General features: G+C 36.7%; 5 protein-coding genes across 5 annotated transcripts; 2 read left to right on the plus strand and 3 right to left on the minus strand.

Moving 5' to 3' along the window:
- Nucleotides 1–5753: 5753 nt before the first annotated feature.
- Nucleotides 5754–10866, minus strand: OR6F1 (olfactory receptor family 6 subfamily F member 1). The gene is made up of 3 exons (XM_007990078.3): nucleotides 10546–10866; nucleotides 8209–8272; nucleotides 5754–7135 (listed from the first exon to the last, which is right to left on the minus strand). Exon 3 carries the CDS (start codon nucleotides 7071–7073, stop codon nucleotides 6150–6152), a length of 924 nt encoding a protein of 307 aa, XP_007988269.3. The 5' UTR covers nucleotides 7074–7135; nucleotides 8209–8272; nucleotides 10546–10866; the 3' UTR covers nucleotides 5754–6149.
- Nucleotides 10867–17278: 6412 nt separating this feature from the next.
- Nucleotides 17279–18223, minus strand: OR14A2 (olfactory receptor family 14 subfamily A member 2). The gene has a single exon (XM_037986250.2). It carries the CDS (start codon nucleotides 18221–18223, stop codon nucleotides 17279–17281), a length of 945 nt encoding a protein of 314 aa, XP_037842178.2.
- An 11627-nt stretch (nucleotides 18224–29850) lies between these two features.
- OR14K1 (olfactory receptor family 14 subfamily K member 1) lies at nucleotides 29851–30790 on the plus strand. Its single transcript, XM_007990080.3, has one exon. The coding sequence runs from the start codon at nucleotides 29879–29881 to the stop codon at nucleotides 30788–30790; it is 912 nt and encodes a 303-aa protein (XP_007988271.3). The 5' UTR covers nucleotides 29851–29878.
- An 11607-nt stretch (nucleotides 30791–42397) lies between these two features.
- LOC119619754 (olfactory receptor 14A16-like) lies at nucleotides 42398–43444 on the plus strand. The gene is given in 2 exon segments (XM_073011411.1): nucleotides 42398–43278; nucleotides 43280–43444. Coding segments are annotated over 2 exon segments (930 nt in total). The 5' UTR covers nucleotides 42398–42513.
- A 14512-nt stretch (nucleotides 43445–57956) lies between these two features.
- Nucleotides 57957–58958, minus strand: OR1C1 (olfactory receptor family 1 subfamily C member 1). Its single transcript, XM_007990075.3, has one exon. The coding sequence runs from the start codon at nucleotides 58914–58916 to the stop codon at nucleotides 57957–57959; it is 960 nt and encodes a 319-aa protein (XP_007988266.3). The 5' UTR covers nucleotides 58917–58958.
- Between the last annotated feature and the right edge of the window lie 13131 nt (nucleotides 58959–72089).

A 72089-nucleotide genomic window follows, 5' to 3' on the forward strand; every position in this document is an offset into this window, starting at 1 on the left:
ACTGACTCAAATGTTAATCTCTTTTGGCAACACCCTCACAGACACACCCAGGAGCAATACCTTGTGTCCTTCAATGCAATCAAATTGTCACTCAGTATTAACCATCACAAGTCCACCCTTTGTCAACTTGAACCCATACACATCTCCTGAAATCATACCTAATCTTCAAATAAAGACAATAATAAGGTCATAATTATCCCTAACATAATACGACTATCCTTCATACAGCTGGAAACACACCGATCCCCAACTCAAATACTATTACACAAAGTTAACAATATTTAAATGCTGATATGAAGTCAATAAATTTTATGTCACATGATAAAGGAAAAAGGAAATAAAATACAGATATTAATACAAGTGTATACATGCACAAACATATTTTTAACAAAAGAAGGAGGAAATACTCATGACAATTATGGTCCCCATTTCTGCAGCTGGTCATGTGGTCACAGTTGGTACTGATGACTACCTTCTTCTGCTACCCAGTCTGTATTCTGTTTGTCCTCAGCAAGCACCTCAGCACGTCGTGGTTATTTTCCCGGTGGAGTGACCCAAACTTTCATTCCTGATGGGTCTGGACCATTTGTAGTCCTGCCTGGAATGGGCTGTTGTAGTTTTCCATTGACATTAATCACAGGGCATGGTAATACTAAGAGACGCCCTCATAGATCTCCTGTATTGCATGCGTACTCTTCTTCACCTCCATTGTGGAGTAGTAGACTGATTTAATCTTGATAGTCTGGGACAATCACCCCAGCCAACACAGTAACTTCTTCTTAGCCTGTTGACTTAAAGATAGGAGGAGCCCAAAGTGTCCCAGTGGCAATCTTAACTTCCAGTTTAATGGGATCATTGTTGTGTCTCCTGGTGGCAGCATTCCTCCCTCTGGAACTAAGACCTCCAGACCAGCAGAATGTAACATTGTGGGGACAGGAAGCAAAAATTTTGCTAGTGGATCACTAGGGGTGATGGTGAGTGGTACCACTTCCACTTCCACCGATTGAATCCTGGACCCATGAATCCTGGCTATGGTAGAAACAGTACCATATATTGGACACTGATTCAAAGCATACACGGCCTTCTGGAGAACTTTGCCCCAGCCCTGCAAAGTACTGTCACCTAGTTGGCATTGTAATTGTGACTTCAAAAGGCCATTCCACAGTTCTATAAATCCAGCTGCTTCAGGATGATGGGGAACATGGTAAGACAAGCGAATTCCATGAGCATGAGCCACTGCTACACTTCTTCAGCCATAAAGTGAGTGCCTTGGTCAGAGGCAACGCTGTGTGGAATACCATGACAGTGGATAAGACATTCCATGGGTTCATGGATGGTAGTCTTGGCAGAAGCCTTGCACGAAGGAGAGACAAACTCATATCCAGAGTAAGTGTCTATTCTAGTGAGCATGAACCTCTGCCCTTTTCAAGATGGAAGAGGTCCATTATAATCAATCTGCCACCAAGTAGCTGGCTGATCACCCTGAGGAATGGTGCCATATTGAGGTCTCAGTGTTGGTCTCTGCTGCTGGAAAGTTGGGCACTCAGCAATGGCCGTAATAAGGTCAGCCTCGGTGAGTGGAAGTCCACGTTGCTGAGCCCATGTGTAACCTCCATCCCTGCCACCATGGCCACTTTGTTCATGGGCCAATTGGGCGATGACAGAGGTGGCTGGGGAAAGAGGCTGAGTGGCATCCACAGAATGGATCATCCTGTCCACTTTATTATTAAAATCTTCCTCTGCTGAAGTTAACCATTGCTGAGAACTTACATGGGGTACAAATATCTTCACAGTTTTTGTCCACTCAGAGTGGTCCACCGATATACCTCCTCCCCAAATTTCTTTGTCACCAATTTTCCAATCATGCTTCTTCCAAGTCCCTGATCATCCAGCCACCATTGGCTACAGCCCATGAATCAGTACATAATCACACATCTGGCCATTTCTCCTTCCATGCAAGGTGCACAACCAGGTGCACTGCTCAAATTTCTGCCTACTGGGAAGATTTCCTTTCACCACTGTCCTTCAGGGATGGCCTACAAAGGAGCTGTAGTGCTGCAGCTGTCCCCTTTCTGGTTGTCCCTGCATATTGTGCAGAACCATCTGTAAACCAGGACCTAGTCTTCTCTTCCTCTGTCAACTGATCATAGGGAACTCCCCATGAGGTCATCGGTGCAGGCTTGGGTGAGAGAAGGCAGGTGACAGGAGTGGAGACTGGGCATTTGAGCCATTTCCTCATGTAACTTACTTGTGCCTTCAGGATCTGCTGGAGCCTGATCACGTATATACTACTTCCATTTGATGATGCAATGCTGCTGTGCACAACCCACTTTATGGCTGGATGGGTCAGAAAGCACCCAGTTCATGATAGGCAGTTCAGGTCGCATGTTGACTTGATGACCCATAGTCAAATCTTCAGTTTCCACCAAAGCTCAGTAACAGGCCAAGAGCTGTCTCTCAAAAGGAGAATAGTTATCTGCAGAAGATGGCAGGGTCTTGCCCAAAATCCTAGAGGCCTCCACTGTGATTCACCTATGGGGGCCTGGCCAAAGGCTCCAAACAGCATCCCTGTCTGCCACAGACACCTCAAGCACCATTGGATCTGCTGGGTCATATGGCCCACGTGGCAGAGCAGCTGGCACAGCAGCCTGGACCTGTTGCAGAGCTTCTCTTGTTCTGGACGCCACTCAAAACTGGCAGCCTTTCAGGACACTTGATAAATGGGCCACAGTAACCCACCCAAATGAAGAATGTGTTGCCTCCAAAGTCCAAATAGGCTCACTAGGCATTGTGCCCCTTTCTTGGTTGTAGGAAGGGCCAAATGTAGCAACTTATCCTTCACCTTAGAAGGAATGTTTCAGTAGGTCCCACACCACTGGACCCCTAGAAATTTTACTGAGGTAGAAGGTCCCTGAATTTTAGTCAGATTTATTTCCATCCCATCCTTTGGCACGCAAATGTCTCACCAATAAGTCCAATGCGTTTGCTACTTCTTGCTCTTTGGATTCAATCAGCATAATGTCATCAATGTAACCGACCAGTGTGATATCTTATGGAAGTGAAAAGCGATCAAGGTCTCTCTGAATAAGATTATGACACAAAGCTGGAGAGTTGATACACCCCTGAGGTAGGACAGTAAAGGTATATTGCTGGCCTTGCCAGCTGAAGGTAAATTTCTTCTGGTGGGCCTTATAGACAGGAAGGGAGAAAAACGCGTTTGCCAAGTCAATGGCTGCACACCAGGCACCAGGAGATGTGTTAATTTGCCCAAGCAATAAAATTACATCTGGTACAGCAGCTGCAATTGGAGTCACCACTTAGTTAAACTTACAATAATCCATTGTCATTCTTCAGGATCCAAATGGGAGGGTTGAATGGGAATGTGGTGGGAATCACCACTCCTGCATCTTTCAGGTTCTTGATAGCAGCACTAATCTCCACAGTCTCTCAAGGGATGCAATATTGTTTTTGAATTACTATTTTTCTAGGTAGAGGCAGCTCTAATTGCTTTCGTTTGGCCTTTTTCACCATAATAGCCCTCACCCTACCAGTCAGGAAGCCAATGTGAGGGTTCTGACAGCTGCTAAGTATGTCTATGCCAATTATGCATTCCAGCACTGGGGAAATGACCACAGGATGAGTCTGGGGACCCACTGGACCCACTGTAAGTCAGACTGAGCTAAAATTCCATTAATTACTTGACCTCCCTAAGCCCCTACTTTAACTGGAGGACCACAGTGATATTTTTGATCCTCTGGAATCAATGTCAGCTCAGAGCCAGTGTCCAGTAGTCCCCACAATGTGTGATCATTTCCCTTTCCCCAGTGTACAGTTACCCTGCTGAAAGGCCAGAGGTCTCCTTGGGGAAGGATGGGAGAAAGATTCATTGCGTAAATTGTCGGTAATGTAGTGGGGTCCCTCCTCAAGGGGACCCAGCCTCCCCTTCAAGGTAACTACACCCACTTTGCTTTTTACAGTTGAGTGCTGCTGCTTGGCCCCTGACTCCTTGAGATCCAATTATTTTCATTGTATTTAAATTTTGTAGTTGAGTGACTGCAGTTCCCACAGTTAGATCTGACATAAAGAGAAGAGCAGTTACAGAGTTACTCAAAGATGCAGGTGCTGTCCTCACAAATCTAATTCGCAAGGCATTGGTCAAATGTATATCTTTTGGACCCTCCCAGCTGGGATGAGTAGGTCTAAAGTGACTAATCCACCCTGCCATCCCCATCTCCCTAAGCCTTTGGATCTGTTCCTCTACATTAAACCAAGGGAGGTCAGGCATTTCCAGCTCCCAGTGGTCCATCTTTTGACCCACATTTCAGCTAAACAAACAAACTATTGGAACCTTTTTTAGCTCCCTGATCTGCAACATTAAAAGCAGAGTCCCTACTTAGTGGGCCCAAATCAATAAATTCGGCCTGATCCAACTTTATGTTCCTTCCACCATTATCCTATACCCTTAATATGCATTCCCATGCCTGTTCTTCAAATTTCTGTTTATATGAATTAGAACTCAAACAGTTCTTTCTGAGTGTGGCACACCTCCTCATGGATCACACTCTCAACCTCACCTCTAGGGGACCACTGCGACTTTAGTGTAGTCACAGGTCTGGAAATAAACAGATGCATTGGGGGTGGCTCCTGAGGAGAACCAACATTATCTTGCCTGCACCTGCCTCAGGGGAGCCCATCACTGTTGCCTCAGTCTGACGTTCAATGGCAGGAAGCATCCAGCACAGGAGAAAGATGTAGGCTGGGAGTCTAGGCCAATCTCTCCTTTCACGTTTTTCTGCCTGCTTTATATTCCCTGGCAGGTGATTAGATTGTGCCCACCAGATTAAGGGTGGGTCTGCCTTTCCCAGCCCACTGACTCAAATGTTGATCTCTTTTGGCAACACCCTCACAGACACACCCAGGATCAATACTTTGTATCCTTCAATCCAATCAAGTTGACACTCAGTGTTAACCATCACAAGTACCTTAAGAGGTAGGCTTTCAACATAGATACAACTTCTGAAGTTAATATGCATCATTCTCACAATGAGATATCTTCCCCTATTTTCTTCAAACATATAGCTTTCTTGTTCTATTTTATACCACTTTACTTTTGAAACCAGAAGGGGTTTCAAATAATACAAGCAAGGTCTGAAGAGTAGCTTCTATTCAGCCCCTTAGACATTTCCTTGAGAAGCAGACTACTTTGTACACATGTGAGCCTATATGAGTAAGACAAACAGAATGTCCCACAGCCTATGTTATCCTGCTGGAGCCCCATTTTCCACAGCCATACGATAATGAGGAAAGGGAGGAGAAGGCACCTATCATGTGTTGATGGTTGGAAGGAAAGTATTTTGCTTTCTGTGGAATGCAGTACTTTGGAGGAAAATCAAATAGCTATTATAATTATTGTTTCCTATGGTTATGTTTTCCCTGAAACAACTGGATATTCTATACTTGCTGACTTGCCAATAGAATCTTTAGTATTTTTTCCTTTTCTATTATCAATATTGTTATGCAAGAAACTTCTATTGCTTTGTTCAAACCCTCCTGCAATCCTGTTTATCTGCTTTTCATTATCCACTTTTTGGATTGCTTTGTTCACTATCCTTCTGAAACAAATGTGGCACCTTGTAATGATCAAGTTCTAATTCCATATCTGTCTATTTTATTATACCTTATGAAAAAATGCTATGCTACAATAACTGCATGCACTCTAGTTTCAGCTACATGTTTTAATTCATTTAACCTTTGCATATTTCTCTTCCCTCATGTTTCATAAATATAGTTCTCAATATTTTATACTAAGACAATTTTGATAATCTTTAAAAAGAAACAAGAATTCAGAGTTGATATACCAAAACATCATTTTTATTGCAGATGTCTCTAATTTATGCACCAAAGTCAAGAGCAAATCTAATTCAATGTACAATTATTTTTTGCTTAAAAAGTCCACTTTGCTTATGTCAAAAACTCCCATTTTTATCATACATGATAATGTATAGAAAATATAGTATTACTTGCTTTGTTTGTTTGTTTTTTCTGTCTGCATACCAAGAAAAATTTGCCCTGTTCCTCCACATTCTTACTTGAAACCTCTGTATTGATGCAGAGACCAGTTACAGGACATCTGTTGTGGAAGAGGAGATTTATTTTCCCTTCCATTTCTTCAGCAGAGTTTCTCTTACTTCCTTATTACGAAGCGTATAGATGAAGGGGTTTAAAACTGGAGTCACCACGGTGTTCAGGACGTGGACAGCTTTGGTCAGATCCAAGGCATCTTTGATAGAGGTGCGGACGTGAAGGAAAATCGTGGACCCATACCAAATGAGCACCACAGTGAGATGCGAGGAGCACGTGGAAAAGGCTTTGCTCCGGCCACTGGCAGAGGGGATCCTGAGGATGGTGCTGATGATGTAGATGTAGGAGATAAGAGTGATGAGGAATGAACTCAGGATGACCACAAAAGCAATCACAAAGGCCACAAGTTCTACTGCCTGTGTGCTGGTGCAGGCCAAGGCAATCCAGGGTGCAATGTCACAGAAGAAGTGGTTGATGGCACGGGGGCCACAGAAGGACAGGCCACTGATGAGGGCTGTGGGCACTGCAATGGCCATGAAACCACAGATCCAGGAGCCCAGGGCCAGCTGCGCTGAGAGCAGGCTACTCATGATGGTTCCGTAGTGTAGGGGATAGCAGATGGCGAGACAGCGGTCATAAGCCATGGCTGCCAGGAGGAAGTACTCTGTGCAGCCTAATGAGAAAACAAGGTACATCTGCAAAAGACAGCTTGTAAATGATATGGTCTGACTCCCCAGTAGGATGGCCAGTGCTTTGGGGACTGCAGCTGTGGTATACCAAATCTCCAGGAAGGAGAGGTTGCTCAGAAAGAAGTACATGGGGGTATGCAACTGATGGGAGGTCCTCACCAACATCAAGATAGCCACATTACCACTAACTGTGAGGATGTACATCACCAGAAAAAGCATGAAGAGAGAGAGCTGAAGAGTTTGAGAACCAGGAAAGCCCAGTAAGAGAAAATCCTGGGGCAGAGTTTTGTTGCCTGTGTCCATTGTGATACTTAAACCAGAAAACAGAGTCCCCGCATTGAGCCCTTTAACCCAATCACACAGTCCTAGAAAGAGAAAAAGAACTGGATTCATGAAAGAGCTCCAATGATTAAATGCAATTATTGGAGATATGATGTAACTTTCGTTGAACGTCTACTCTGTGTTTGGAGGCATAGTTACTGTCAGTTATTTTAATGAAACAATGAGATATGTATTATTATAACCAATTATCAGTTTAGAAAACAAATGTGCAAAGAATGTCAGCAATTCTGGAAAGACTGCACTAATAGCTGCATTTCAGCTCTAAGATTCAGCTCCAGTCTTTCTGCCTTCATTCCACTCTGAGCCACGTTCCAGCTCAGTCCCAGATTACATCTAAACCCACAAAGGGCTGACTGAATTTACTACTTTTTAACTAGACTCGGCACGGCCCCTGGATGAAACGTGTAATTTTGTCTTTGTTTAGAAATTGGCCCACTAAACCTAGGTTCTAGTCACATCCATATTTAACAGTTGTGGCTTCTAAATTGATCTAATTCATAAGATTCATCTTCAAAAATATGTTCAAAAGTTACCAAAGATAACTTTAAAATTAGTTTCAAAATGAGTTTTGTCTTCTCTTGATGATTTCATGTTTAAACATTATATGACAGATACTTCTTATCAAAAATGTATATTTCCATATTGAACAATATACTGAAGGTAACAATCTAGGAAATCCTGATGCCCATTTGGAAGGGAGTACACTGAAAGCAGGTGAAGGGCAAAATATCACTGTGAAACCATTTTTAAAAAAATTCTCATAGTTTATTTCTAAGCACTGGTTTTGAGAATAGAGTCTATAAATTAGAGGGTGAATTGGGAAGCTGTTACTCTCAAACGTGCAGGTGACCAAAACCTATGTTTAGGAGACAGAGTTTTGAAGAAAGACAGGGAAGACTTTGGCAGCTTCATTCTAGGAATTCCCTTATAAATAGGAATGTTCTCTCCATCCTCATGTATCATACCCTTGCATTCACCAATGCCAGATGTTGTTTCCTGCATAAACTCAAATTTATTGCATGTATCCAATGTCACTAAGTGCATTTAGAGTATAAAATGGGTCTACAAAGTAAATGGGTACATACATTGGGTTTACCTCATTTTTGGCAGAAGGAGCTTCCAAGCAGTGCTTCTGAAGCTCTAATGGGCACATGAATTACCTAAGAGTATTGCCAAAATGCAAATTTTGATTAATGCACCCTTGATATAGGGCCTGTGGTTTTTCATTTCACATGTTTCCAAATGTCAGTGACCAGGACCATGCACTGAGAAGCAAGGATCTAGCAATTTTCTCATTTTATAAAAAAGTTATAAATCTGAAGATTTGCTTGATTGGGTAATGAAGAAGTTCAGAGTAAGCCACTGTAAAATGTGCTCCTCTGGCATTGGATTGTTTTGAGCTGAAGACAATTGTGCAGAACAAAAAATAGAGAGACACAAGAAAACTCTCTGGCTGCCCCCTTTCTACCAGGAAGGATTGGATGATTTTTAATCACCGAAGACAACTCTGGGGTCTTACCGTCCTAGAGAAGGCCACAGAGGAATCTACTCAACAGCCCTTGCTTAAATAGCCCTTATATTCCATTAATCTCCCCATATATCTACCTTCCACAATTTGTACCCCTGAGAACCCCCTTCTTTTGTCTTGTCACTTCTTTACAAATTTATTGTATTTTTGTTAAAATACTACATAAGCTCAGGTTCTAACCAATTCTTTGAGTTACTCATCCCTGAGTTCTCCCATGTGTATGTGCAATGCACTTGTCAATAAACTTCTTTTTTGTTGTTGCTTATATGTCTTTGGTCAGTCTAAATTGCAGGATTCCACCCACTGAACCTAAGATGGGAAGAAGGAAAATATTTTTTTCCTCCTCTACACTAGTAAAGGAGCCTAGATTATGAATTCATTACCCTAATACAGAAAAAAATGCCCTAGATACTGATGGGTGACATAGAACAAGAATCACAAACATGATCATGATCTTTGTAAATCCTATTAGCTTGCTTTTATCCTACTTGTTTTGCAAATGAGAAAACTGAAACACAAAGAAGCTGAAGGAGTTATTCAGAGTGGAGTCATGACTATCAATTCAAGATGTCTGATTTTGGAGCCAAAGCACTTCGAACCTGAGACTTTCAGATATTTTTTATAGGTTCCCACAGCATCTGATTGGCAGATTTCAAAAATATTTAAATTTATGTTCAAATAGAAATCTCTGGGCAAAGCTATTTTGAAAAGCTAGTATGAAATAATTCTATCAACCCTTAACTTTTATGAGTAATGTGAATAAGGCAATTATACTCATAATTATCTATATTCAAAATTCAAAAATCATTTTGATAACTAAAAATTATAAAACAAATATCCAGAACCATATTATGAAATGACATTTTCATATTTTACTTTTAATTATGCTGCTGAATTTGTCAGATACCATGACCTAATGTTTACTTGAAGTACATGATGATTAATCCCACATTTAAAAACCTGTATATACTGCTCTAGACTTGAGTGTTTCTAGTTTTACTTCTAAGAGAGCCTAAATGGAAATCTGTGGATGTGACTTAACAAGAGCTTAAAATAAAAATCAGAGAAAAATGTAGTTTGATTTATTAGGTTCAAGTAAATTACCTTTTAATTTTTCAGATTAACAGATTAATCTTTCTTATATAAGTAGACTGACTTTTTAATAATTTTTTTGTTTGAGTATAAGTAATTTTAATTTCTTGCATCTTAAAAGTAATTTTAAATACGTAATATAACAATTATTTTTTCATAGAAATATGCAATATCTTATTAAAAAACACCTACATTAAAATTGTTTCTTAATCTCAGGTGGTTTTCAGTATTGATTGAATACTATGATGGATCAATCATACACCACAATTTTGTGATTACAAATTTACCCATCTGGCAGATGTGGTGACTGACACCTCTACCCCTACCACTTTGGGAGGCCAGGGCGGGGGGATCACTTGAGGACAGGAATTTGAGACCAGCCTGGGTGACATGGTGAAACCCCATCTCTACTAAAAATACAAAAATTAGCCAGGTGTGGTGGTGCATGCCTGTAGTCCCAGCTACTCGAAAGCCTGAGGCAGGGCAATTACCTGAACCCAGGAGGCGGAGGTTGCCGTGAGCCAGGATCACACCACTGCACTCCAGCCTGGGTAACAGAGTGAGACCCTAAAAATACAAAAATTAGCCAGGAGTGGTGGTGCAGGCCTGTAGTTCCAGCTACTCAGGAGCCTGAGGCAGGAGAATCACCTGAACCCAGGAGGCGGAGGTTGCGGTGAGCCAGGATCACACCACAGCACTCCAGCCTGGACGACAGAGTGAGACCCTGTATCACAAAAAATAAAAATAAAAAATTACCAATTGATGAAACACTGGACAGAACATGTCAAATGCATAATCACCCTTTTCACTTACCCAGTTGCAGTTCTTTCTGCCATAAACTCCAAAAGCTTTGTCTCCTGACCTTACTTTTATTCATTTTTTTATTCCATGATTTTCTTTATTTAAAAATATTTTGATTGCAGTCATTCCCTTTATGTCTCTGCTTTTCTTTGATTATCTTGCTGTTTAATAGTGTACTTCCTTCTGTTGATGTCCATTACTGCTTTATTAACTCAAACTTTCATAATCTTTGAAACTTGAGCTCAGTCTTTTTCTGTTTCCCTTTGTTCTTATACTCTGATCCCATTCTATCCCAGTTTGGTGTTTTATATTTTCTCTACCAACCTAGTTTGGTGTTTTATATTTTCTCTACCTCTCTTCATCATAATTGGCTCGACTCTGGAAACCACTTGTTTTTTTAAGTAATTGCTTATGTACGGATGAATCTTCCGGGAGATGAAGTGTCTCTCAGGTATCTAGGGCTAGTTCAAAAAGACATGATGACCTCGTACTAAATCTTTCCAAATGGATGACTTCAGAACGTTTTCAGTTATTTGATTTAAACAACTAAATTGTAAAGTTACTGGAACAGGAAAAGGATATCTCTTTGGGCTTTAAATACGCTAATCTAAGTATTTTGTCTTGCGGAGAGGTTTTAGCAAATACAGCTGCTTAATAAGTTCAACAAATTGTGAAAAACTCTTTAAAACAAATCAAACAGAATACAATTGGACAAATGACCTTAACTAAAATATAATTAAGTAATATGAAGCATGATATAATTAGAAATTTAAAATTATCTCTGAATTTAGAAAAAATCTGCCTGGCTGTTTATCAGACTAAAATAGCAAGGGAAGAAAAAGTCAGTTATAAATATATGAGAAAACAATTTTACCCAAGGACATGTTGCAGTTGTAAATTGTCATAATGACTCCCTTCTTTGAGTGATAACTGTTTTCTCACTGAGTGAGAAAATTTCTTATTTAAAATCTTTGATATCAGAAATTTGTTGTTTTCAATCATATGGATAAGAATAAAATACGGCACCCTTTCTGGGAGTACCTAATTCACGCTGACAGGGACATACAACCTCACATTCTATTCCAGGAGCAGAGTCTCATCCATCTTAATTTTGTAGTTTCCAAGGAAAAAGAACAATTGGGTCCAGATCTGATCTTCATAAGGAGCTTTCTTTGCTTTCCACCTATAAAATCACTTCTTTTAAATTTCACCTCAACTTCACCCTTCCCCAAATTTAAAATAATTGTCTTTTACATTGTTTAATGAGACGCCCTGTGATTCTTGTGGTTGCAGCCTCCTTTACGTCCATGGGTCAATAAACCTGACTGCTGGACAATAAGGATGCCTCTAGAAGACTTAGGATGACTGAGCTCAGGTAAAATTAGAAGAGTGAAAACACATGCCGTGATCCTTCTACAGAAATATTTCCTGAATTCTAGAAAATTCACTTGCAAACTTATAATTGTTCTACACAATTAAATTTTAGTTAAAGGTATATTACCATCTATGTGCTTGTAGGGTAGGGAAAATGGCTTTCCTTCACCCTTCTAGGTTCTTTGACAGGGCTACAAATTAAATTGCCACAAGACAGACTAACAGGAGAAAAATTATATTTAATAATGTTCATATACACTGGAGTCCCACAAAATATGAGATTCAGTGAAGGGCCACATGATTGAGGCTTATATAACATCCTTAGCTATAGGTAAGATTGGGGGTAGGGATCTCTGGAGCATAGCGTTGACAGGTTATGGGAGCGTGAGGGGGAAAAATGTATTGTGCATACACATTGTCTTGTTATGCAGATAAAAAGTAGATCAGATAATGAAAGTTGCCCTAGAGCAGCCTTCTTCCTGATACAGATACTTCTACTATTGTAGGTTTTCTCTATAGATGTATTTTTTAAAAAAAATCAAAAAGTAGCTGTGTCTGCAGTTTCTCAAAGTAACCTGCTGGAAATTTGCCCAAGAGGTGTACTTTCAGATGACATATTCTGATCTCCTACAGTCATATTTTGGAATTGTATCCTAAGCCCCAACATGTTGATAAGCATTTTTTTTTAATTACTGAGAAATAAATTGCTGTGCAAAACAGTTTAAGAGACAGAAAAGAAATAATATAATTTCTCTCCTTTGCTGTTTATATTTAATATTTTTAGTTTGTTTGTTCATGTGAAACAATCTGAAAATACATTCTACAGTAACACCAGTAATGCTTATGTTTGGGCTCAGAAAATGGTACCTCAAAGTATGACACTTTGGCATGCTGAGTACTTTGGAAAAACTGGATCGCTACATACAGAAGAGTGAAATTGGACCCTGTCTCACATAATATGCAACAATCAATGCAAAATGAATTAAAGTTCCATGACTTTAGTCCGGGCAATGATTTTCTTGGATAGGACCCGCAAAACACTGGCAACAAAAGCATTAGACAAATGGGATTGCATCAAACTAAAAGGCTTCTGCATAGCCAAGGAAATAGTTAATGGGAGACAAACCGAATTAGGAGAAAACTTTTGCAAACCATATGTCTGATACAGAGTTAATATCTGAAATTTATATGACACTAAACTCAATAGCAAGAAAACAAATAATCTAATTTAAAAATGGGCAAAGGACCTGAACAGTTATTTCTTAAAAGAAGGCATATGGTCAACAAATATATGAAAAAGTGCACAGCATCCCTAAAGATCAGGGAAATGCAAATTAAAACCACAATGAGACATTACCTCCCACCTGTTAAAGTGGCTATAATAAAAAAGATGAAAGTTAAGTGTCAGTGAGGATGTGAACTTTGGCATATTTAGGTTTGTAATTCATCTGAATTTTATTTTTTGTGTGTGAAGTGTAAAGTGGATTTTAAAAATATTTAATTCTATTTTTTTCTACATCATTTTCCTTTCTAGTCCTTCCTTTTCCAGTAATGTATGATTTATCCTCTGTCGTATTCTGGTCACCATTCATGAATGGATTGAGTTTTCTTCCTTTGGTCCATTCTCTATCTCTAAACAACCATAATCTTTCAATTACTATAATATTATAGACATGTTTATATCTGAAAAGCCATTATCTACTTCTTACTTTTCATCTTAAAAATTATTTTAATTTTCATGGCTGTTCAATTGTATATATGAATTTTTAAAAAACTTAAGTTCCATTTTGAACTGCTTTAAGACTTCAGATGAAAAGTTTATTGGTTACTTATGGAGAATCAACAACTTTATTGAGTCTTCTTATCCCTGTACACAGTATGTAATCCAACTACTTTCATTTTGTTCATACTCTTAGGTAACTTAAAAAATTATATTCTCTAAAAGTTATTTTTCCCCATTGATGAGAGTTAATCTCAGATACCATATACCTTTCAATGTTCTTATGAGTATGTAATCCATCTTTAGTTTCTTTTACTCTAGGACTCTCCTTGGTCATTTCACCCCCAAATTTGACTTTTTGAGCCATCTCATCAGTCTCTTATAGGATGTCTCATATTATTAGTTTGTTCAGTTGTTTCTCATGGTATTATTAAATTTGTATCTTCTGTTTTTCTGAAAACTGGAAGTTAATTCTGAGGCTTGATTAAATTCCAGGTTAAATATTTTTAAGAGAATATTTCAAGGATGATGTAGTCTACATATTGCAACATATCAGGATGCACATATGTTATTTTATTATTATTGATACCAATTTTGATCAATTAGATTATGGAGGCTACCATCCATTCTCTTTATTGTAAATATAGAATAGATAGTTTGAGGTTGAAATCTTGTCATTATGAAGATATCTCATTTTCTTACAACTCTTTTTCTAGTGGTTTTATCATCCATGACTGATTCTTGCCTGAATCAATTCCAATATAGACGATTAGTGTTATGAATTTTTAAATTCTATTATTTCTTAAATATTTACTAGCTGCCAATCTTCCAAAAAATGTTTTTTTTAATCAATTTTTCCCTGTAATTAAAACATATTATAGAAAAATAGGGCACTGATATAATTTGGACAGCTGTCATTAAGATGGCTAACTAGAGATGCCTAGCACTCACCTACTCCACAAAGAAGGACTGAAATAGCAAGTAAATAGCCAAATGTTGACGGCACTATCTTGGAGAGAATGCTGGTATCCAGCAGGGAAGCAAAAGGAATCCTAGGAGATATAGAAACTCAAGATGGCAGCATGGAGAAGGAAGTAAGGTAGCCAGCTGGATGGGCTAGGAGCCAGGAAGTACTTCCCTTCTCATGTGGAAAAAAGGTAAATGAGAGATCCATGTAAGTACACATGTAGGCACCTGCACACACTGTCCAGAGGCTGAGGAGTGGTGTGTCCAGCCTACTGGAACCTACACACCCCACCCAGGAGCTTGAGGGCCAGCCTGCCCAGCCTGCTACTTCTACAGCCAGCATCCTTGTTCCACACTCAGAGGTCCAAAGACTGGCCTACTGAGGGTTCACTGCCATTACTGCTAGCACTTGCACACACCACCAAAAGGCCTAAGCACCAGTCAGCCTTGTGTCCCCATCTTCAGCAAAGGCTAGTCAAAGCATCTGCAAACAACTGCAACCTAAGCCACTAAGGAACTCACAGAAACTACTGACATTGATGACAGCAAAATAACTCATACAGTGGCTACAGTCTGGTGCATATCCAGAATCAAAGCCAAAGCAACCTGCCCAACCAAAATTGAAGACACATATATAATAATAAAAAGTATTTCCTTACAGAAGATACTCCATAAACCTGGAAGAAATGACTGTTAAATGAGATGCACAGATATCAACATAGGGATGAAAGAAACACAAAACAGCAAGGAAACATGACACCTACAAAGGAAGACAATAATTCTCCAGTAAAAGACCCCAAAGAAAAGGCATATAAAATGCCTGAAAAAGAATTAAAACTAATTCTCTGAAAGAACCCAAATGAGATACAAAAGAACACAGATAAACAACACAAAGAAATAAGAAAAGAAAAATCATGATCTGAATCAGAAATTCAACAAGAAATAGATACCATAAAAAGAACAAATAGAAATCCTGGAACTAAAGAATTTAATGAATGGAATAAAAATGTAATTAAGAGCTTCAACAAAATACTAGATTAAGTAGAAGAAAAAAATTTTGAACTTGAAGACAACTCTATTGAAATAATTCAGGCAGACAAAGAAAAACACAAATACTCCAATTTGATTATTATACATTATATGCCTGAATCAATATATCCTATGTACCCTATAAATATATACAATTATTGTGTATCAATAAAACTAATAAAGTATAAGAAAAAGAGGACTATAATTATAAAACATCAGATGCTACTAACAAACAAAAGGGAGGACACTGAAAAATCTCAATTGATTTTCCACAATGTATATAATTTCTTAAATATTTAAACCAAAAATATTTCACCAATATAATTTAACTAGGGGTAGGGTAACAGTCTTTTCTCTTTTACAACTCTGCCCACTCAACTCTGACAATAGGTAGATATACACGTCAAAGTAATCTATTTACATTTAGCATATATTTTTTCTTTAAGGGGAAAGAACAAATAATTGTGTGATTTTCCCTCTGGTAGAACTTAAAGGAAATTTTATGTGTAAGATATATCATGAAAGTTTAATTTAACCTTATTTATATTCTTAGCATCTTATTCTGGTATGGTAAAAATCAACATAGCTGTCAGAGGATATTTGGGACATGATTAAATAAGATAACATGTGACTCAGAATTAATACCTGGTCATCTAGTTAATTCAAGGGACAATAAAACATTAGTAACATGATTGAAAAAAGAGGACAATATGGTTGAGAACAATCTTAGGAACATTTGTACTTTTTCTTAGATAAATAAGAACATAGCAAAGTCAATATAAAACTCAGAAAGTTATTCTGATAAGACACAGAATCTCTAGGGAAGGTTATACAGAAGGTAAAGAAAAAGATTTCACATTGTAGACACTAGTGGTTAAACCAAAGGAAGTGTATCACAACTGAATGACTTGTGCAATCATTTTAACACATTTCCAAGCTTCTGTTCAGAATCAGATTTAAAACATTATTCTTTATACAGGGAGAGGTAAAGGCCTTTCTAAATTATAGACATGTAGACACATAGAAACACACAGTTCTTAGACCTTGGGAACTCTGCCTGGTCTCTTTCTGGAAATGCTATGTACTGGGTGACCACCATTTGCCTAGGAGACCTTGGCTCAGACATGTCTTTTCACCTCTGCTTTAGGTATCCCGAGGACTGTTTACAGATCTGGGCACACCTCTAAAATGGCCTTAGCTTCCTGTGTTACTTTTGCCTAGTATTGTTCTTGCTCAACACTAGCTAGAGTCTGTGAATTTTATCTGGTTAGTGCAAATGTATTATACTGTACTCATCAAATCACCTCAGCATTTTTAATTTGTTCTGAGTGAATAAAATAGAGAAAATAGGTTATTAAGAGACCAAAGATGAAAGCATCATGTTAAACAGAACCAATTCGTTCAGAAAATTATAATACAAAGGCAGAGATGCTTTGTCATAGAAGAATACCAAATGATTACCCTAACACTATATGTTATCCTGATGTAATGCAATTAAGTGACCTTAGAAATAGTCAGTTAGGCTCTTGAGTATTTATTTCTTCAGGGAAAAAATAATGTATGTTGCTTTCTTTTCTTAGGTCTTTCCAAAGTTAAAAATAAGGAAAGTTTCTCGTGATCTGTAAGGTACTGTATCATTGACAGAACTTGAAAGTGTTAAATGAAGTAAGCCTCCTGGCCATATGTGTTTTGCAACAACCTTATCAGAGCACGTTTCATGTCATCATTCCGCAGGCTGTAGATTACAGGGTTAAATACTGGAGGCATCACAGTGTAGATCACAGAGAGCAGCCTGTCAATAACAGATGGTGAATTCGAAGGTGGCTTAAGATAAACAAAATAAGCAGTTATGATAAAAACAGTGAAAACAATGAGATGGGGGAGGCACGTGGAAAAAGCTCTTGACTGACCTTTAGTGGTAGGGATCTTCAGTACAGTGGAGAAGATATAAATGTAAGAGATCACAATACAGATGAAACAAGAAATGCATAAACACGCACCAACTCCAATACCTGCATAAATTACCATGAGTGTTTCAGAACAGGAAATCCTTAGTAATGAAGGAACATCACAGAAAAACTGTGGGATCACACTGGAGCCACAGAAAGGCATGGAAAATGTGCCAGCTGTGTACACAGTACCAAAGAGCCCTCCAATGGCCCAGGAAACACTTGCCATTAACACACAGACGCCAGTATTCATGACTACCTCGTAGTGCAGGGGACAGCAGATGGCTACATAGCGGTCATAGGACATGGCAGTGAGGAGAAATATCTCACCTGCTGAGAAGGAAGTCATTAAAAGTAGCTGGAAGGCACATCCTAGAATGGAAATGGAATTGTTGTGGGTTAGGCTGTTGACAATGAATTTTGGGATTGGAACAGACACCAGGAAGACATCCAAAAAGGATAAGTTCTTCAGGAAGAAGTACATGGGTGTTTGGAGCTTTATGTCTAGGGTAGTGAGAGTAATGATGAGAAGGTTACTCATTAGGGCTGCCAGGTAAATCAGTAGGAAGAGCACACCGTATAAAATCTGCAGCTTCTGGACATTGGAAAATCCCGTAAGAAGAAATCCTGTCACCAAGGTGACATTGGCCATACTAGATTCTCTTCAGTGCCTGTCAAGGTGAGAAGATATGCAAAAAAAAGGAGAAAAAAATTTAAAAAATCTATACAGACTAGCAAGAGTCATATTGATATACAAAAATATTCAGTGGAAAGGAGTCTACCTAAAATGGTTCTCCATTTACTTAAAACTTCATTGTTCATTTTTTAAGATAAACTCCATGAGTAATGTGCAAATTCCATTAGACTTTCTAAGAGTTTTACCTAATCCTATAGCCTCCAACTTAATTTGTTACAAGACACATATAACTTGACTAAACACAGAAGCTTTTCCAACCCACTGAGAATTTGCATCAAATTATTATTATGCCATGCTTCATGATGAATCCGTTGCTTTCAGAAAAGCAATCCAAAGGCCCATGTCTTTAGATTGTGTTAGTGTCCCTAATATCCTACACAGGTGCAAAATATCAATTATGTGATGTTACAAACATAAAGTCACACTTACAGATGTATTGAATAATCTCACATAGGTAAATAACTTTATTCTAATGATAGTAAGCAAGGAAAAATAAACTAGGATTTGTTGTTCAATGTTTGTATTATCTTGAGGTCATACAATTCTAACATAATGAATATCTCATTAGTGTAGAAATAAAAAATGGATCATTTAGCAAAATTTCATGTTCTTTGAATGTGCACATGTGTACTAAAGCCACATCATTATAAGGGTGGTTGATTTGTGTATAAAGGAATTTTAACAGGGCACCATGATAAAATGGCTTTCCCATCCTAACTGAATAATTTTTCTTGATCATGGTCGGTTTTCCATAATTTACTTTGTAAAGCTATCAAATATCTTCTTTCAGTGTTTAAAATATTTCCCTCAATTATTAGTTACTGATGTAGAGTTATTTATTCTTTATTGAAAAGATCAGAAAAATGTTCCATATATATCAGACATCAAACTAGATGGTAGAGATTTAAAAAATATACAACTTTTTTTTTTTTTTTTTCTAGGAGCTTGATGTTAATGGGAGGAGGCAGAAAAAGAACAAATAAATTAGTAAACAAGATAAACTCAGATTGGGGCAGGCATTACGAAAATATAAAGGTGTTATTTTAGAGATTAACCAGATGAGAGGGCTTTCTATGTGGGTGACCTGGGGGCTGACAACAAAATGAAGAGAAGAAATACAGGACAAAGATCTGCAGAGAAGATGCTTTAGGAAGAGAAGCTTAAAAAATAAAGTAAAGGTGATGGACATTTGGATCACATGTGGAGAAGCAGTGCACAGTGAACCCGGAAAATGTGGTAGAGTGATTAAATCATTCTGAAGACATGGACATCTGGATCACATGTGGAGAAGCAGTGTACAGTGAACCTGGAAAATGTGGTAGAGTGATTAAATCATTCTGAAGACATGGACATTTGGATCACATGTGGAGAAGCAGTGCACAGTGAACCCGGAAAATGTGGTAGTGATTAAATCATTCTGAAGACATGGACATCTGGATCACATGTGGAGAAGCAGTGCACAGTGAACCTGGAAAATGTGGTAGTGATTAAATCATTCTGAAGACATTTATGAGCTTCAGTGGTCAGTCTGGAGAAGTACACGAGGAAGGACAAAAGGGAGGAAGGAGGATAAAGAAACTGGCCATTAAATTTAATTGTTTTCTGGTCTGCCCTAAATTTCCTTAATATCTACAAGATTTTTAAAATTTTGCTTTGGAACAGACATTTTACCAATAGAAATTTGAAATTAATACCGTATAATAATTCCAATTCTTCAACCACATGGACACAGGATTACTCATCAGATGTCCTTAAGGAGATAATTCCATCACATCTACACAATAGTAGAAATATTTCTCCCAGAATAAAAAATTTAATTTGTCAGTTGATTACCTGAAATGAAAACAAAACGTCTAGCTTCCTTCATAAACTCCGTGTCAACATAGCACATGGTTCCATCTCTAGACTTTTGATAAAAGACTTGAAGAGCTCTGCAAAGCTGTGGGAGTTTCTTCACGTGGAAGGATGCATAGGACCACAAAGAGGAAGGCTACTTGCCTTTCTTTTATTTCAAATTTGACATAATTTGGAAACTTCTATAGTCAAAGGGACTGCAACAAATTATTTTTAAGGCACATGGCTAATACTTTAGAATTCCCTAAAGAAAAATGTCTTAAATATTTTCTGAATCACCTTGTTAAGTGATTATCTCTTAAGACCATTAGCATTATAATCACATGTGTTTTCCGTTGGGAGGAAACAACTGCAACGTAGGTCCAGAACACATTCTGAAATACACTGTTAAGGACATGACTCAGTGTTTTAGCAGAAAAATAATAAAGTACTCAAATATTCCCTTAATTCTACTTATCATAGAGTTATAGGCTATAGGACAGTGGTAACCAAACTATGTAATATACTGTATAATAATCATTTGAGCACTTCACTAAAACTGAAGACTCCTGAAACATACAACAAGCCAACATAACATAGTTGAAGATTTGCTTATAGCTCTGTTCCCCTTTAGACTAAGAGTTTATATTAAGCCTATGGGTAAGTTACTTAGAATGGTTTCTTTTTATTTTCTTTTGAACATGGTTATGTTTTTCATTTGAAGTATAGTTATTTCATTTGATTTGGTTTGCATTTAATTTTAAAGTTTTTTGTCCTTTACTTTTGTTGACAGCTTTTATATGTAAAAAATCAATATGCTTCTCTGAAGTAAAAATACATACAAAAACCCCACAGAATACTATTCTCAATGAAATGTCATTCTCTATCCTTTCCACCCCATTGCTCGAGATCTACAGAAAAGCAATTTCAGGGTTTACTGGTTTACTGTCCGTATGTTTCAATTTTACAAAAAAAGATTTGCTCATGTTTTTTTGTTACTCATAGCACGCGAAGTATACTCCCTTAGATTTGATTATTTAATGTAATAAATGCTGGCAAACATTAGATACAGTTTATGGAAACTGCCTTCATTATCATTATTTTTTCGTGGTTGAAGAATACCCCAGTGTAAATAAAGGTAGTAGTTTATTCAACAATTACTATATGTTTTGGTATTTAGTTTTCAGAATTTTGTGGTTATAAACAAAGCTGCCAAATGGAAACCTTGTGAACATTTATTAAACTACAGGAGGTACATCTCCTGTATACAGGAATATATGGTATACAGGGAATCACATAAATGCGTCAAAGGTGGCTCCTGTAGATTGGCCCTCGTGTAGTTTACTTCTTCGCAGCAGGCTGTGACAGTTAGCTCAAACGCTGATGACACTGAACTCAAATCCTTACACATCAGTTGATTCCAACATAGCAGAAAAACCTCACATGTTTTAGTCATATATAACCTGCCTATTTCTACTCTGCATAACTGCACCCAACATCTGTTAGCCATAATTCAAATTAACCCTGGGGCTACAAAACACTTTAAACCACCGTTTGAAATTTATCTGTGCCAGATAATTTTTGTTTTTTACTGTTTTATTTCCTCTTTCTTTTCCTCTGTTTCTTCTTTCCTGCCATTTTTCAGTGATTATTGGAATGATTTTAAAAATATCTTTTAAAATTTTGTTTTCTAGCTGCTTTTTGTTGTGTGTAGCTGCCCCAGGAATGAGAAAATATACATACTTAACTTTTTCTAACTCTACTTATAGTTGATAATGCACTCTTTCTTGTAAAATAATATCTTTGGCATTTACACATGTATTAGTCAGGGTTCTCCAGAGAAACAAAACCAACTGGATAAAAAATATATATATTTGGAAATGGGAGCTCTGATGTTGGAGGGCCAGGAGAAGGTTGCTATTCCAGCCCAAGAAGAGAGTGTGAATTCACCTTTTCTCTGCTTTTTGTTCTATTTGTGCTCTCATTGGATTGGATGATGCCTCTCCACATTGGTGAGGGTGAATTTCTTTACTTAGTCTACTTATTCAAATGCTAATTTCTTCTGGAAACACCTTCATAGACACACTCAGAAATAGTGTTTTACCAGCTACCTGGGCACTCTTTAGCCCAATCGAATTGACACATAAAATTAACTATCATGACCCATATATGACCATGTCTGATACTATTAACTTTTTTTAGTATTTCAGTATATTTCTTGTATTATCTATTTCATTCTAAAGATCTTACTTCAGTATTTCTTACAGGCAGTTTTACTGTCAAAAAATTCCTTTTAGTCTTTTTTAATCTAGTGCTATCTTTATTTTTCCTTCATTCTCAATTTTATTTTTGCTGGACATAAAATTTTTGATTGATAGTTGCCCCTCCAAACCTTTCAGCCTTTCAGTATGCTGAGGATGTTTTTCTGTTCTCTTTGTGTAATCACCATTTCTAATGAGAAGCCATTCATTATTCACAGTAGCTTTTCCCTTTATGTAATATATTACTCATTTTTTCTTGCTGCTTTAAAGATTGGTGCTTATACTTTGCTTTCAATAGTTTTATTATTATTTATTTTTGTTTGTGTTCTGACGGGTGTTTTTTAGCACCTTGTACCTACAGATTTCTATTTCCCTCAGATTTCAAAAAATGTCGGCCATTATATCTATAATTATTTTTTCTGGCATGTTCTTTTTTCTCTTTCCAATTCATCAGCTTATATAATTTATATGCTCTATCTTCAATTTCCTTACTCCCTCAGTAAAATTTTAATTTCAGAAATAGAAATTTTCAATTTTATAATTTCTATTTGGTTATTTTTAAAATGTTTCTATTTCTTTGTGGAGAAATCCCATTTGTATACTGAGATTTCACATGTATTGAAAACATTTTTTTTCTTAATTGAGACAAATGACCAATATAAGTATCTTTGTCTGTTTGCTTCAGCATCTGGTTCATCTTGAGTTTGGCCTAGATTTATTTTCTTTTCACATCTTAATGGGTTTAATTTCTAGATTCCTCATATGATAGGTAGAATTTATCCTGAATATTATGAATGCTGAATTGTAGAGATTCTACATTTTATTTTAAGTGAGTATTATTTCTACATATTAACAAGCCATTTCTTGATTGGTCTTGAACTACAATTTTTATTTCATTTGTAGTAGCTTCCATTTCATTCAGATCTTGGTATGGCTGAATATCTTTCGGTCTTTCTGTGCATGTGTGATTCAGGGGTAAGCCAGAGATGTGGGTAGAAAGGGTTTGACCTAACTTTTTTTTTTTGTATTTTACTTTAAAGATCTCTTCACTCAGATTTATAGTTCCCAGGCTTCTCTTTTCTGGCGCCCCAATCCAGAAAAAATACAAGATCTATCTCTATCCATTTTGGCCAGCATCATAAGCTCACCACTGTTGTGTTGCTGTGAAAACTGCACAAATCCCAACGCTGAAAGCTGTGATGGAGGAAACTAAATGGTTGAGCGCCCTTACAACACTTCTCCAAGTGAACAGAAAACTTTGGCCACAGTCTGCCAGCACTTACTCAGGTGTTTTTTGTACTGTGTTTAGGTTTCACATGTGCTTTCTGTTGGAGAAAAGGAGTGGTCTGAGTACCTCTTTCCTAGTCCTTCTTATTTGGAAGTAAAACCTCTCTTTTGGCAAAACCGAGCATGGCCTTACCAAATGACCTAGTGATTTGGTTCCTTGGTACTTACCAAGTGATTTGAAAAGTTATGCCCAAACAAATCCTGCATATAAATGCTTATAGGAGTTTTATTTATAATTACCAAAACTGAAAGAATCGAAGTAGTCCTTCAGTAAGTGAGTGGATAAAGTATACTCCAACAATACAGTAGAACGGTAATCAGCATAAAAAGTCAGATATCCACACAACAACATAGATGCATCTTGGATACATTTTGCTAAGTGAAGAAGCAAGTCTGATAGTCTGGCTTTCACACTCAGCCCGCCCTTCCCCCTGGCAGGATATGCTTGTAGTAGGGTCTTTTTGCCTGCAGTGGTCCTTTGATCTGGGAAGGCTCTGGGCATGCTATAGTTACTTTTTCCACCCTTTTGCCAATCCAGGAGGGATTCTTTCTTGGCTTTTTATTTGAGAACCTTAGTGGAGTTGCTAGATATAAAACCGATGAAAGTACGAGGTCACCCTGAGACTGCGGCCCTCGGGAGTTTCTTACTCTCACACCATCCTGAGAGCATTCGGAAATTCATCAAAACTTATGACCCTTCCAGTTTATTATTTCTGTGGCTTTCATTCCTACTTAGCAGATCTTAGCTGTGACTCTCTATATTCACCTGTCTCTCTAGATTTAAGGATTAGTTTCCATAATAACAGACTAAAGACAAAAAAATGAATAGATACAGTTACCTGATTATCAGAAAACAGATTTGAAAGATTTGAAGAAATTTGTGACAAAAATCCTCAGTAACCTGGTATTGAAGGTAACCTCTTAAATTGATGAAAGGCATCTGAAAAGAAACAAAAACCAAAGAAATGCATTGGACTATGGAACCATTCCTATTTTACAAACCTTCTGAACCTTAAGGAAAGACATTTCCTGTTTATCTGTTCAATCATGCTTCCTGCTCATTCTACTCCCTCACTCCGTGTCCTTTCTAGCCCTCCTCACTCTCCCTATATAACAAAAGCCCTTTCTGCCTGACCATTTAGACGACTACAGGTATCATATTTGGGGAAATTCTATTGCAATAGTCTTTTTGAATAAGTTGTCTGCTAACTCAAAACCAAGAAGAACAAAAACAAAAGCCAACAAAATGAACAAAAGACAAATCCCTGCAACTAGTATCATAGTTAATGCTGAAAGCCAGAATGCTTATTCTGTAGATCTGGATCAAAAAGGATTATTCTCTCACCACCTCTATTTAGCGCCAAGTAGTGAAAAAATGTGAGGGGGAAAAAAAAAAAGAAAATGAAGAAGTGCAACTTTTCCTCACAAAATAAATATCTACATAGAAATTTTGAGAAATCTACAAAACAGCCACTAGAGCTACTACGTTAGTTAAGAAGGTTGCATGATAAAAATCAGTCTGTGACATGGTGTTAAAAAAAAAAAAAAACAAATGGAAATGGAAAGCAAAAGCAATACCATTTATATTATGTTACAGTTTGAACTGTGTCCTTCCAAAATTCATCTGTTGAAGTCCTAACCTCCAATACCTCTGAATGTGACTGTATTTGGAGAAAAATCTTATAAGAACTTATTAAGATAAAGTGAGGACTTTAGGGTGGTCCCCCATCTAAATTTATTGATGCCTTGTAAGAACAGGGATTAGGGCACACAGGGAGACCCTGGGGGCACGCGTGCACAGAGACGACCATGGGAAGAGGCAGCAAGACAGCGTCCATCTGCAGCGCGAGGAGAAGATTCAGAGGAAACCAAGGCAGCTGACGTTTTGATCTCAGACGTGTAGCCTCCAGAATGGTGAGAAGCAGCCACTCACCGGCGGCGTGTTTCAGTCACCCCATCCGTAGTATTTTGTCATGGCAGCCTGAACAAACAAACACAGATTTGGATCAAACTCATGAAGTATTTACTGATTAATTTAACAAAATGAACTTGGGGTTTGTGTACTGATGTGTACTAAAATAACAAAATGTTTCTGAGAATCTTTTAAAAACTTAGAAATGGAGGAATATACAGTCTTTATTGCTGAAAATACTCAGTGTTGCTACAATTACAGTGTTTTCTACACTGTGATTCTAGAACTACTGAATCTAGAATCTACCACTCTAGATCTACTGAATCTAGATTCAGTCCCTGTCAAAATCCCTAGGAATGACTTAAAAATCGGTAAGCTAATTTTTAAAATGTAGATAATGGTGTCCTATGGGGCTGGATGTCATATGTCTCTTATGAAATGTCATAAAATGATGAAGAAGGTCTAATCTAAACATCAACTTTGTGATGAACGTGGGGTGTCCACAAGAGGTTGCTGGATGACAGCAACAAGCTCTAGGCAGCATAGAGGCTGTGTCCACCAGGATATCTACAAAGTCAGTCATTCAAAGCAAACTAATGAGAAAATCACTGGAAATTCTGTGAATATAAGAAGAATATTACAAGATCAAAATCTGAAAACAAACTGCACCTCATCCCAACCCTGGAGAAGACTGCTGAATTTCATTTTGTTGCCACTTCCAAGAGAGAAGCCTGAACTCGTAGGATGCTCACGAGGATGCCACTGGCATCACTTGAGGATGAAACCGACGTTGGAAATTCGGTGCTCTTGGGAACTTTCTATACAGGCATCTCTAGTCATTTGTGAGAACCTGCAGGGATGCTATCTTCACTGGAGGCTTAAATCTATGGTGAGAGGGGAAAAGAAAGATGCAAGAGAGCTGTGATGGCTCAAGGACTTAAACAAATCCCTGTTACAGACCCCAAAGTCAGAGCACTGCATCTCCCAGTGTCCTTCTCAGTTGAAACTGGACTGAGATTATTACACTCAATTTAACGATTCTGTGTACACACACCTAAATTTAAGTTGTTACATGCAAATGAATGTCTAGGATCCACTAGTCACGTATTATGGATGCAATAAATAAAGGTTTATTCTCATGAGACCCAGAAAGATCTCCTTTTCTGTCTCACTGGAGGAAAAGGTAGTGGCATCACCTCTCAGATGTGAGGTGGGAGTGAAGAGCTGGGCCTCCAGGGCTTTAAATCCTATGAAATAAAATATAAGCACAAGTAAAAGTGTGACCTCCGGGGATAGTCCCATGTAGTCGATGAAAGTCTGTTTAAAGCTGCTTTAAAAGCCTTGCTCCTTCATAGAGAATGAAGTGCCTGAAACAGAGGACATCAAGCAGAGCTTGGAGACTGCACAAAAGAAAAAATACTGATACGTAGAGGACAGAAATGGTCAATCGAAATCATTGTGAGTTTAACCCGGGGAGCTGGGGTCTTGAAGCAGGAATCAGTAAGCTATAGGAAACTGTTTGCAGCATTCACTAGATCTCCCTAAGAATTGAAAACTAGAGCTCTCTTTGAACAAAAACTGTGAAAAGAAGTCCTCAATTACTTAGACATTTCATTTTTATTTTCTTATCTTCTGAAATTATTTTAAACAAATGTAGAACTGTTTGGGAAAGCATTCTCACCAGCCTTTGTTATGAATGTTGCTTCTATTGATTTTACTCAAGAATGGAAATATTTTCCAGAGCTGAAGATTCCATATAGGCCTCTGCTCCCCTCCCCTCCCCTCCCCTCCCCTCGCCTCTCCTCCCCTCCCCTCCCGTCCCCTTCCCTCTCCTCCTTTCCCATCCCCTCCCCTGTCTTCCCCTCCCCTCCCCTCTCCTCTTCCTGTTTGCTCTCTCATTCTCTCCATTCCTCATATTCCTGACAAAAGTGACAAAATTTGTTGTTAATATGATATAGAAATGGTAAAGAAACATATAAACCTGAACTTACCCTATTCTCCCAGCCTCCTTAGATACCCCTTGATTTTAGGATTATTTTGTGCATTATAAGTATTTTCCAAGTTTTAGATTGATTGAGACTCAGGTTGCATATTTTTATTAAATTATGTGGAATTTCCCTGGACCAAATAAGTATATAAATATAATGAGGCAAAGCTTTATTGTTATTAATGTTGTCTGTAAAGAAAAGCACACAGACTTTTAAACTAATGCTATCACTCATTTCATATGTAATCATGTGAAATAAGGTGAAACACAAATCAAAAATGAGATGGAAGGGATAAAAATCTAGCATCGAAGTCAAACATCACTGGGGTGGGAGGAACTCAAAAGGACACTCACTCACTCACTGGCCATCTCTCAAACACACAGGCTGATGCAACAGAAACCAGGATGGATGGTTTGCTAGTTTGGAGGTAGCTCTGGGGTATTTTGACACCGCTCCAGGTTTTATTCCCCCAGCAGGTTGAACGGAGGAGGCTTTATGTTCGGAGCTTCCATGAATTAGCTCATGTTAAGTTATGAGTCAGGCTCTCCATTATTGCTCTAAAGCTAGGGCCAGTGCTTTCTCCAACAAGAACGCCCAAAGTTTGCAACATAGTATGAAATTTCATTTGCTCATGAGTCTTTTCAATAAAAAAAAAGTATTTTATTTTATTTTTGTAGACATAGAGGGATCTCATCTTGTTGCCCAGGCTTGTCTCAAACTCCTGGCCTCAAGAGATCCTCTGGCCTCAGCCTCCTAAAATGCTGGGATTACTGGCATGAACCACCATGCCTGGTCCGTTTTCAGCTTCACATCCCTTGTTAATTCAGTTCTCAGAAAATCACCTGTACTGAAATGGGCATGTTATATGAAGGTTAGAGGTACGACTGCTCATCCTGGAAAAGTTCTGTTTATTCTTGCTCGTCCTCTCAGCTGTGTGTGTGTGTGTGTGTGTGTGTGTGTGTGTGTGTGTGAATAGGGAAGGGGGAGAATGTATGTTGTAATGGCCTGCTACATTCTATTTCAGTTGAAAAACTGCTGAACAACAAAGTGAGACCTTCTTGTGTCTACAAAAATAAAATATTTTTTAAGTTGAAAAGACTCAAGAGCAAATGGAAATCTCATACTATGTTGCAAACTTTGGGTGTTATTGTTGGAAAAAGCACTGGCCGTATCTTTAGAGCAATAATGGGGAGCCTGACTTATAACTCAACATAAGCAAACTCACGACTGCCCCAAACTTAAAGCCTCCTCTGTTTGACCTGCTGGGGAGAATAAAACCTAGAGCAGTGTCTGCACACCCTAAGAGCTACTTCCAAACTAGCAAACCATCCATCCTGTTTTCTGTTCTGTGTGTTTTAGAGATGGCCTGGAAAGCAAAGGGGAAAGTAAAAAATTGCCATTGAAGTGATACTAAAGTAAAATCAAGAGAGGTTCTAAAGACAAGATGATCTGAGGGAAAAACGTGGCCAAAACTCTCCCTCCCGCCGGGGTGTGCGAGTGATCTCAGACGACAAGCTCGAATGTCTTTCACATAAGAGGCACCCCGCTTCTCTGGTTAGATGCAGTAGAGATCCCTGTCTGTCGCTTCCTGTGGTTAACTAAACCCTTCCGAGAATATTATGTTAATCATCTGGCTAAGTCTCAGGTTTTGTTCTTTTCATGAAAAATGACACTATATATTTGAAAACTGATTTGTGGAAATAACTTGAGTACTTTTTAATTTTTGTGCCATGCTATGTATATGGACTAAAGAAAGAAAAAAATGATACTATAATCACGTTTTCACCAAAGGAGTAAACTTTAATGCAAAAATGAGAGAATAATCTTAATACCCTTCAGTGAGAAGGGGATAGTAAATTAGAGTATCACCTGATGATAATGACTATGTTAAATATTGCAGTTTAAGTAGCAAGCAGAAATTTCATTCATAACATTTAATACACACAAAACTACATTAGCCAGGATATTTATATATGAAAAGGTATGCCCTATTACAGTTATATATAATTGCATAGCCAACCCTGTAATTCCCAATGGAAATAAAATCACTCAAAAGTCATTTCAAATAATGAGGGAGATGAGTGAAGTTCTTTGCTTCTTTCACAATGAATCTTAGTCCAGGACTACTAAGTGTTAGACTGATATACCCACAATTGTTTTACAGGTGAGTTGATGAGAAATATAAATTGCTTGATATTTTTAAACTTTTTGTCTAGCTCTTGATGCTATACATACCTTCACTCAATAAATGAAGAAACAAATGATATTTTTTAATATTAGTATGACACTTATTTTCCTTTACTCAATAGGGCCCTTATAATTTTGAATTATGACCAATCAGACTCAGATGATGGAATTCTTGCTTATGAGATTTACTGAGAATTGGATGCTCCTGAGGCTACATGCTGTGCTCTTCTCATTGATCTACCTTGCGGCCGTGCTGATGAATTTAGTCATCATTCTCCTCACGATTCTTGACCACCGTCTCCACATGGCAATGTACTTTTTCCTCCGACATTTGTCCTTCTTAGACCTGTGTCTCATTTCTGCCACAGTGCCCAAATCCATCCTCAACTCTGTCACCTCCACTGACTCCATCTCCTTCCTGGGGTGTGTGTTGCAACTCTTCTTGGTGGTACTGCTGGCTGGATCAGAGATTGGCATCCTTACTGCCATGTCCTATGACCGCTATGCTGCCATCTGCTGCCCCCTGCACTATGAGGCTGTCATGAGCAGAAGGCTCTGTGTCCAGTTGATGGCTCTGTCCTGGCTCAACGGAGGGGCCCTGGGACTCTTGTACACAGCTGGAACATTCTCTCTGAATTTCTGTAGCTTTAATGAGATACATCAGTTCTTCTGTGATGTCCCTGCCCTACTGAAGCTTACTTGTTCTAAAGAACATGGCATCATTAGTGTCAGTGTGACCATTGGGGTCTGTTATGCATTTTCATGTTTAGTTTGCATTGTAGTTTCCTATGTGTACATTTTCTCTGCTGTGTTAAGGATATCACCAAGACAAAGACAATCCAAAGCCTTTTCCAACTGTGTGCCTCACCTCATTGTTGTCACTGTGTTTCTTGTAACAGGTGCTGTTGCTTATTTAAAGCCAGGATCTGATGCACCTTCTATTCTAGACTTGCTAGTGTCTGTGTTCTATTCTGTCGCACCTCCAATCTTGAACCCTGTTATCTACTGTCTGAGGAACAAGGACATTAAGTCTGCTCTAAGTAAAGTCCTATAGAATGTTAGAAGCAGTGGGGTAATGAAAAGATGACTAAAGTTGAAGCTGGGAAGTAACTTTTTTTGTTGTTTTTCTGCCATCCACTAGCTGTTTAAAATTATCTCTATTTTGGGATCAAAATGTCATGGAGTCTTGCTACTGATAATCTCAAGTAGTCAGTTTTAATAGAAATAGAAAGCAAGTATTTTCCTAAAGTTTTTGCACTTTTTTTTTTTTTTGAGACAGAATCTTGCCCTGTTGCCCAGGCTGGAGTGCAGGGGCGTGATCTTGGCTTACTGCAACATCTGCCTCCAGGCTCAAGCAATTATCATGCCTCGGCTTCCCAAGTAACTGGGATTACAGGCGTGTGCAACCACGCCCAGCTAATTTTTTTATTTTTAGTAGAGACAGGGTTCCGCCCATGTTGGCCAGGCTGGTCTTGAACTCCTGACCTCAAGCAATCCGTCAGTCTTAGCCTCCAAAAGTGTTGGGATTACAGGCATAAGCCCCCGTGCCCATCTCTTTTCCTCCGCTTCTTCACTTTATTATGTAGAAATGATTAAAGTTTTCCTATGACACCTTCAATGATTTTTACTCTTTTTCTAAAGATCCACATGCATTGCATGAGATTTGTATGAGGTTCTCATTCCTCAAAAAGCTTTCATCTTTTCTGGCGTTCTTTTCAGTTAGTTCCTGCGTTATTGTCCTATCTTTTCCGGCATTCTTTTCAGTTAGTTCCTGCGTTATTGTCCTATCTTTTCCGGCATTCTCTTCAGTTAGTTCCTGCATTATTGTCCTAGATTTTGCATTGCATCTCAGGTTTTATCGATTCAACTTTCTTTATAGCTTCTGATTTTCACTATTTGGTAAAATTGTAATTTTAACGTAAAGTTATTATTTCAACTTACTTTTACAGTTTTAAAAATGCACTCAATTTTATTGCATTTTACCTATTTGATTCATGTGTCCTTGGTAGATTTTATACAATTACCTAAACATTTAGGAAGATGATTTTCTCATGTCTTTTTAACATAAATTATGTTTTGGAGTAGAATATTTTTCTCTTCATTAAAACTTCGTTTTATGTAATGTGTTGATTCCTGACTTGTGCAAATTGCTTTCATAATGTATTATAATTAATGAAATAGCATTTAGCACTGTTTCTAACATTGTGATAAATTCTACATTTTCTGGACTTTTAATATTATGTAACATTTCAAATACCCTAAATGTGTAGAATCGTTTTCTACTCCTTGCTGCAGGAAACAATCCTGTCACCCTATTTGTCCTCTCTCTGCTTCTTTCCTAGAGATGGAAATTAACGTTTGTTGCCTAATTTCACTGTATCAGACACTTTTGCATATACCACTTTTATTAATCCTCTGATGTGAGGCAGCATGTAATACAGTTAAGCAGATGGGACAGCTGAGACTGAGTATCTTTTTGTTTATGTTACTCATAACTTAGGAATGTAAAAAAATATGTTTCTAGCCTTTGGCAATACCTTTCAAACTCTGTATGCTCACTACAGCATCTTTGAAACTTGGTCCATATTAGCTTCCTCATGAAATCTTCTATTTGCCCATATTCTACCCAGATATTAAAATCTAGCTAAGATTTTTAGAGTCTAGCTACAAAACATTATGAAAGTGCTTAATTACACACTTCTCTGTCTCTAAACTCACTCTCGTATGTCATTGTATGTATTGTATGTCAGAAAATAATTTGAATATCTTCTAGTGAGCTTTGCACAAATATTTGACAGAAAATAAATATATTTTTAAAATTTGTTTAACACAGAAACTGAATTATCTAATGCCTGCATGGAAAGCTCATGCATAAACTCTTTGATTTACTTTTACAGTGCAATTCACAGTTGATGAGCATATAATGGTTTTGTCATTACTTCTTTAACACTGCCTGGATCCTAAGCCAATTCATTTCAATGCACCACAAATTTAGTTTTGTGTGTTTAAGAAAAAATAAACATCACATTAAACGAACTTATCAACTTTGAGTTGAATCCCTGTTATAGAAACATTGAATTGGAATATGAATAAAAAAGTGTGTCTGAGAACTGAAGGCACTGGATAATGACTATATTTTAGAGAGCAACCATAAAGAGCAAGTGATAAATCACACAAGTATACATGTGTAAATATACATATAGATACAGTCAAAGTTTCAATGGAAAAAAAGGGTAAGAAGTAGTAACAGGAAGTGAATTTTTGCTGTTTTACATTCAAAGTAAAGAAAGCTGTAACTTGTCTTGAATCTATTGGTCATGCAGTTTTACATTTAAAGAGTACATTGCTGATGTTTGCTCTGATAGGTTGTGCTATGAAACTCTTTATTCACCATTTTGACACTTCTCTGCTTTATGAAATGCTCATTGTACTGTACCCACGTGCATTAGATGGAGACATGCCATGATTGAGAACCCTGCAAGCTTACAGATCACTTCTGTGATGTCCTCCCACTCTTGTTTTCCAAAATTTTACCTTTACAATGATGATACAGATGAAAGTAACTTGAAATAGTACTTCTATTTCAGTTCAAAGGAATTCCAAGTATCTGGAAACAATAGCTTTGCTCAAATGTTGAAGCAAAATGTGTATTGCACTTTTGGAAAGCTTCTTCCCAGTAGTTTGTTATGGGTTTATGGAAAAGCCTGAACTTGGTATGGTGTGAAACAGATTTCTTTATTATTTTATTTCAAATACCATGTAATTTTTATTTTAACCATGTAATTTCCAGTCTGCTTTTCTTATACCTCAATATTGAAATTTCTTGGAGATAATACACACACACACACATACACACACACACACACACACACACACACACAGACACACACACCATGAAGTGAAGACTGTGTTTACCATTGTAGAATGTAATCTGACATAACAAGATGCTTATTTAAAAGACCCCACCAGTAGCTAGTTAAATATCTAATACTAGCCACTTAACTGCTTGTTCAAGGAAAGTGAGCTTCTACTCTCTGTGTTGTAACTGGTAAAAATTTTCCTTCATGTTTGGGTCTTTTTCTGTTTCATTGAAGGTTTATTTTTCTAACCTCGTGAGAAATATTGAATATATTCTGCTATATTATGTTTAAAAGCTTTATATTTTACCATTAAATTTTAGATCAATTATCTACCTGTAATTAATTTTTTGCACACTGGGGCTATATGACAGAAGATAATCAATCAATATGATAATAAAAAAGAGAATTAAGAAGATTACAAAGATTTGATTTTTCCATTTACAAATTTAGGAAACTAATATGTGGACATAATGATATGAGACAGCAAAACAACAAGAGGATACAAGGACAGGGGCAAGACACAAAAAGGGGAACTTAAGTTTTCAAAAATATGCATTGGAAAGTAGATGTAGGTTATTTAATTAGAGATAGGAACTCTACAATTAAAAGTAATTTTTCAAGTTAAATGTGTCTAGAACTATGCTATCAAATATCGCACCACTAGACACATGTGACTACTGTGTACTTTGAAATACAATTTGTATCACTAAGGAGCTAAATTAGTACTTTTAATTAATTTGCATTTAAAAATTGATAGTTGATTCATTTGTTGGAACATTTTTAAGTGTGCTTGAAACAACCAGAGTATGGAAATCTATTTTTTTCCACTTCAAATTTCATAAAGTCTAAATACAAATTATTTCCAGTGAAAGTTTAGTGTTCCACTTCCTGCCCACACAGCCCTCCACTGGAGGGCTTCCTGACTATGGCGCCCCCAGCAGAACTCCCCCTACCAGAGCACCCCCGACCCATGGCACCCCACTCTGGAGTGACCCCACCTGCAGAGCACCATGCCAGAGCTCCCAGCTATGATGCCCCTGCTGCCTCCACTGGAGCTTCTATAACGGCAGTCCCCAATAATTTCCTACAGAATGCTGTTGCCAGTGGTCTGGGAGCACCTTGGCCCCTCCAGCCCAGCCAGAGATTGGCCTCAAGGGACAAAGTTTTGCACCAACTTTTATTTCTACCAATCATCTATGACAATTTCTATGGTTCTGCAGTTTCAGGACTACTCGATATTTGGCAGGCCTTTTAATTTTAGCCATTCTGATGGGTCTGCAGGGACATTTCATTATGTGTTTAAGAAGCATTTCATTCATAATTAATGATTTTGAACACATTTTCAAATGTTTATTGGCATTGCCTTTTTTTGTGTGCTGCCTCTTCAAGTTTTTTCATTATTGATTTATAGGAGTTTAAAAAAAGATTTTGGGTATGAGACCTTTGTTGGTTATACGAGTTTCCAGTGTCTTTTTGTACTTGTACCTTAGAGCCTGTCTTTTTAACTGTCTTCATGGAAATGTAAGTCTTTAAGTGTGTTGTAATTGGTAAAAATTTTCCTTCATGGTTGGGCCTTTTTCTGTTTCATTGAAGGTTTATTTTTCTAACCTCATGAGAAATATTGAATATATTCTGCTATATTATGTTTAAAAGCTTTATATTTTACCATTAAATTTTAGATCAGTTATCAACCTCTAATTAATTTTTTGCACACTGGGTAAAGTAGGCATCAAATTTTATTTTTAACCATATGGACATTTAAATGACTGCATCTTTTTCTCTGAAGTTCTACCTTGGCCACTGCTCACGTCATATATATGCATGGTATAGTTTTTGGCCCTTATGTTGCCTATGCCTGAACAAATACCATAGTGTTATAATGATTGTAATTCTGTAATATATTGATATTCATAGAGCAAATTATTTTTCCTTTGTGGTGAAAATTTTAGCTCTTTTCATGTAATTTATATATGTTTTAGAGCAGACTATAAATTTTCACACATATACATATAATATAGTTAGGATCTTTTTGTTTTGTTTACTCTAATGTAATCACATTAAATCTATTGATTAAGGAAAATAGAAATATTAATCATTTGGATCTTCAAATATATAAATATTGTGAATTTTTATTGGTCTTCATTCCTCAATATATCTCTTACCTTCCTACTTGCATAAATATTATTATCTAAGAAGGACACTAATTTTCTTTGGGACAAATTGGTTAGGGTTGAATTCTCTGAGGTTTCTTAATTTTCTTCTATTTGTGGGGGATAAGAGTTTTGGATGTATTACACCTCTTGAAAGCAGATGCCAAATCAAAATTTGCCATGGAAAATATCTGTTGGTGGAGGACACTGTCCATAGATCTAGATCTTTATCATTCCCATGTATCTTGATGGATATGCCAAAAATGTAAGCCTCTTCTTGTTCTTTTTAAATCTAAACTTAAGGGGTATATGTGCAGTTCTGATACATGGCTATATTGCATAGCCACGGGCCAAGGTTGAGCACAGGTGCCTGAGACATACTTCAAAGTTGCCTCAAGGAATGCTTCAGAAAACAAAGGAGAGGCTCAAGTTTTTAAAGAAAAAGGAACAAATCAGGAAAGGGGGAGATTATGAAGTTATTTGTGAGAAATTGGATAGACATTGTGGAACTGTAGGGCAATAGTTGCTCTCTTCAGTGTATGGTATTTTATGGCTACTTTGTGTGTCAGTTAGTCTAGAGCCCGTGCAGAGAGTGGCTTCAAGAGATAATTATTTAGCTCAAGGGAAGGAGTAAGACATGACTGTTACTGCACTTCAATGCATTTCTTGGCCTGAAAATTAAAGCGGCTAGCACTCCTCACATAAAAATATCTTTTCTTTCTTACCTGGAAAACTAAGAATAACAGTATATGGAAGTAATAAGATAATTCTATAATTACATTAATAAAGCCATTGTGATCTATATCTAATTAGGTAATTATCACCTATGAAATGCAACAGAAAATATATCCATACCTGATTTATAAATTATTACTTAAATCATTTGGAAAAGGAGCTAAGAAAAATTCTACAGTAATGCTATGAAAACATACACATTTAAAATACTCCTACTGAGTCAAGGAGTTGAAAAGAAGGATGGTAGCTTGGGGAAAAAAAATAGAAAGATGTCTTCTGGCTTTTTTTTTTTTTTGATAGTATGAACCATAATGTACTGAAGCAGAGAAAAAATCCTCCCTAAGCAAAACCCCAAAGCCAGAAGCCTTAAAGGAAAAGAACAGTAGATTTAACTAGATTGAATAATATCTCATGGACAAAATGTAATCACAAAAAGAGTTTTAGAAAGCAGCTTTAATTTTTCTTTCTTTTTTTTTTTTTTTGTATTTAAGAAGCATGAGACCTACAGGACCTAAATTTTCTAATATATAGAAAACTTAAGCAAAGCAATAAAAATGAATAATATAGGGAAAAGTTATAAAAAGACATCAGACAAAAAAAATTAAAACAAATGGCTCATATACTTTATAAAACTTGCCCAAACTGACTGACAAATATATGCACATCAGAACAAGGAGACATTTATTTCTCCTCTCATAATGTTAAGGAAGGATGGACCTAGATTTAAAAAGTTGAAATAATCTGTCTTATGAGACTTCCTTGCATCTCTGGGGGTAAAATGAGGCAGGGTCTGTAAAGTTTTGTTCTTTCCAAGGGCAGGATGGTGGTTAATTTGGTTCTACTCCCAGGATATTTACTTAACCAATTAGGAGAATCACCTTAAAACCGGGAAAAACCATGGGCACAACAGTTCACGGTTCTTGCCCTGTCTGGACATGATTGTGTACATGATCATCTCTGCAGCTAAAAGAATCCAATGAAATTCCTGCTGTTATTGTTTTCCAACCTTTTTCTGTCCTTTTATTTGCAACCCTAGCTGGATGTCTTAATTTCTGTAAGTATTCACTTTTTGTCTTTGGATTGTGAATAATTGGTCTACTTTGAAGCTCAGAAGAGTCAATGTGAGTAACATAGACAGAGTAAGAGAGTTATGACATTAACTGTTAGTGACATTAGCTGGAAGCCCACAACAGCCATAGAAAGGGGGAGACTTCGCGACACCACCTCCCTGGTATCCACTGGACTTTGATGGGTGGCATCCACTAGCGGAATTCAGAAAAAGGAAGGTGTGAAGTCGGTTTGTATAAAGAAGAGTACCATGCTAGGGAGGAGGGTTACTGTATCACCTCTTCAGAAGCCTTGTATGATGCCATCCTGGGATACAGCTGAGTAAGCCTGCATTCTTAACATTGTATAGGACATTCTAACATAGAAGCCTATGGAATGTGGCCACCTGTTTTCAAATCCAGCCCCTACACTTGTGTGACCAGGGGCTAATTGCTTAAGCTCCCCACAGGTCCAATTTCTGCATATAATTGGCATACAAGGGTTTGTTTTGAGCATTGATGTAAGTTATATCCAGTAATATTTGGAAACGTCTTCGAATGTGACTGGTGTAGGTAAGTGCTCTAGATCTCACATTCCCAAGAGCACATTTCTCAGACCATGAGTCATTCCTGCCTCTGACCATCCTGCCAAAATGCATGCCTTCTCAGGTCACCTTATTCTGAAGAAAATAAAACAACAATTTGTTGTTATTGAAGGATTAGAGTGTGGGAGGTTGATCTGTATAAACTTTTTGATATATCCTCCTACACATAATCCATGGATCTGACCTCTTAGATACTTAAAAAAGGTGAACAGTTTACATCAAAATTATTTGTAAGCCTAGAAATATTTTCAGAGGCTTACCAAAATACAAGCTTTAATTTCATTTCAACAGAGATTTGAGTTCATTTGTTTATCTGAATCAATATAATTTAAAAAATGTTTTCTAATATGTTGCCTTGGTCTAAGATGGTTAAGAATTTGTCATTGTTTTGACATGTACAGTTGGGATCTTCCTTTCTATAGCAGTCCGAGGAAGGAAAGAGAGACAAATACCACTTCCACTCCAAGCCTAGCCATCAAAGCCAAGGTGAATCAGCCTATGGGAAGTCTGCTAGTATTTGAAGGGAAAAAGACATTCTTTCCCCTGTATAAACACTTCTAACCGTGAATTGCTAATGTGAAGACTTTTTTTTTTTTTTTTTTTTTTTTTTTGGTCGAAAAGGAGTCTCACTCTATCTCCCAGGCTGGAGTGCAGTGGCACAACCTCGGCTCACTGCAAGCTCCGCCTCCTGGGTTCATGCGATTCTCCTGCCTCAACCTCCTGAGTAGCTGGAACTACAGGTGCTCGCCACCACACCCGGCTAATTTTTTTGTATTTTTAGTAGAGACGGGTTTTCACCGTGTTAGCCGGATGGTCTCCATCTCCTGACCTCATGATCCGCCTGCCTTGGCCTCCCAAAGGGCTGGGATTACAGGTGTGAGCCACTGCACCCGGCCTTAATGCAAAGACTTTCTAAACACTAGTGGTAAAGTTTTCATTTGCATTTCATAATTAATAAAGATATCTATAAGTAGTTTATGTCGAGATGTAAGTTATGGTGATCGTCCTCACTGAGGTCAGAACACCCTCTTGCAGGCCCTCTCTCCCAAGTCTTTAATTAACAGAAGAGTTTTCTATAGCACTGGGGTCTGGGACACAAGCAGGTCTGAACAAGAAGAGCCACAGTGGGAAGGAGGCAGAGATAGGAGGCTTGCTGGGAGCATCTACTTCTACCTCCTTATTAGTTTCAAAGCAAAGGCGGAAAAATTTATATTCACCCCTCTGTATCTAGCATTTGCTCTTACATTGATTTCACTTTGCTTTATTCAAGAACACATTCAAACCTCCCATTCATCTTCTTTCTCAAGTCAGTTTGTATTTTCTCTTTCCCTTTCATACCTATTATGACCATTTATTTCAAACCTTCTTTTAATAACTCATAGGTTTACTATTAAGTAATATCCTCACTAGTTTCTCTGCCTCAAGAATATCTTCTCTGCAAAAGTGACCATATATAAAGAAAAGTTGTTATAGAAAATGCCACTTTCATTAGGCCACCTCCCCCTTAACCACTGAAGTGCCTTTTGCTGTCAGCAAGGTGAAAGCTAAACCTCTCAGCCCATTGCTCATCCTTTCGAAATCCCTCATCCTCCTAGCCCACACCACATGCACGAACCTTTGCTACAAAGCATTCTACCTACACATCGCTCAGGATGCTGAGGTCCTGCTATGTTCACACTGTTCTTGTAAAAGAACAGTGACTTTAAAAACCTCTGTTCCCTTTTGTTTTCCTAAATATTATCTATTTTCCAAAAGTTAATTATTTCATTTCCCACATTTCTACATCACATGCACCTTGATTCCCTCGAACTTCTGAAGTACTTTGTGCCTTCCCTCATCTGGTTCAACAGACATCATTGTACATACTTATTACAATTGTAAGGAAGGAAAATATCAGTTGTTGAGAAATTAAAATGTATAATCAGAGTAGTAAATAATGTTGAGATAAGTAACTGGATTACCAGAGGAAATTTGGGATTGATGCTAAATTAATTTTGATTGCTGGAATTCCCAAAGTAGAATTTGGCAGTAGAAAAGAAGAAAAGCATAAACAATTTGGGGGTAGGGACAACCACTTCTGAGAGAAAAAAAATGCAAAAGTCTTCCAGAAAGAAATATTATGAATCAGGGACATTCTAACGCAGTGGTCCTCAAACTCTAACATGCATCCTGATTATTTAAAGGGATGGTTAGAACACCTCTCACTGGGCTCCACGCCCAGAGTTCCTGATTCAGCAGATCTGAGGTGGGGACTTGAGACTGCCTTTCTAGCAAGTTCCCCAGTGATACTGACATAGCTGAGCCAAGGACTAAACCTTGAGAACCGCTGGTCAGGCCCGTGAAGAAGACTGTGATAAATATTAAACAGATATTTGTTGTAAATTCCAATAAGAGATAAAAAAACAAAAAAGAATTGACTCGATCATGGATAATAAAATATTTTATTTTGTGTTTGTTTGTTGGCTGATTGGTTGCTTAGCTGGTTTCACTATAGGACGTATCAGATGGATTTAGGGAGAATATATAATTTCTGATTTCTCCAGCCTGCATGAAGCAATCTTTTAGAAAATATGAAGTTTACAGTGGGAGAAATTACAATGAGACCCGGGTAAATAGATTATGAGAAAATACTTTTTGAGATAAGAGAACTCTGCTGGATACTATCTCAGCTGTAACTGATTTTGAAAAGCTAATTTTTATTTATTTTCTGAAGTGTGACTATGCTCCAGGCCAAACAGTGAATTCTACCCTATTTTCATTGTTGTGTAATTACATCTAATGATCGCTCATAGTATACAAGCCTCTAGTGTTTGTTTTTCCATTGAGCATATACGCTTAGAGCCAACACCAGCACTTTTGTGGAATCTTATGTGGTTATCTGAATAATGGAGTTCAAAATGAAGAAGAGAGAGGGGAAACAATAAAGAGGAAATTCTTGGATGCAGAAGTTTTATCAAGATCTAGACAAAAAACTTAGTTGTAAAAATTAATAATATAGTTCAGGGAAAAGTAACTGAGCAAACAGTTATTAGATTAGGAATGTGAAATACTGGGGAAAATCCTGAATCTATTTGATGTGGCCTCATAGTGGGATCCTGCAGAGGTTACTTCCTCTCAACAATGCTTATGAATAGTACATTAAACATGGCTTATTAAATGACATTGAGTGATTCCAATGTTAGATATTGCACTGCAAACTCAGAAAGGAGGAAATAATTTTTTCTCTGAGACAAGGAAGAAGGAATGGAAATATGAGCAGAAAGCAGCTTGGTGGAGAAATACAGGATTAATTTGCTATTCTCAGTCATGCAGATGATGACGTAACCCACAGAGGATGGAAGGAATATGGACAGTGGTGAAAGCTCAGGGCAGGAAGAACAACAAAAGGGAGAGCCAGCCAGACAGCTATGAACCAAAATGAGAGCTTGTTGTCCCAGCTAACTAAATAGGAGCCTTGACTAAAAACACACGGAGCAGTTGCTGAAAGGTGACAGCACTAATGCTGAGAAATTTGCTAGAAGGTAAAGACTTTAACGTATAATAAATGAATGTGAATATTATGTTGCACAATTCAGATATTTCAGTTCTACTGAGGGACAAGTTTTCATTGAACAAAATGTAATACAACAAAAGGAATGAAAACTGATATTTTTTCTATGTGTTAGATAAGTTAGAGTGATGTTTCTAAGATCTCACAAGTTTTTTTCGTAAAATTTGACTGTGTCAGCAATCACTATCCATGGCAGATGCTAAAGCGTATTTTTTTTAAAACAGGATAAAATCATGAGTCTCATATGAATATAAACACAGGTCAAAGATTTTATTTAACTCAATAATGGGGGAATTTGCAAGACATTCCAACTGGTTCAGAAGAGAAGTCAAAGTACCACAGTGAAATCAAAGTACCACACATATAAGGGCAGATAAAGAAAGCTGAAATAAATTTACAAATAGATGTAAAATAGGTCTACCTACAGAACAATAATCAATTACATTACATCAGAATATAACTAATTTGTATTTTTTTGAGAAAGAATAATTTGCATATTAACTGCTTCCTACAACTTCCAGAATTGTAAAGTAGCTCAAAGATAATAAAATACAACTAGACAGGACACTTAGTATTTTTCACTGTTGTTATTTTCTTATTACAAAGTTTTTCACAATTTTTCCTGACTCTGGCATAAGAATGAAGATTGGATGAGCAGAGGAAATGCTTTTGTTAAAGTCCTCCTTGTTCCTTGGCATTGTCTGAGATGATCTTGAATTTTTTGGCGGATGCACATGTGAGTGGGAGAAAGATAAGTGAAGAAAATAAAACAGTAAACCCTTTTGTCCAAGTCTACAACTGCTTACTTTATTTTTTACAGCAACTGGTAAAATGTCCAAAGAAATGAACAACTTCACCTTTGGGAGAACATTCTTCCTCATGGGGTTCTCTGACATTCGGGAGACCCAGATCCTACATTCTGTGCTCTTTTTGCTAATTTACCTAGTGGCACTGCTGGGGAATCTTCTCATCATCACCCTCATCATCAAGGATCATCGGCTCCACATGCCCATGTACTTTTTCCTAAAGAACCTATCTTTCCTAGATCTGTGTCTCATTTCCATCACTGTTCCTAAGTCCATCACAAACTCCCTGATGAATTGCAACACCATTTCATTCCCTGGATGTGTGTGTCAGGTTTTTTTCTTCTTTCTCTTAGCCACTACAGAAATAGCTCTTCTCACAGTCATGTCCTATGACCGCTATGTTGCCATCTGCCACCCACTCAGATATGAGGTCATAATGAGTCATGAAGCCTGTGCGCAGATGGCTGTCTCTTCATGGGTCAGTGGAAGCCTCAATGCAATCCTGCACACAGCTTGCACCTTCTCTGTACCCATGTGTGGGTTTCCTGAGGTTCATCATTTCTTTTGTGATATCCCACAACTGCTCTCCCTTGCCTGTTCTTACAACACTGGTGAATTGGTAATCACTGGGCTCAACCTCGTGTTGGACTTTGGCTGCTTTGTGTTTATTGACATTTCTTACATTCACATATTCTTCACTGTGCTGAGGATGCCCTCCAAAGAAGGCAAGTCCAAAGCTTTCTCCACATGCCTGCCTCATCTCATTGTTGTAACTTTATTTTTCTCTTCAGGGTTTTTTTGCCTATTTACGCCCTCTGCCTAAATCTCCATCACCCTTGGATTTGCTGGTTTCAGTGTTCTACACTGTGATGCCACCCACTCTGAATCCCTTCATCTATAGCCTAAGAAATAAGGATATGAAGATGGCATTCTGGGAACTACAAATTAGTAGATAGCGTCTTTCAAATTAGAAGAGTTATTCTCACATACAACATCAGCTTTTCATAATCATCTAAACCATGTGGTTACATAGTCTGGCAATAATATTGGGCATCTAGAGTAAGAGTTCTCATGAAAAATCTGGTGGCACTCATTGGAGTGCTACTGAGAAGTGCCCTTATGCCCAGATCGAGTGTGTGGTAAGGCCAGTAGTGTTCCACTTGTAGACACTGGGAAGAAATATGCCTTGTATGTATCACCCTAGTGGGAGCTCCTTTGTTTCTGACAACTGGACAGGATGCTGGGACATTGGAGATAAACGTGGACACTCCCAGGAAAACCAAATGTATGGTCATTCTTAACAAAGGTGATATCTGAAATGCTATGTGAGATGACATGTAGAATCAATTCTCAAATTAAAGGGACTAGGTAGAGGTGATAGTTGCACAACCTTGTGAATGTACTAAATGCCTGAATTGTACAAGCTATAATGGTTGATTTCATGTTATGTGAATGTCACAACACCAATAAGACAAAACTAAAACCAAACAAGTCTCTTTTCCTCTTTTCTTCCCCAAATCTACTAACATTTCCTAGCATAGTGTGCATCCTTGTCATCTGGAAAGAGACAGATATATTAAAACTCAACTTTACTATATATCAATACATATATTTTTAAATATTAAAACAAGTTCCTGGGTGCACTGAGTAAAAGTACTCACATTAAAGAGCTTAGAATAAATTTGGGCATAGGGAGGCAATATAATATTTTTTGGAAAGGGAAATATCTAAGCTGTATTTGAGAGGATGAAGAGGAATAAACCTGAAAAAGAGAGAGAAAGACCAGAATGAAGGCTGAGAGGAAAGCAAAACTAAACAAAACCAGTGAAGGCTGGGAGAAGATGAGAACCTGATCTAGGAGGGAAACTACAGTGAACTGTGTCCTGAAACACATAAGGGAAAAGCTTGGGCAGAGGGGTAAAGGCTGGGCAAAATTTTGAGAGGCTGAAAACACACACAGCGAGATGAAGCTTTGCTCGACCTTTGGCATGAAGAGAAAGTAGCTACAGGGCCTTTCTATCACATGGCTAAGCTATTAGATATGTTTAGAGAGGCAAAAACAACAGCCAAGAAAATCGGGGTTACTCCTGATAACAATTTCAGATCTTATAACGTCTGGATATGCAACTCCCTGTGATTTTAAGTCTGCTTTGCCTTCCTACAGTAATGATTATTTTCCTGTTGTGGACGTAGTCCAGATCACCTAGGCCTAAGAATGCTGCAGAGGAGCACTAATTCTCTGCTTAGATGCTCTCCCAGCCCCATTGGCCTGTGATGGTGCCTATTTCGGCTGTGATTTGACATTCTCTCTCTAAGTCTTTGATATCTGCTGTCTTCCCAAGCTGTGCATCATGAGGTAGATGTCTTTCATTCGTGTATATATATACACACAAACACACACAAACACACATATACACGCACACACACATATATATAAAACTTTAAGTTCTGGGATAAAATATATATATATTGTTTAACTTCTGGGATACATATGCTGAAAGTGCAGGTTTGTTACATAGGTATACATGTGTCACGGTGGTTTCCTGCACCTTTCTCCCTGTCATCTAGATTTGAAGCCCCGCATACATCAAGTATTTTGTCCTAATGCTCTCCCTCCCTTTGTCCCCACCCCCCACAGGCCTGGGTGTGTGATGTTCCCCTCCCGGTGTCCATGAGTTCTCATTGTCCAATTCCCACTTATGAGTGAGAACATGCGGTGTTTGGTTTTCTGTTCCTGTGTCAGTTTGCTGAGGATGATGGTTTCCAGCTTCAACTTACTGCTTTTTATGGCTGCATAATATTCCATGGTGTACATGTGCCACATTTTCTTTATCCAGTCTATCACTGATGGCGATAGATTTCTGTCTTTAGAATACGGGCGGATCACAAGGTCAGGAGATCCAGACCATCCTGGCTAACCCGGTGAAACCCCGTCTCTACTAAAAAATACAAAAAACTAGCCGGGCGAGGTGGCGGGCGCCTGTAGTCCCAGCTACTCGGGAGGCTGAGGCAGGAGAATGGCGGGAACCCGGGGGGCGGAGCTTGCAGTGAGCTGAGATCCGGCCACTGCACTCCAGCCTGGGCGACAGAGCGAGACTCCGTCTCAAAAAAAAAAAAAAAAAAAAGAATATGGCTTCATGTGTGGCCTACCCTGGACAGTAGCAAGTGGTTAACACATGAATGAATGGGCGCTACTCACATCTTTCTCTGTTGCCACAAAATTTTGTTATTCTCCCTATTTTCCCTATCTTTAAAAGTTTTAGGCCCCTGTGCCTGCCAGACCTTGGCGGTCCCGTGACCCCAGCAGCCCGTGGTCATCCCGACCTAGAGGCACGCGTGGGGCCGCACAGCCTCTCAGCGGTTGCCGGTGGTGCCCGGGAGGGCGCGGGCCAGCGAGGGCGCTCTTTGTGGCGGTAGGTGTGTTAAGATGGCGGCCGCGGCCACGGAGGAGGGGAGCGGACGGGGTAAGGGGGAAGGGGGAAGGGGGAAAGGGGAAGGGGGAAAGGGGAAGGGGGAAGGGGGAAAGGGGAAGGGGGAAGGGGGGAAAGGGGAAAAGGGGAAGGGGGAAGGGGGAAAGAGAAACGGGAAGGGGGAAGGGGGAACGGGAAGGGAGAAAAGGGAAACGGGAAGGGGGAAAGGGGAAACGGGAAGGGGGAAAGGGGAAACGGGAAGGGGGAAGGGGGGAAAGGGGAAACGGGAAGGGGGAAAGGGGAAGGGGGAAGGGGAAAGGGGAAGGGGGAAAGGCAGGGGCCACCAGTCGCCATAATTCCAATGTTATTTTTCATAGAAATAGGAAAAAAATCCAAAAACTTGTATGGAACCACAAAAGACTGCAAATAACCACAGCAATCTTGAGCAATAAATAAATAAATAAATAAAAAATGAAGAAAACAACAACAGAAAAATGAAAACAAAGCTGCCAAAGCTGCAGGCATCATGCCACCTGATCTAAAAATATAATGCAGATATAGTTGACCATTTTTAAATAAGATTGTTATTTTGCTATTTGAGGTGATTGCATTCCTTGTATACTCTGAGTATTAATTATCTTTCAAATAAATGGTTTGCAAATATTTTCTCTTTTTCTGTAGGCTCTTTTCACTCTTTTGTTTCCTTTGTTATGCATAAGCTTTTTTAGTTTGATATGATCCCATTTGTTTATTTTTGCTTTTGTTGCCTGTGCTTTTGAGATCTTATTCATAAAGTGATTTCACAGACCAACTCTTGAAGTATTTTGCCTATTTTTTCTTTTAGTAGTTTTGTTGTTTCCGGTCTTAAATTTAAGTCTTCAATCCATTTTGAATTTTGTATAGGGCAAGAGGTGGGGATCTAGTTTCATTCACCTGCTGATGGATATTCAGTTTTCCCAGCACCATTTACTGAAGAGACTGGCCTTTCCCCAGTGAGTGCTCTTGGTGCCTTTGTCAAAAACCAGTTGACTGTAGATACGCGAATGAATTTATGGGTTTTTGTATTCTGTTTCATTTGTCTGTTTCTATTTTTATGCCAGTACCATGCTGTTTGATTACTGTAGTTTTATACTTATATTGTTTTTAACTTTTAGGTTCAGGAGTACATGTGTAGATTTGTTATATAGGTAAATTGTATGTTGTGGGGGTTTGGTGTACAGATTATTTTGCTACTCAGGTAATAGGCATAGCACTCAATAGGTAGTTTTTTGATTCTCATGTTCCTTCCCCTACCCTCAAGTAGGCCCTTGTATCTGTTGTTCTATATTTTGAAGTTTGGTAGTGTGATGTCTCCAGCCTTGTTATTTTTGCCCAGGATTGCATGAGATATTTGGGGCCTTTTGTGATTCTATACAAATTTTAAGGTTTTTCTTTCCATTTCTGTGAAGAATGTCATTGGTATTTTGCTAGAGATTGCATTGACTCTGTAGATTACCTTGGGTAGTATGGCAATCTTAACAAATTAACATGGAATGAATTTAAATAATCTTTTCATTTGTGTGTGTCCTCTTCAATTTCTTTTATCAGAGTTTAGTCGTGTTCCTTGTAGAGATCCTTCACCTCCTTGGTTAAATTTATTCCTAGGTATTTTATTTTATTTTAGTCTAGTTTAGTTTTGTAGCTCTTGTAAATGGATGGCCTTCTTGATTTTTTTCAGCTAGTTTATTGTTCGTGTATAGAAACATTACCAGTTTTCATATGTTGATTTTGCATCCTACAATTTTATTGAATTTCTTTATCAATTCTAAGAGTTTTTTGGTAGAGTCTTCAGGATTTTCTTTTTTTTAAATTTAATTTTTTTTATTATTATTATACTTTAAGTTCTAGGGTACATGTGCATAGCGTGCAGGTTTGTTACATATGTATACTTGTGCCATGTTGGTGTGCTGCACCCATCAACTCGTCAGCACCCATCAACTCGTCATTTACATCAGGTATAACTCCCAATGCAATCCCTCCCCTCTGCCCCCTCCCCATAATAGGCCCTGGTGTGTGATGTTCCCCTTCCCGAGTCCAAGTGATCTCATTGTTCAGTTCCCACCTATGAGCAAGAAAATGCAGTGTTTGGTTTTCTATTCTTGTGATAGTTTGCTGAGAATGATGGTTTCCAGCTGATTATATAAGATCTTGTTATCTGTAAACAGGGACAATTTGACTTCCTGTTTTCCAATTTGGATGCCCTTTCTTTCTTTTTCCTCATTGCTCTAGCTAGAAGAGGCATTTTTCAAAAGAAGACATACAAATGGCCAACAAATATATGAAAAGAATGTTCATTACTCATTATCAGAGAAATACAAATTAAAAACCCAATGAAGTATTTTCTTACTCTAATTAGGATGGCTATTATCAAGAAAACAAGAAATAACAAATGCTGGTAAGGATGCAGAGAAAAGAGAACTCTCATAAACTGTTGGTGGCAATGTAAACTAGTACAGCCACTAAGGAAAACAGAGCAAAAGTTTCTCAAAAAAGTACAGATAGAGCTACCATATGATCCAGCAATCCCACTACTCGGCATTTATCCACAGGAAAGGATATCAGTATATATTGAAGAGACATCTACAATCCCATGAGACGATTGCACAATATTCACAATAGCCAATTGCAGCCCGATTCACAATAGCCAAACTATGAAATCAACCTGGGTGCCCAACAACAGATGACTGGATAAAGAAAATGTAGACTATCTATACAATGGAATACTGTTCAACTATAAAAAAGGAAGGAAACCCGGTTATTCACAGCAACATGGATGGTACTGGAGGTAATTGTGTTAAGTGAAATAAGCCAGGGACAGAAAGATAAACACTGTGTGTAGTGTTCTTACTCATATGTGAAAGCTAAAAATAAGTTACTGTCATAGAAATAAAAAAGTAGAACAGAGGATAATGGAGGCTGAGAAGGGTAGGGAGAAGGTTTTGATAAATAATCGAAAAACTCAAGGAGGTTTTCATAAGTAATTCAAATTACAGCCAAGCAGGAGGAATAAGTTTGGGGTGTTTTTTTTTTTTTTCCTTGAGACGGAGTCTCGCTCTGTCACCCGGGCTGGAGTACAGTGGCGCAATCTCAGCTCACTGCAACCCCTGCCTCCCAGGTTCTCCTTCCATCAACCTTCTGAGTAGCTGGGATTATAGACAGGTGCCACCACTCCTGGGCCAGGAGGCCCAGCCAACTGGTTTTTTTTTGTTTTTGTTTTTTGCTTTAGTAGAGATGGGGCTTCATTCACCATCTCAGCCAGGCTGGTCTCAAACTTTTGACTCCAGGTGACCTGCCCACCTCCGACTCCCAAAGTGCAGGCGGGCACCACTGTGCTGACCCCCACGTTCTAATGTTCTATAGCAGTGTAGAATATCTATATTTAATAATATATATTTAATATTACATAATCATATATTATTTATTATATATAATTATATATGATATATAATATATGATATATTACATATATTATATAATTATGAAATTTAATTATATATGATATATGTAATATGTCATATATACTTTATATAAATATATAATTATACAGATTATAATTATAATTATATATAATTTATATTATTAATATATAATTATACATATTTTATTTACAATTATATTTATATTTATTATGTATAAATAATATATTTTTATATTTATAATTTTAATTTATAATTATAAATATAATTATTATTATATAATATTATATATTATAATGTATGATAATATATACATTATGTATTAAATATATCATTATATATTATCGTATATATTATATAATATAAAATTTATATAATATATAATATAAAATATAGTATATATAATATACAATAATGTATAATGGTATATAATATATCTATATTTAATAATATATAGTTTCAAATACCTGGAAGGATATTTGATGTTTTCAGCATAAACAAGTAATAAATGTTTGAGATGATGAATATGTCAATTACCTTGATCTGATACCTGTACATTATATTTATCAAAACATCCCTGTGTACTCCATAAGTATGTACAATTATTTTATGTCAATTAAAGTTTAAAATGCAATAAAAAGACACAGTAATCAAAAATGGCATGGTACTGGCATAAAAATAGACACATAGAAATAAATTGATACATTCATGGTCAATTGATCTTTGACAAAGGTGCCAAGGACACACAATGTGGAATGGACCATCTCGTCAATAAATGGTTTTGGAACACCTGAATATCCATATGAGGATGAATGGAATTGGACCCTTATCTCACACCATATACAAAAATCAACTCCAAATATATTAAACACATAAACAGAAGACCAGAATCTATAAAACTAATAGAAGAAAGCACAGGGGAAAAGCATGATATTGGTATGCACAATAATATTTTAGATATGACTCCCACAACACAATTGACAAAAGCTAAAATTAACAAGTACTACTAAATTAAACTAAGTCTTGTGTACAGCAAAGGTAACAACCAACAGAATGAAGAGATGACCTACAAAACGGGAGAAAATATTTGCAAACCATACATCTGGCAAGGAGTTAATATTCAAAGTATATAAGAAGTTCAAATAACTCAGTAGCAAAAAACTGCCAAATTACCCAATTTTTAAAAAGAATAAAGTACTTGAATAGACATTTCTCACAAGAAGACATTCAAATTGCCAACAGATATGAAAAAATGCTCAAAATAATTATTCATAAGGGAAATGCCCATTAAAACCACAGTGAGATGCACCTCACACTTGTCTGAATGGCTATTAAAGAAGTCAAAAGATAAAAAAATTTGATCAGGATATGGAGAAAAAGGAATCTTTCTTTACTATTGGTGGGAAAGTAGATTAGTATAGCCCTTATGGAAAACAGTATGAAGTTTACTCAAAAAATTAAAAATAGAAGTACTATATGATCCAGCAATCACTATTGGGTATACATTCAAGAGAAATGATATCAGTATGTTGAAGAGGTATCTGCACTCCCATGTTCATTACATTATTATTCACAATAGCCAAGAAAAACAAGATCTATCAATGGATGAATAGATAAAGAAAATGTGGTAGACATAAAAAATGTAATACTATCCAGCCTTAAAATAGAAGTAAATCCTGTCATGTGTTACATGAATGAATCTGGAGGACATTATATTAAGTGAAATTAGCCATGCACAGAAAAACATATACCTTATGGTCTCACTTATATGTAGAATCTAAAAAATAAGTTTAACTCATAACAGCAGAGAGTAGAATGGTGATTGTCAGGGGCTGGGGCTGCTAAGATTGGGGAGATGTTGGTCTAAGGATACAATGTTTCAGTTAAACAGGCTGAGTAACCTCTGGAGATCTATTAATGTGTTGTATACCTGAAAACTGCTAAGAAATTAGACATCCAGCAGCTATCTGGATGTCTCCATAGCCCACCTGAGTGCATAAAATGTTCTCAACATTCTTACAGGAAAAGAAATATGAGAGTGGTAGGTTAATTATCACAATTTAATCTTTTCACAATGTCTCCATATATTAAAATGTCACGTTGTACTTAATAAAAATATGGAATTTTTATTTGTCAATGATATCGTAATTCAGTTGGAAAAAAACGAAGAACAGAAACAAAAGTTAATTAATAGAAATGACAATCAAAATTTATTTTGATAAAACACAAAATCTTAGAAACAGTTTAAAACTTCTTCTTAAGCACAAACAAATAATCCAAGAAACTTTGCCCTTAAAGAGAAAAAACAGTCTCTAGTTTTGAATCAGTGTATTTTTGATATTAAAGCTAATTTTAAAAACTTATAGATAAATACATCCAATCTTAGCCAAATTTGACCACATAGGATGGTTTATTTTCAAAGGTTCTTTTACTATGAATCTTCTATAATTTTTTATATCCATTCAGTTTTTTCCATATATTTCTTCTTTCTCATTCTGGGACAATGAATAATTTTATTTGAGATCAAAATTACTCTTTCTTTTAACAAAATTATATTTACTTTCTTTGCATACTTTTAATGTATAGTTGTTTTCCTTATTTTTATTAGTTTAATTTACATATCTTTATTATAATTTTTAACCATTAGTGACTGTTCTTTACAGATAAAACAAGGAAGTAGATACATGTGAATTGCTTGTTAGATACCATGATTTTACAGCAAACTAGCAAATTTTATAAATATATCATCCTACAATATTAGAGGCATTTTTTATGGTATTAATTTTCTGTGTGGCAAGAACATGTTCATTAACAGACAAATATGTTTTGTTTCTGTATGGCATATTAAAATACCCAAAAGTGTATGAATGAAAACTTATAATGAATATTTCAGTAGCTTCAATGAATTGAATATTTAATGAATATCTATTACTTAGAATGCATAACTCTAAGATTTCAAGTTACCAAAAAAATTTAGAAAATGTTTTTGATAGAAATAAGTTAGCCATCATGTCAAGTTATTTCCCTGTTTACTGTTTTTACAGAACATTCATGTTAGGCAAGTATTATAGAAGTAAGCCTACAAAACATTATTTTTGTTTTGTTTTGTTTTGTTTGTATTTGTTTTGTTTTACTGCTGTACTTGCTATGTTAAGTAATGGATATCAAGAAATTCTTTTTTTACTGTGTCTTTACTAGTACATTTGTTATTAGGTTGAATTTATAATTTTTATAGCCATAAACATTCAATAATTTTAACAGTTTATTTGACTAGTAAATCCAAGAAGAATAAAAATTCATGCTCATATGTAATCCCAATAATTCAGAAGATATAATTTTTATTAATCCAACAATATTAAACTAGTCCTCAAAGATTTATACAAATTGTAATAGCTTGAAAAGCATTTGGGTTAGTTTCTATAATTCAGGGAATTTTAGGAATATTTAATTTTCTATGCGTTTGCTCACCTCTAAACCAATTATGCAGAGCTCTTTTAAAGGAGTTTATTGAATGATTTGACAAATATCTAGAGGTAGAAAAAATATTACATAAAGATATGAACATGCATATGTGAACACATGCAAATAGAGTCCTTATAGTTTTCATTCTAACGTTTTAACTGCGAGTCAGATAAACACAGTAACACAAACTCACACATTTACATAAAATGGTAGGATCTGAATAGTGTTCGACAGAACACGGTTACTTATTCAGTATGAGGACTAGAGGTTTTTAACAATATTTGTGGAAAAGCCTTTTAGGATTTTTTTGTCCCAATATATAATCTTATGGAGGCTATTTGTTACATTTTTAGTTAGTGGCTGAGAAGACATCAAGCAGCTATCTGGATGTCCATAGCCCACCCGAGTGCATAAAATATCTGGTCTGTTTCTAATTAGTTTGTGTTTTCAGTCTCAGGTAGTTGCTCTTGGGGGCCCCTGAGTTCTTTGAGAGCCCAGATGGGGGTCAAAATCTCTGTAAAGATTTAAGGGGCTAGAGTTGGAGGGAGAAACTCTCATGTTCTAAACGAATGCTACCTTTATACTTGTGGACAGAGGAACTTGGGACTCTGACCCAGCTACTGTTTCTTACAGAGATGAGCCTCTTACAAAGAGAGAAGCCTACAATTGTAACCCAGCCTTTCTGCTTGCCTTAGATTCTAACCCAGATGCTAACAGAGAAACCTAGGGTTCTAAACCGGCCTTTGTTCATCTAGGGCTCTAACTCAGCCTCTTGAGACTCTTGACATGGAGTCTTAATTATGAAAATCTGTCCTTACCATGCTTCAGTGGACAGCCGTCCATAGCACTGGCTCAAGAGCCAGACCCCCAAGTGGATCCCTGATCAATTAGTCAGGAGTGAAGACTAAGGATTCAAAGGTACACATTTGGGGTCCTGAATGAGAGGTTAGGGGATCCAGTGATAAACCAGATACTGTACAAGCTATAGCAGCATAAGGAATAAATTATTCCAACCTGCATTGAGATGGTAAGAAAGACTTTTTTCAGGACTATCACAATGAGGAAGAAAAACTGGTCTCAACTTTGAATACAGCACAAATAAGTGGAGATTTGTAGCCAAGGAGTAGTTTGGGGATTCGTAAATGGAAAATTACTGCAGTTAAACATTGGGGTGTGGGAGTAGTTCTTGATAGACGGGCCAAACAGAATTTTTGCTGAAGACAGACCAGGGTGATCAGCTATCAATGGTTGGGGATAAGGAATTTGGTTAGATATCAAGAATCGTCAGATAACAAAGATGGGAGATTCTCTCTAAGCTGATTTAGGTGGATTCTTGCTAAAACGGGGGGGTTATGCAAGCATGGCAAGGACAGTATCAGGAATAAAATAGGTGTTACTCCTGCCAGACAGACTGCAGATAATCAGAATATGGTGTTTGACATTTTTTTAATGAGTGATTTGTAAACCATTTACAAACTGAGTTGCTCATAATAAAATTTGAGTTTCAAATCAAAATTTGAATTTTGGAAACTTGTGTTATTCACATGAGCTTAATGTTTTCTCAATACTTATAGGTCTTTCTGATGAGATTAGCAGTGTTGTTAATAAACGTAATTGACTTTGGCATTGTATAATGAAGCATATTAAGAAGGTGTGCATCATTCTGTGAGTCAGTATGTGCTAGGTGACCAATACAGGATGTTACAAAATTATGCAATAGTAAGTGATCCATTAAGAATGCGAATGGTTTCAGATTGCAAACTGCAACTGTTTTGTAAGAGATCAATTTGTGTAGTATGAACTATTCTAACGTGCAATGAAGGTGCTCCTTTAACCTTTTCTAATTGTGCATTTGTATTATGTATTTCAACTAAAACAATGTATTACAACAGAGTAAATGAAGTATATCTGAGATTCACTGCATTCCGTTAAGCCAGACATTAAAGAAATTTGCAAAGTTGTACAACAATGCTTCTCATGTCATGAATTTATTTTTATAAATCATTTTTAATAAAAATATGTTATGGCATTAATTTAAAAATGATTTTATTTTAGTAAATATGTATTTTAAATGTGTATCAGTTTATATTTCTAGTATGGTCAATATTAATATATGTAACCCATTTGACATTAATCTTCTGGTGTCTCCAATCATTTATAAGAACGTAAAAAGTCCAAGAACCCAAAAATCAATGGGTAACTATTGCTTTATGTTAATTATATTTGAAATTATGTTTTTCTATTTCAAAGAACTTCAGGTAACATAGCTTACTACTGAATTTTCTATCATTATTCTGCTTTGAGTGCTATGTTTTCATTATAATAAAGGTCCTATAGTTTATTAGTTGCCATGCTGCCACATTTCCTCTGACACATCTTAAGCTGGAAAATCTGGCAGTCATTTCTACTAGAAAGATAACTAAGAGTCTTGTTTATGGAATGTGTTAGAAGACTGTATCTGGCTTACCTAAGTTACTTCTGGTAACAAACTTACCATTAATAGATCAATGGACGTGGTCTACTGAAGCATGCCAGTGACAGATATATAATTATTGTAGTATACAGATATGTACTTATTGTAGTATACAGATATGTAATTATTGTAGTATACAACTGAGATGTTTCCTCAATCATATAAGTCCTTTGGTGTAAGGCAATGACCCTCAGGTATGATTGTGAGACCTCAGATATTAAATCTGGGTCATGGTCCATTTTAGTGTGTAAGGAAGGCCTGTGCAGCTGTGCTAGTGGTCTCAAACTAGTGTCACATCTTGCAGTCACCTATATCCTCAGAAACAGTAGTAAAATACGATGTCTCAAATATTGAGAGTCCAATTTATCGGTTGCAAAATATAATTTTGCATTCCATGCCAATTTTAAAGCATACCAAATGTATTATGAAACCCCAGGTTCATGCTCCCAAACAACATCTTAGTGTCAATTTACCTCTTTCATCTAAGAAGGAATACAGTAATATATGCTGGGGCCTGCTGTACCTCCACTGCCAGCATTCACTATCTCTTCTTGCTTTCTTATTGCTCACACATGCCTCTTTTTATTTCTTTTCTTCTCTTCCTTTCTTTTCTAAACTTAAGTTTATAAATAAAACCTGTAAGGCCAGGAGCAGGACATTTAGGAGTAGCATCCTCTACTTTGCTGTTAAGTGAATGGTGGAATCTGAGCTCTTATGGGCTTCCATTGTTTCATGTTTTTGCTCAAGTTTATCATCACCAGGCAGGTGAAAGTTTACAAAATATTATTGAGGGGAGGATATAGCATTTCCCTGTTACATAGTTGCGCCATTTTGGTTATTTAGAGGAGAAAGGAGTCAAACAATTAGACTTATATCACTATTTTCATTCTGGAAAGCTACTACCTGATTTGAGCTTTCCTATGATTCTGTAATGAACGTTTTAAGAATTTAAATCTCATAAAAGAAAATACAAATTAATGTAGAGAAGTAGACTAACTCAGGTAAGACAGAAAAGATGATAAGAATGAAGAGTATAATATTACCTTTACTGGATAAAATCACCATTATCAATATAATATTGGATGTCATGGGGTAGTAGGCTGCCCAACCTGAGACTGGCCTGGGGGATATTTGAAAGCCTAACATGGATAGTCTCCAAACCCTAGCAGTGTCCTGCACCAAAACTTGTAATTTTAAACAGTTTTCTACATCTACACTCTAGTGACGGATTGAATTCACTTTTGTGACATAATCTTTTAACTACAGACACATGAAGCAAATATCCATTTTTATTAGGTAAAACTGAAGTTACAATTTACTTCACCAATGCTTTTATTTATTTATATTCTGAGAATCTACATTTTTAAACTGTTATTTTAGATTCACAGGTACCTGTGCAGATTTGTGCAGGTAAATTGCATGTCACAGGAGTTTGGTATACATATTATTTCATCACCCATGTAATAAGCATAGCACCTAATAGGTAATTTTTTTTTACCCTATTTGGCATTATAAATTAGGTATACATGTTAGAAGAGCTAAAATATCTATATCAACCTTTTTGCTTTTTTGAAGAAACTTTTTCTCCCTGAATGGATTTAAATTTTCTTATGTATGTAAGTATTTGGTCTTCCTTGAGAAAGGGTGTATGTGTGTTTAACATGTGTTCATTCAAGAAATTACAGAAGTCTAGGAGCAGATATTTTAATTCTAGAAAAGGACAGGCAGAAATGATCTTAGTTCATTCTCAGATATAAAATTGTAGAAAGGAACCAGAATAGGTTGAAAAAACAACTAGATTGGATTGGATTGTTAATATCTTAAATGGAATCTATTTAATTGAATGACCTCAAATATAATTGTTTTTGTATACGGTATGTTAATTTTTTGTCAGGAAAGCAAGATAAAACAAAACCCAAGGGATTGGGCATGAGGCTTTGTTTTGAAAGAAGTTAATATATTCCCCATATGAAAAATGCAACTGAGAACCTGCTCTCTTCTCTAAAAATGTTATCTATCAAAAGTACTCCTAGTTGTTGGAGATCAGCTAGCCCTGCCCTATAAAGGTGGCTGGGAAATTCTGAGTTCCTCCATGCCTGAGACCAATTAGGGACACGCATGACAAGGACATGAGTCAATAGAATAAAATCATTGACTGTATTTGAAGTGAGAGGGGATTGGAGGAAAGCATACATACTTTAAAACTTGAATAAATTATTTTAGTGATTTTTTAAGAAGGCTAACTATTTAAAATGTGAGAACTTTGATATTCTACCACATTGTGGAATTAACATTAGAATTTATGCTCCTTTAATTCTAAATCTGAACTCACAGACAAGAAGTTTAGGAAAATTTATCTTAATATGTAGCATTTGGGAACTATATCACAGAGATTTTCATCACTAAGGTATATTTGTACTGGAGTCAGAAACTATTTATCAGCTATGGGTTGTATGCAGACTATTTAACTTCCCTAAGATTCACTTTCTGTATAAAGAATGCTATATAGTTTTTAGATATTTACTCAGAGGATTTAATGTGATAATTCACGTGAAGTACTTACAATTTCCAGCATAAGGGAGACATTTAATAGCAGTTGGTTTCTCTTCTCACTGTTATTGTGAGCATCTAGTCACACTTTCTCATCACCACATTAGCATTATTTAATTCAGTCACTGAGGTCATTATTGCACTGAAAGACTGTGCACTTGAAAAGCATTTTCTGAAGTCCTCTCTTCATATCCCTGTTCCTTATGGTGTAGATGAAAGGATTCAGCATCGGGGCCACCACTGAATACATGATGGTTGACACAGTGTCACTCTCAGGCGTATGGGAGGATGAAGGACTGAAGTAGACAGCGATGGCTGTGCCATAAAACACCACCACCACTGACAGGTGGCAGCTACAGGTGGAAACAGCTCTCTGCTTCCCTTGAGTAGAGGTGATCTTCAGAACAGTGGAGAAGATAATTCCATAAGATATGAGGATACAGACAAGGGGCGTGATAGCCAATAGACCTCCTACTGCAAAAATGATCATTATGTTGAAGGAGACGTCAGAGCAAGAGAGCTGCAGGAGAGGGTTGAGATCACAGAAGAAATGATGGATGATGTTGGAGGCACAGAAGGACAGCCGTGCTGTTAAGACAGTATGCAGGAGGGCATGGAGGTAAGTAACAAGCCACAGTCCAGCCATTAGCTGGACACAAAGGCACAGGTTCATTGTGACAGTGTAATGTAAGGGGTGGCAAATCGCCACATATCTATCATACGCCATCACACACAGAAGGAGGCTGTCCATATTCACAAAAGAAACGAAGAAGAAGAGCTGACTGAGGCAGCCTGCAAAAGAGATAGTCTTGGTGCCAGTCAAGATATTCACTACCATTTGGGGGACAGTAGTCGACGTAAAACAAATGTCAACGAAGGCCAAGTTACTAAGGAAGAAATACATGGGGGAATGGAGGCGAGAGTCAAAGCCAATGGTCACAATGATGAGCATGTTCCCCAAGGTGGTGGCTAAATACATACAGAGAAAGAGCACAGACAGGAGGTGCTGCTGCTCTGCTGAACTAGGGAGTCCCAGAAGGATGAATTCCCTGATGACTGTTAGATTTCTTTTTTCCATGTTCCCAAGAAATCTAGAAAAAGAAATTATTAAATTGTAAAATCCAACAGTGTCAAGTCTCTTTTGAGAGAGGGAGAAAGCGAGAGAGCGTGTGTGCTTGTGTGTGCGTGCGCATGCAGATAAGTTCCATCCAAACTCGTGCTTGCTTGAATGCTTGCCAGTTAATCTTGTGTTTATGATAGTCTACTTAATAGTCACATAGACATGCTGGATACGTCAGTATCAACTTCTTTCAAGACTGATTTCTTCCTTCAAAAGAAAATGCAAATTATGTGAATAATAATCATTTTAATTGGGTTATTTTGCCTTGTCTATAGTAATCATGTAATTCATATCAACTTTATATGTAAGGTTATTTGTTATTTTTTAGTAGTCAAGCTATTTACTCTTACCCAGTAGAACTAGTTACCTTTAATAAATAATTTTCCTCCTAATCTGATGCTTATACTTGTGATGGAAGATATCCTCATGTTAGCTTTCTTTTCTTTTAATGTATTTGGTCACTGATAACTGCAAGCTCACCTCTGTTCCTTGGGTTGACCATTGCTGTTTTGGTCTCTGATGGTCATTTGGTGGAGCCTCTGACTTGTGTAGTAAGTTATCGAGAGCCCAGTGCTTGTGGCCTGTGCTTTCAGGGCCCTTCCTTATGGCATCTTAGGTGTACTACATTCTCTAGAAGGTGCCAGTATTCTCCCATACCTGTCAACATTTTTCAGAGTGTTTTGCATCTTGATGTCCCTCACTGTACTCTCCAAATTGTCATTTCTGTATCAATCCCATTTATACCTTCCTTTTAGTTATAAAAATTATCAAATTATACAAATTTTTTATAACAGTAAGCAAGCAAACATATGTCATTCATGTAATCCATATTTTCCTTCAGCAAACATTTATTGAGCAACTTCTACGATCCAGGTGCTGTGCACAATTTAGTACCAAAGTTTTTTTCTAACTGAAGCAAAATTTGTGATATCTTCCCAAACATTCTCTTTGACACCTGAGGCCTTTCTAGTCTTTTCAAACTTACATTATTTCAGTTTATGTTGTTTAAGTCATATGGCTATCAAGTAAAGGGCATGTTGTAGAAGTGGGAAGAGATTTGGGATTTTTAGTCCAAGTATCATTATTTTCTCACAATATTCCAAGAGTTATCTAGGACTTCTTTTTTATTGATTTTTATGACAAGGATCCTAATGAAAATAACATAATGTAGCACTATATAATATACATGTTCTGGTTTTATGCTAAGACAGCTGATTAACCCTAGAGAACACAATGCAGTATATTTGTTTCTATTACAATGTTTTGAATTCCAACTTAATCAGAAGCCTCACTAACATTAATGATTACATTCATCTTCCTCTGATTCCTGTCAACTTTAATTAAGTTCCATGCACCCCCTTTTGCCCAACTTGAAGCATGTCAGGATAAAATCTGTGCGGTAAAGAAACTACACACTCTTGTATTTGCGTGCCTTTGAGGGAGAAGCACTCTTTCAAAGACAATTTCCTTCCCCGTAGGCACTATCAGTTACGTCGTTTTTATTAATCTCATACTCACTGTACAATATTCCTTTCATGACAAGCATAACAATTTCCCTTTTTCTTGGTCTACTTCATTGTAGTTAGTGAAATTGTAGGAAAGAATTGCGATTTATTATATTGAATCCTTAGGATATAACACATATATGCATGTAGTTTGCACAGAGTTGGTGCAAAAGACTGCTTATGGAAACAACAAATGAATGAAAAATTCTGGAGAAATCATTTGATTATACAATGAATATATGAGTTTTGGAAGATATTTTTTAATTCTATATTCTCATTTGCAGCACATCATCTTAATTTCAAAATTTTCTCAACTTGGATTTGGAAAAAGTTAGTCCATCTTTGAAATGCTTAACAGCTTCATCAAAAAACTTTCACGCATTACAACTCAAAAGATTATACATTAGGTATGTCTTCACTAAAACAAATAAAAAAAGTATGAATACGTACCCTTTTCTGAGACCTTTGCCACCTGTGATTTTTTCTCTTTCCTGAATATCCAATCACAAAAACAGATGGACCTATGCATTGATTCCCATTTCTAGTCAAGAGTGAAAAAGAGAAAAATGAGATATAGACACGTGTGTTTCTTTCAACAGAGAATAGCAGTATCTCACAAGGGGGAGTATTTGGTTAGATTTATTTATTTTGATAATACAAAGGGGCAGGCCTTTAACATGGCACAGTTTTATCCCTTGAGATCAGCACCCGAGAGGCTTCATGAAGTTCTAAATTTAGCTTCTAATGACTTTTATTTAGTTTATAAATTGGTATTTCTCTTATTTTGAAGAGAAGACAAACACAGGGGGAAATATTGTATGCCGGAAGAAAGCATGAAAGCTCCTGAAGGTTCCAAGATACATTCTTGTTTTCTTTACAGGGTGCTTGGGTGAATGAATGATACAAAAAGATGGAAAACTGAAGCCACAATTTTACAAACCTATCTATTCCATCTCCATAAAACTTACAGCTTATCATGACTGCCTAGTGCTAAAGAGAGATACAGTGATGTAAATAACCCTTTTGGAGTAAGACACATTTTGGTTCAAATCTTAATTTGTAAATTAATTAATAGTTGCTTGACCTTGCACAAGGCATTATATTTTGTATGCTTTAGTTTTTTCATCTATAAAAATTCAAATACTGCTTATCTCATTTAGTTGCTATAAAATCTATAATATTTATATAAAAACCTAGAATTGCGCATAGACCCAGAGGTTATCCTGAAGCTTCTGATCATCTAATGAATTAATGGCTGGGATAATCAAATATGTGCCAATAAAAATGAAAACCAAAACAGAGTGTGTTTGGAAATGAGATTTTTCACTGTACATTAGATAAAGATTATGTGTGTGGGCGATTGCAGATATATTTATAGATAAACAGTTTTAAATCATACCATGAGCTACACTGTTACTCCACAGGGCTATATAACTTAGTCTGAGGACTACAGCTAAACCAACCAGTATTCAGAACATTTGAAACAGAGGCCCATGTATCTGAATCCAAAGATGCATTTATTCCTCTTTATTGAAATCAATATTTTATTAAACACATAGTTTTTGGTTTAATGTATTTAGGTAAATATAAGAACAGACTACAATGACAAACATTCAAATAACTATATGTGTATGTGTGTGTATATATGTATGTATGTATACAGACACACATATATAGACTGAAAGGTATACATTATATATTATATACTCATACTTTGTGTATGTGTGTATAAGTGTACATATATATTTACAAACACATTTATACTTTTTTTCCAATATAGGGAAGACCTCTATATTATCAATTGAAAGGAGATTCATTTACATTTATGTTTACATTATGTTTACATTTACATTTATGTTTAGTGATAATGTATGTCTCAGAGTTGATACAATGTGGATAACTTAACAGCTTTTGTAAATTCTTTTGGAACATAAGTATAAAGCATTAGACTCTTGCAGAAGATCCATGAGCTGCTGAAAACACTTTAGAATTAGAAATCTGGAAAGGAGCAAGACAGGGATGATCTGTTAATAATTACCATGTGTGGTGCACTATGAAGTGGCTTTTCATGCATCCTCTCAGGTAATACCTAAAACAGCTTTGAGACAATTAATTTTCCTTTTAGAGAGAAAGAAACAACACTTAGAGAAGTTACGAAGCGCCTGGGTGTGGTGGCTCACGCTCGTAACCCCAGCACTTTGGGAGGCCAAGGTGGGCAGATTACAAGGTCAGGAGATTGAGACCATCCTGACCAACAAGGTGAAACATAGATCTACGTTTGCATGCTCTATTTGTACATGTTAAACCTTATAAAAACACCCAGGTAATAGTTGCTTACATTCAAGAGACAAAATATGTTTGTGTCACTGCCAAACAAAATTTGATTTACCATAACTCGTGCCTATGAAGAGATGGGGTGAATGATAAGCTTCATGTTAACAATTTGACATCCAAGCAAAACTCCACTTTTGACTAATTTCTATCTAATAGATGTGTGTGTGTGTTTATGTGTGTGTGTATGTGTGTGTAATGGCAAAGATCAGAGGCGGACTGAAATAGATGATGTGTTGTGGGTCTGGTGATAGGGAATCACAATTAAAAACTGTCTATGGTTGGGAATGCCTGGGGTAGCCATGACCTGTCCACAGGCACTGCAGTAAGGATGTTGGAATAGCACACATATACTACATAAAAATTTATACCATAATAATAGACAAATTCAGTAAAATTATAGAATAAAAAATCAACAAACCAATCTCAGTAGTATTTTTATACATAAATAATGACCTGGCCGGGAGCGGCGGCTCACACCTGTCATCCCAGCACTTTGGGAGACCGAGGTGGGTGGATCACGAGGTCAGGAGTTCGAGACCAGTCTGACCACCATGGTGAAAGCCGTCTCTACTAAAAATACAAAAATGAGTCAGGCGTGGTGGCATGCACTTGTAATCCCAGCTACTCAGGGGACTGAGGCAGGAGAATCGCTTGAACTCGGGAGGTGGAGGTTGCAGTGAGCCAAGATCGCACCACTGCACTCCAGCCTAGATGACAGAGCAAGACTCCATCTCAAAATAAATAAATAAATAAAATAATAATAATGACCTAGCTGTCAAAAAATTAAGAAAAACAATCCCATTTATAACATTAAAAAACCTTAGCAAAAAATGTAACTAAGAGAGTAAAAGATCTGTACACTGAAAACTAAAAAACATTGATTAAAGAAACTGAAGAAGGCGCAAATAAATGGAAAGGTTTCCATCTTGGATAAATCGCATGGAGCAAAACAAATTTACTGAAACGGGAATTGACTTTGAATTTTTACCAAAGGATCATCATGTCTCATTGATATAAATGTGGAATTTGGGAAAGTTGAGAGGACCATAGAATCCTCTGGGTTATCAGATCACCAAAAGCAGGAAAATGTTGAGCTCTGATGGCTCAGAGTTTCAGGATCTAAGCCTGCTCTGTGAGGAACTCTTCAAACCTCAGGATCACAAACAAAATCTGACTTCAATAGGACAAGTTTTTCTGCACCAGGTCTTCCTGGTGTTTAGAAGATAATCAGTTTAATTAATGGGAAGAAATAACACAATTTGAGGAGATCCGGAAATACATTTTCAAAGAAGGGGAGGCAAAAGGTGGTCTTCTCGTGGAATGATCCTGAGACCCATTTAGAGTGTGGATCTCTGGCTGTGAATACCTGCGAGGACGAAGCTTGGCCAGCTGCATCCCCCACAGACCGGAGGCAAGAATGAGCTGCTTTGAAATCATTAAGGGAATCTTCACATCATTTCTACTGAACTTCATTTCTAAGATGCGTTAACCCACTTTATAAATTCAAAACATATTAAAACTCCTGACATCTGCAAATTCAGAAGAACTGGCAATGTGAGGAGACCCAGAAACTATTTTTCTCTTCTTTCAATAAGAGAAATGAATATTTCATTTAATAAATGAAATAAATAAGCTTTATTTCATTGTTTATTGGACATTTGTATATTATGTTTTGTCAAGTGTCTTTCAAGTCTGTTTTTCCACCTTTTAACTTGATTTGTTGTCATTGCTATTGTATTGCAGGAATTCAATATACATTTAGAACACAAATCCGTGATTAAATACACGTATGTTAATAATATTTTCCCACAGTGGCTTGCCTTTTTATTTTCTTCAACACGTCCATTGATACGCATATATTTTTAATATCCTGTCAATTTTATCATTTTGGTGAAGATTAGTACTTTCTGTGTCTTCAAAAGAAGTTTTTGCATACCCCACTGCTTTCTTCTAAAACCTTAGAATTTTACATTTTATGCTCAACTCTATGATTTCTCTCAAATTAAATGTTGTATACAGCATGAGGTAGTAATTAATAGTTTTTTCCAATATGGATATACAGTTTTTGCAACATAATATTTTGAAGAGATTTTTCAATAGCTTTGGTGTCTTTCTTGACAATAATTTGATCATAAATGTACCAGCCTCTTTCTGGACTCTCTGCTGTTTCATGGATCTGTTTGAAAATTTAAATACATATAAAATAAACAATACATATAAAACTCAAAACAATCTTGGAAAATATGTGTAAATTTGAAAGACTTATTCTAACTTCAAGAAGTATCAGGAAGAGTGTGGTAATGATGATAAATTATAGACAAATATGTTTTAGAATCAACTTGTCAATAGTCTCAAAAAATTTACCTGTGACTTAAGTTGGAAATGTATTGAATATATACATATAGAGCCTAATTTGGAGATCGTTGGAAATGTATTGAATATATACATATAGAGCCTAATTTGGAGATCGTTGGAAATGTATTGAATATATACATATAGAGCCTAATTTGGAGATCGTTGGAAATGTATTGAATATATACATATAGAGCCTAATTTGGAGATCGTTGGAAATGTATTGAATATATACATATAGAGCCTAATTTGGAGATCGTTGGAAATGTATTGAATATATACATATAGAGCCTAATTTGGAGATACTTGACATTTAACAGCAATGTGTCTCCCAACAAGAGAGAAAGTTGTAACTTTGAATTTACATAGGTGTTTTTTTATTTCTCTCAGCAGTGGTTTGTAGTTTGCAGTTTATTTCAGTCCACTATTCTCTAAGAATTTTCCATTATTTTCATTATATTTTAAATGACACTTCTAATTTCACTGTCCAGTTGTTGCAAATATACATTAAGATGGTTGATTTTTATATTGTCTTTGTATTTTGACTATGCACAATTCAGTAATTACTTCTAAAGTTGCTTTTTAGATGTCTAAGGGTTTCGTATGTACATAATTGTGTCATCTGTGAGTCAACACGGTTTTCCTTCTGCCTTTCCAATCCATATGTTTTATCTTTAATGCATTATTACACTGGCTAATACTTCTAATCCAGTGATGAATGGGAAAGTTAAGAGTGGACCTGCTTGTTCAAATCTACATTTTAAGGAAAAAGCATTCAGTGTTTCACGGTTTATTAAGATATTGACTGTAAGCTTTTTTTAATTGTCCTTTATCAATGGAGGACATTTCCTTTTATTTTTGGTTTTCTGAGAGTTTTTAAGTTGCATGTGTGATGACTTTGTCAAATGCTACTTCTACATCCATTGAAAGTCATATAAATTTTCTACTTTAATCTGTTAACATGGTTAAATTCCTTGATTTTTAGAAAATTTTATATACATTTTTAATTGTTGATATACACAACTGTATATACAGTAATTGTATTTTTATTGATATGCAATGCTTTGATCTTGTTACTTGCTATTGTTCTGTTCAGGCTTTCTGTTTCTTGATGGTTCAATTTTGGTAGGCTGTATGAGTCCAAGAAGTTTTTATTTTACTTTATTTATTTATTTTTGAGACAAGGTCTCACTCTTTCACCAGGCTGGAGTGCGGTGGCGCAATCATGGCTCACTGCAGCCTCAACTTCCCAGGTTCAGGTAATCCACCCACCTCAGTCTCACGTGTACCTGGGACTACAGACATATCTACCACGTCCAGCTAATTTCTTTTTTTTCTTTCTTTCTTTTTTTTTGTATTTTTTGTAGAGACAGGGTTTTGCCATGTCTCTACAAAACCAGGCTGGTCTCAAACTCCTGGGCTCAAGCAATCTGCTCACGCTGGCCTCCCAAAGTTCTGAAATTACAAGCCTGAGCCACCATGCCTGGCCTATTCTTTTCTTTTAGGTTTTCTAAGTTGTTGGCATATAGTTGTTCAAATAGTCTCTAATTATCCTTTGTATTTTTGTGGTATCTGTTGTAATGTCTTTTTGTTTGTTTTTAACTTTATTTATTTGGGTTGCCTCTCTTTTTTTCTGAGTTGATCTAGCTAAAGTTTTATTTTTTAAAAAAAACTTTTTGTTCAGTTAATATTTTGCATTTTGTTTTAGCTATAATTTCATTTATTTTTGCTTCGATTGTTATTATTTATTTCCTTCTACTAACTTTGAGCTTGGTTTGTTTTTGCTTCTCTAGTTCCTTGAGATGCATTGTTAGGCTGTTTATTTGAAATATTTTTCACTTTTTTGATGTAGGTGTTTATTGCTATAAACTTTCCTCTGTGTATTGCTTTTGGTGTATCTTATAGGTTTAGGTATATTGTGTTTCCATTTTCATTTGTTTTAAGAAATTTTTAAATTTTCCTCTTAATTTGTTCACTGACTCATTCTGCAGTCAGGAGCATATTGCTTAATTGCTATGTATTTGTATAGTTTTTAAACTACCTTTTCTAATTTGTTTCTAGTTTAGTACATCATGGTAAAAGAAAGAAAAAGATACTTGAATAGCACTGCAGTGAACATGCAAATTCATGCTTCTTTGTAATAAAATGATGTATATTCCTTTGGGTATATACCCAGCAATGGGGTTGCTGCGTCAAATAGTGTTTCTGGTTCCAGATCTTTGAGAAATCGCCACACCATCTTTCACAATGGTTGAACTAACTTACATTCCCACCAACAGTGTAAAAGTTTTCTTATTTCTCCACAACCTCACCAGCATCTGTTGTTTCTTGCCTTTTAAATAATCGCCATTCTGACTGGCATGAGATGGTATCTCATTGTGGTTTTTATTTGCATTTCTCTAATGATCAGTGGAATCATCCCAAATGCCCATCAGTGACAGACTGGATAAGGAAAATATGGTACATATACACCATAAAACACTGTGCAGCCATAAAAAGGAATAAGATCATGTCCTTTGCAGGGACATGGATGGAGCTGGAAGCCATGCTTTTCAGCAAACTAACACAGGAACAGGAAAACCAAACACCACATGTTCTCATTTATAAGTGAGAGCTGAATAATGAGAACACATGGACACAGGGAGGGGAAGAACACACCCTGGTACCTGTCGAGGGGTGGAAGTAGAGCATTGGGAAAAATAGCTAATACATGCTTGGCTTAATACCTAGGTGATGGGTGATAGGTGCAGCAAACCACAATGGTACACGACACATTTACCTGTGTAACACACCTGCACATCCGGCACATACACCCCAGAACTTAAAATTAAAATTAAAATTAATTTTAAAAATCCAGTGGGGGAAAAATGCTACTTGATATGATTTGGCTTTTTGAATTTGTTGAGACTTTTGTTGCCAAATATATGATCTGTCATGGAGAATGTTCCAAGTGCTGATCAGGAAAATGTGTGTTCTGCAGCTGTTGAATTTAATGTTCTATAAATGACTATTAGGTCCATTTGGCCTGGAGTGTAGGTTAACACTAACATTTCTTTGCTGGTTTTCTGTCTGGGTGATCTGTTTATTACTGAAAGTGGGGTATTAAAACCTGTCTATTATTATATTGCAGTCTATCTCTCTATTTAGCTCTATTAGTAGTTGCTTTCTATATTTTGTTGCTCTGGGGCTGAATCCATATATATTTACAATTGTATTCTTTTGCTGAGTTGATTCTTTTGTCCTTACATAATAACTTTCTTTGTCTCTTTTCACAGTTTTGACTTTAAGGCTATTTTATCTCATAAAAGTGTAACCATTCTTGCTCTTTTGTAGTTTCAATTTGCATGATTTTTTATTCATTTTTCGTTTTAGTCTGTGTGTGTTCTTATAGTTGAAATGAGTTTCTTGTAGGCAGCATATAGTTGGCTCTACCTTGGATTCAACTGCTCAATGTCTTTCAAATGAAGAATTTAGTCCATTTACATTCAGTGTTAATATTGATAGATAAGAATTTACTTTTGCCATTTTGCTACTTGTTTTTCGGTTGTGCTATAACTCCTTTTATCTTTTCCTTCTTTCTTACTGTCTTCATTTGTGATTATATGATGTTTTTCCTGATATTGTTTTAATTATTTGCTTTTTATTTTCAATGTATATATTACAGATTTTTGCTTTGTGGTTACCATGAGGCTTACAAAAATATCTTATAGTTCCAACAAGTTATTATGAACAGATAACAAATGAACATTCATAACAAAAAAAGGAAAAAGGGAAAAATGTTAAAAAAAAAATCCTCTGCATTTTAACTCCATCTGCCCACAGTTTGAATATTTGTTGTCTCAATTTGTATAGTTTTGAATTGCCTAACTCTTAACAAATTGCTTTAGTTATTATTTTGATATATTTGTCCTTTAGTCATAATATTCAACATATGAGAGATTATTGGATTACTATTAGATGCTTCATGTTTGAAGAATAGGTTTTCTAAGTAGGTATTCTCTATTGACAGGTAGATTGCATACCATAGGGATTTGGTGTGCACATTATTTCATCACCAGATAATAAGCATAGTACCTGATAGGTAGGTTTTTGATCCTCTCCTTCCTCCTATCCTCTGCCCTCAAGTAGGCCCTGGTACCTGTTGTTCTCTTCTGTGTGTCCATATGTTCTTGTTGTTCAGCTCCCACCTATAACTAAGAACATGTGGTATTAGGTTTTCTGTTCCTGCATTAGTTTACAAAATGGGCTTATAAAAACCATGTTTAAAATAGAGAAAACCTGGCATTAACTTGTGTAATTATTAATATAAACAGTGGAAGAATTCAATAAATTAAGAGTCAGTAAAATATCACACAGTTGTTCAAAATGAAGTTGATGCCTATTTAAAGAAACTGAATGTGGAGGAAAAGTTAAATATTAAATCTGAACTCCGTTGGACATGGACACAAACAATGGTCACCAAGTCCTGGAACAGGTTGCATGAGCCCCCTGAGGCATTCATCCAGCTGTTTTGGAGAAATCTGTTTCCATACATTAGTTATTGAAAACAACAGACAATCCCAAAAACCAGTTGACCTTTTTGTGTTCCTTGAATCCAGTCGTGAAGGGCCCTCATGACTGGGCCCATGCCAAACAACTAGTTACAGAAAGAGCTAGGGTCGCAGACCACCCCAAAGCTTCATGAGACCTCTCCTCCTCTGTGCATGGACAGGTGCCCGACTCTGGAGCCCAGGCTGTTTCTTCCCATCTAGTGATGAGTCCTCCACAGTCTGGTGAGTGTAGTGGCTGACTCTGGAGCCCAGACTTGCTTTCTGGTCTGCTCATGCTTCCTCCATAGTCTGGTGAGTGTAAATATATAGATATGCTTTTTCTTATCCCTTTCCCACTGTGATTTGCTTATTGTATCTGTATTGCCATATACTTGGGATAAAGGCTGTTTACCCTTAAAAGTATTATGTGTGCCTCTTCTTCTACCTCGTGTGTATTTCCTGCACAGAACACTGAATGATGACAATTTTAAAAATTAAATAAATATATATTCAGATGGGGTTTTAAAAATTTACTTACAAAGACATATAAACAAAATGTAGGGTCCAATACCTTTTTATGAATATCAATACCATACATGTGCAGTGTGTTCGCCTATGTGTCTATATGTCTATATATACACATATATATATACACACACACTATATGCTATAGAGAGATACACAGAGAGAAGTGTATAGAGATTATACATAGATATTTTCACACACACACACACATTTCCCTATATTCTTTCTCCCACTTAGCCTTATATTATACATGTGCAGTGTGTTTGCCTATGTGTCTGTGTGTATATGCATACACATATATATGTATATACACACAATCTATATGCTATATATAGAGAGATACACAGAGAGAAGTGTATAGAGATTATACATAGTTATTCTCACACACATACACACACACACGTCTTCCCATATTCTTTCTCCCACTTAGCCTTTGTTCATGATTAAGGTTCATCTGAAACAAATCGCTCAGTAAGAGATAATTGAATTAATTACAACCATACACAAAGTAAGAAGTGATTTGATTGCATAGTTCATTAATTTAGCCAAACATTTGATAACAATACTTGTAAAAAAGTATAAATGATTAGTTTGAATTATTGAATTGGCTGGCAGATGAAACCATGACAGTTATTCAGATAATCCTAAATAGATATAACATACTTTATCCTTCAAGAAAGTGTTTTGAATTAGGCAAACTTATGTGAAAAGCTGATATTACCTTACGTCACTCCAGAAGTTCACATGCAAGTTAACCACCTCTTAGGCCTGGTTAAGAGAAATTTAAAATATATTAAGTACAGTCAAACCCTGTTTGCTTGTTTTCCCTTCTAAAAGGATTAGGTAGAAATTATGTAAGCATACATTTCTTCTCACCATAAATCAATTTTCTGTCTCCTCCTTACAGATTTCCTAAACTCTGTATTTTCTGCCTTTAAAACTTCTATTGCTGTCTACCATTACACACCTCCTTTGCTGTGTTTTTAAAAAATCTTTATGTCAGTTTTATCACTCAGTCACAAACACATGCAGACATGAAGGTATTTATTTACTTTGTTATTTGTCCACATTTTCCCACAACATGCACAACATTTTATACATCATGGATGATATTTTTGCATTCATTATACCTTTTTTAATTATAGTGCTAGATTTCTAAATAAGAGAGATCATTTCATTTTGTCAAGTTTTCCAAAACACATACTAGAATTTAATCCTTATAGAATAGAAACAATTTCAATAAGTGTTCAGGGAATATGAGGGCAAACTGCATAATCCATGAAGTTAGTTTGCATTTTATTCAAATTCTAACTCCATCAGTTACTCTGTAAATAATGTTTCTATGCTTTCTTTTTTTTATACGTCATATGCTTCTATTAAATATTTGTATAACATTCTTAAAATGACAATTATAGAAATAAAGTACAGGTTAGTTGTTGCGGGGGTAGAGAATGGAAGAGGAAAGAGAAGTGGGAGGTAAGGAGGTGTTGTTAAAAACGGGCTACACAAGGGATCCTTTGGTGATGGAAATGTTCTGGTTTTTTTGTGTTTTTTGTTTGTTTGTTTGTTTGTTTTTTGAGACAGTGTCTTGCTCCATTGCCCAGGCTGGAGGGGAGTGGTCTGATTTCGGCTCACTGCAACCTCTGCTTCCTGGGTTCAAGCGATTCTCCTGCCTCAGTCACTGAGTAGCTGGGACTACAGGTGCGCACCACCATGCCCGGCTAATTTTTGTATTTTTGATAGAGACAGGGTTTCACTATGTTGGCGAGGCTGGTCTTAAACTCCTGACTTCAAGTGATCTGCCTGCCTTGGCCTCCCAGAGTGCTGAGATTACAAGTGTGAGCCACCGCAGCTGACCTGTTCTGTATCTTTTTTTAAAAAAATTA

This window comes from Chlorocebus sabaeus, chromosome 25 (assembly GCF_047675955.1).
Source record: "Chlorocebus sabaeus isolate Y175 chromosome 25, mChlSab1.0.hap1, whole genome shotgun sequence".
Taxonomy (NCBI): domain Eukaryota; kingdom Metazoa; phylum Chordata; class Mammalia; order Primates; family Cercopithecidae; genus Chlorocebus; species Chlorocebus sabaeus.

What these genes read in the sequence shown, in the direction of transcription:
- OR14K1 (XM_007990080.3), top strand. Translation starts at nt 29,879, where the DNA reads ATGACCAATCAGACTCAGATGATGGAATTCTTGCTTATGAGATTTACT.
- OR6F1 (XM_007990078.3), bottom strand. Translation starts at nt 7,073, where the DNA reads ATGGACACAGGCAACAAAACTCTGCCCCAGGATTTTCTCTTACTGGGC.
- OR14A2 (XM_037986250.2), bottom strand. Translation starts at nt 18,223, where the DNA reads ATGGCCAATGTCACCTTGGTGACAGGATTTCTTCTTACGGGATTTTCC.
- OR1C1 (XM_007990075.3), bottom strand. Translation starts at nt 58,916, where the DNA reads ATGGAAAAAAGAAATCTAACAGTCATCAGGGAATTCATCCTTCTGGGA.